Source organism: Leptodactylus fuscus, chromosome 1 (assembly GCF_031893055.1).
Source record: "Leptodactylus fuscus isolate aLepFus1 chromosome 1, aLepFus1.hap2, whole genome shotgun sequence".
Taxonomy (NCBI): Eukaryota; Metazoa; Chordata; class Amphibia; order Anura; family Leptodactylidae; genus Leptodactylus; species Leptodactylus fuscus.
Genome location: NC_134265.1, coordinates 2,089,311 through 2,161,399, shown reverse-complemented (window position 1 = coordinate 2,161,399; position 72,089 = coordinate 2,089,311). Strand labels below are relative to the sequence as shown.

At 47.2% G+C, this 72,089-nt stretch overlaps 1 protein-coding gene across 2 annotated transcripts; it reads right to left on the bottom strand.

Moving 5' to 3' along the window:
- Window positions 1–14,459: 14,459 nt before the first annotated feature.
- LOC142197054 (tyrosinase-like) lies at window positions 14,460–50,374 on the bottom strand. Of its 2 annotated transcripts, XM_075267095.1 has the most exons (6): window positions 50,300–50,366; window positions 40,016–40,165; window positions 37,612–38,456; window positions 25,117–25,327; window positions 20,851–20,992; window positions 14,460–16,153 (listed from the first exon to the last, which is right to left on the bottom strand). In XM_075267095.1, the coding sequence occupies exons 3-6, from the start codon at window positions 38,392–38,394 to the stop codon at window positions 15,958–15,960; spliced, it is 1,332 nt and encodes a 443-aa protein (XP_075123196.1). In that variant the 5' UTR covers window positions 38,395–38,456; window positions 40,016–40,165; window positions 50,300–50,366; the 3' UTR covers window positions 14,460–15,957. The 2 variants fall into 2 exon arrangements, with proteins under 2 accessions (XP_075123196.1, XP_075123187.1); XM_075267086.1 differs by lacking the exon at window positions 40,016–40,165 and having other exon boundaries at window positions 50,300–50,374.
- Between the last annotated feature and the right edge of the window lie 21,715 nt (window positions 50,375–72,089).

Sequence of the window (72,089 nt, the reverse complement as noted above, 5' to 3'; positions counted from 1 at the left end):
AATAAAGGAGATGGAGGATTTAATACAGCCCCTAAGATATACCTTAGTGGTTTCCCACAGAAGGGATGGAGGGGTAGCCGGGGAGTTAAGCTCCAGAAAAACTTGCAATTGGCCAGGTATCCTATCATTAGGTAAAAACAATTGAAGCCAGAAGGGGTGTATGCGACAGCTCTGGTGCGTCCTAACAGTATCACCGTGATTTAACGTAACTAGCAAGGGAGAGTGGTCCGAGACCGCCCTGGGTAAATAGGATGCCGAGTGTAAGATGGAACAGGTTTTCACATTCCCAAAGGCATAGTCTATACGGGACAGGGCATGTCTATGGGCGGAATGACAGGAGAAGACTTGAGAGTCGGGAGACAATATCCTCCACAGATCCTGCCAACCCAATTCCTGGACCAACCTGGCCATGGGAGTGGGACGAGAGGAGGGCGGAGGACCCGGACCAGTATGAAGCCGGTCCAGAGCAGTATTCATCACCTTATTAAAGTCTCCTAGACAAAGCACTACCACACTAGGGAATTTAGATACAAACTGGGCCGCCGTTTGGAGTACAGAAAGGTCAGAGGCCAAATAGACACCCAGGATTACATACAAGGTCCTGTCAATCCATGCCTGAACACACACATACCGTCCCTCAGGATCCCTCTCAACAACACCCAATTCCCACCTAAGACTACGATGAACCAAAACAGACACCCCCCTAGAGAAAGTAGTATGGAGTGAGCGGCCCACTGAACCCAAGATGTCTGTAGCCAATTAACGTTTTCAGACACCAGGTAGGTCTCCTGGAGACACACAATGTGGGGGCTGAGCCGTCTAATCTGGGAAAAAATAGCGGAACGTTTACGTAGACTAACCATACCCCTCACATTCCAGGGGAAGACATTAAGTGACGCCATAACAGTATATAAGCCAATGAGTACAGGTCGGAAACATCAGGGCACAGGGACAAGATAGCGCTCGGCAGAACAAAAAACAAACAAAAACAGAAGCATAACATAACAATACACCCACAAGAGGTGTAAACAATTGTTCAGACAGTCCTGAAATACTGGACATACCAGTATCGCGGCTACAACAATGGGGGAGAAAGCGCAGCCAATACCGATGGAGTCCTGGGCGCTCTCTCAAGGAAATAGCGCAGTAAAGCTAAATGCAGACACGTAGCAGAGCCAAAAATACAGAACCATAACAATTTAAGCACAAAAGGCACCTGGACCAATCAAAACATCAAAATGTCCATCCGGGCAATAAAATCTGAAGGGTACGTAACAGACATGACAAGAAAAGTTTGTTCCAAAATAACTCCAAAACATAAGGCCATGTGTACGGCCCGGCAGGACCTCTCACCACCAGGAATCAGGGTCAACGCCACGGGGATCCAGCCAGAAGGGATAGCCAGTCCTCAGCATCCCTAGGAGAAGTAAAAACATGGCACGGTCACCATGAATGACCCGAAGCCTGGCCTGGTACACCATGGAGTATTGTATAGCCTTTTCACGTAGCCGTCTCTTAACCGCCATGAAGGATGCCCGGGTCTTCTGGAGGGCGGCCGAAAAATAAGGAAAGATCGTCACTGTGGCTCCATTAAACTTAATATCGCCAGCCTGGCGCGCAGCCCGCACAGCAGCATCTCGGTTGGTACTATTGATCAAGCGAGCCAGCAGAGGACGTGGGGGTGCCCTTGGAGGAGGAGGTTTAGCGGGGACTCTGTGGGCCCTCTCAACAGCAAATATTGGTGAAAACTGTGCATCTGGAAGAGAATCTCGTAACCACTTTTCAACAACGGAATGGGGATCAGCGCCCTCCGCCCGCTCTGGGAGACCCAGGATACGGAGGTTGTTACGGCATAGTCTGTTCTCCAAGTCGTCCGCTCTCTGTGTCCAGAGGCTCGCCGCTTGCTCCAATTACGGAATTTTAGCAGGGATGGGCTGAATGGAATCCTCAGCACAGGAGACACAGTCTTCTACCTCGCTGACTCTGCCCCGCAAAGTTTGAAAGTCTTGGCGAAGAAGACCAAGGTCAATTTTAACCTCCTCAATTTTGCCGGTCAGAGAGGAAGTGCCGGCCTGAATTGCTTCCAGTAGTTGAGCAGTCACTTGCGCCAGGGTGGGCTCGGTGTTCGCCATGGAAGGGCCCGGAGGAGAGGCAGCAGGTGAGGCAGGGGCCAGAGGGGTGATGGACCTGGCAAACCCCCATAGGCATTCAGAAGCAGGGGTGGACGGTGGGTGGTTCATCTGGGAGGGCTTGCTGCCGCCCTTCTTACACGTTGTGGAGGTAGGTATGGTGGCCAATATGCAGGACCAATCCACAGGGGCAAGTCACACCAGGCCCAGTAGTATAAACAAACAGCACAGGATGGAGCTTGTAGCAGGTGTATACATATATATATATATATATATATATATATATATATATATAAAGGACAGTCCACAGAAGCGAGCCGCAACAGACCCAGAGTGTATGAAAGAACAAAGCAAAACGGGCCAGGCAGTCAGTATGGAAAGAAACAGAGGCCCACTGTATATTGCCCAATTGCCAGGAGGAACAGCAGGGGTATAGACCAAGTCTTTAGGAGGAGCTCAGGCAGGAACACAGGGAGGCAGCAGGCAGCACACCAGGCACAGATGACAGTTCTCAGCAGGGTGACCGGAGGAGGCAACTGAGAAGCCCCGGGGCAGACAGGTCAAAAATGGCGAGAGGGACTGGGCACACCGCTATGGAGGGACGACAGTTCGTGTGTAGGCGGGAGGAGCGGAGAAGATGACCCCCAGTCAGGGCTACACTCACCAGCCAGCGTCTGCAGGAAAAGAGATGCAGCGGAAGCTTCTGACTGGGTCCCAGGGGAGACAGAAGCTACTGTGCAGAAGGCCGGGAGGTCGGGAGACACGCCATGGCAAGATCCGGGCAGCAACTGAAGGACCGCGCCGCCACAACGGAGGTGGAGAGGATGGCGGCGGCCCTGCAGAGAAGGAGTAGGCCGCAGTCCTGACAAGCGTACCTCACAGGAGAATCACCGTCACAGGGGCCCCGAGGCAGATGGATCGGTGCAGGAGGTGGATAGCACAGGTTAGAGGGTCCAAGGTACCATAGGTGCAGGCTGTAGATAGGATTAATTAGTTAGTCGGAGCTCTAACTACCTGCAGCCGCCCAGCTCCGTGCACAGGCCATGCCCCCGACGCTGCTTCTGTCTCTGGAATGTCCCCAGCCTGATATATTGTGAAGGTTCATCAGCTCCATGTTCTCTGACCCCGGACTCAATAACACTTCCCGAAATTGGACATCAATGGGATGGTTTGTGGAGAGGACAGTTACTGGAAAGCAGGGGAGTGACGTAGATGTTAGGAGGAACACCGAACCACAATGATGCCGGGATAGACTGTGAGTGACACTGATCTCTGGACAAACACCGAGTGACACTGATGCCAGGACAAAAATCTGAGCGGCACTGATGCCAGGACAAACTCTAAGTAACATTTATCTCACAACAAACACCGAGTGGCACTAATCTCAGGACAAAAATCTGAGCGGTACTGATGCCGGGTTAGACTGTGAGTGACACTAATCTCACAACAAACACCGAGCGGCACCCCCCAACTCTGCCCCCAGATTCATGTCCCCACATCTCTACCCCCAGTGTCATGCTGTCCTCTCCTTCATCTGCCCCCAGTTTCACGTTCCACCTTAGTGTACACATTACACTTACCTTCTCCTCGTTCCCCCGCTGCTCTCTGCGTGCCTCTCTCTCTCGCGCTCAGTTGTAGACCCGATGTGACGTCATCACATCGCGTCTACACAGCCAGTAGCCGGCGGCAGCGGCGAAGCGAGGAGCTGCACTGTGACAGCTCCTTGCTGTAGCCGCGTATGTGTTCAACTCAGATCTGCATCCAGAGGAGTCCTGAGTTGAAATCGGGACATACCTCCCTCCAACCGGGACCGCGGGACACGTCACCGAAATTGTGAATGTCCCGCGGAAATCGGGACGGTTGGGAGGTATGATAATACACTCATCCTATATTGGTTTTTCATGTCAGCGCAGCCTAGCAACGCACTTCATCTCCCCTCTCAAGTTCATAGACATTATCCTCTTATTTTCCTACCATCTTCCTTCTTATTGGCGGATATATATACATATATTTCACTTTGAGATCCTCTCATCAACCGAGAAGAACGTGCGACAACCTGATTTCTCCACAAGGTGTTCCCAGAGCCCTTCTATTGTTGTGCGAGTTTCTCTAACATGCTTTGCTGAATACTCCGGTGTCTACAAATACTTCTGACCTCTCTTTCGCAAGTTCACATTTAAGATAGTAAAAATTGGCAAAGACAAACCTTCTGACACAGGCTCTGCCTCCAAACTCCCGATATTACAGGCAGACATGCAAAAAGTTCTCAAGAAAATAACCCGCAATCCCCGCTCCCGGCAGCTAGAGAGGCCATGGATGAATCTGGTTCCGTCACGGATGCCGCTATAGACTCACATGACGACAGTGCTCAACCTGATAAAAACTCTTCCATTATCACTAAAGCATTTTTGTGCAAAACACTACAACAGGCCTTAGCGCTGGTGCACATCGAAATGAGCGAAATCCGCGCTGAGCTTAAGACCATGAACGCACGGGTAGAAACCCTAGAACATACGCAACCAGGGATTGTGAAGACTACAATGGTTTTGGCACGCAAAGTTGATACGCAGACGGAACACCTGAACAAGACCTATCTGATCTAGAAAACAGAAAGAGACGTAGAAACGTCCGTATGCGCGGCCTCTCCGAGAAAAAAACACCGGACACACTGCCGGGAGTGACCACTCATTGCTAGGTGAGGAGTCTGTCACAGAAATGCATATTGAGCAAGTCCACAGAGCCAAACGCCCCAAACCAGACCCAGATGAACCCCTGCGAGATGTTATTTGTGCACTCCTCTCACCGGCCCATGCAACTGCTATACTTAGAGCCGCCAGGGAACAACAAGATCTGATGCATGAGGGGGACCAGGTACAGTTCTTCTCCACTCTTCAGAAACAACGCATTATGAGACCGCTGCTGGACACTTTGAAATCTCATGGCCTCCAATACTCTTGATTGTTCCCGTTTGGTCTCTTTGTGCTCAAGAACAGAAAGAGAACTAATATATACACACCAAGAGACCTGGAAAATACTTGGACTGCATTGGGAATTGATCCAGTAGAAGTTCCATCCTGGCTACCGATGGGAGACGACCCACCATCCACATCTGTAGCACGCAGGCTGGAGATGCCCCGCACCATGGGACGTCTCAAATGGCCCAAAGCGAGAAGAGCAAATCAAAGACCGCCAGACTCCAACGAATGATATTCTTCAGTCTTCTATCAGCCTTCCGGTAACACTTAAAGTGGTCTCAGACAGTGACTCCTTACCTGATAGGCCAGCCGACAGACTTTGTTCCCTCCAACCCCATTACTCCTATTGGTTAGTTCTATATATCGGTGGTTGGAGTAGATAGCGAGTTTACTAGTTTTACCTTGATGTTGACGCTGACAGCATTTATTTTCTATTCCATCACCTCTTTAGCCTCTTGTATCTCTCTTTAGTTGGCCCCTTATGTCGCACAGTCGGCAGTAGGAGTTTGGCTAATTGGACCACTCACCCTCATTTGCATTCTAGCTGTTACCTCTGCAATCATCGTAGTTTCTGTGATATATTTCCAATGTTTCATCTGCCTTTGACCTGTAGTTTGCATGTATTATAGAATGCTACTTGTATTCATATTTGTTCTCACCCAACACTTGTATGTTCTCCCCGTGTTTGCATGGGTTTCCTCCGGGTACTCCGGTTTCCTCCCACACACCAAAGACATCCTGATAGGGAATGTAGATTGTGAGCCCTGTAGATCTATTAGTTCACATTTACACGCTTGTGTTCTGTCCGTGTCCTCCCGGACGTTTCGCCCCTTTCTGTCTTACCCTACCCCCTTTTATCGTGTAGCTGCTAAATTTGTGGCACGCCAAACTCCAACCTAATTATCTTACCTCTATTGTGCATACTCTCCCACCTGACAACACAACCCGAGAGCCATGGCCCCAGATACCCTGCCAACATCCACTTCCTTGGTGTGCACAACTTTCAATGTGAAGGGTCTTAACTCCCCTAACAAGAGACACCACTTCTCTCTCCTTCTGCACAAACTCAAGTCTAATGTGGTATTTCTGCAAGAAACACATTTTAAAGACACCAAAATCCCAAAATTCCCCTCAGTTTCCACAGCACGAACCCACTTGCCTCTTCCAGAGGTGTCTCCATCCTTATTGGATCCAAGCTCCCATTTTTTCTGTCTCAGCAATGGTCCGACTCAGAAGGACGGGAGCTTTTCGTCATAGGCACAATCGCGAATAAGTCCTACACCCTAGCCAATGTCTATGCTCCAAACACACGTCAGATTATTTGGCTGATTGATACGCTTCAGACTTTGAGGACCTCTGATTCTTGGGGGGGACCTCAATGTCTCCATTAAGCATGCCTTAGACTCTTCCTCCACTACCACGCCCTTCTCCTATAGAGCTCTGAGTGCGCTAGCGAAAGCTCTTCAAGGTCTGGACCTGGTAGATGTTTGGAGAACCCAACATCCCTCTGTCAAAGATTTCACTTTCTACTCCTCGACTCCGCTATCCTACCACAGACTTGACTACCTCTTTACATCCAGTGATTTGCTTCCCTCGATTAACTCTTCCACAATTGGCTCCATAACAGTCTGGAGCTCGGTCATGTACCTAGGGGATCGTACTTCTGGAGACTCAATGGATCTATCTTAGGCTCAGATGAAGAGGTCATGACTTTAACTGCTCGATTGAAAGGATTCTTTCAGATTAATGCCACTCCCGACATTACCTCCCCAATCTTGTGGGAAGAACATAAGGCTTATATCAGAGGCATCTTAATATCCACAGCATCTAGGATTAAGAAGGCCAAACAGAAACTGCTTGACGACTTGCTGAGACGAATCGCCTCCTTGGAAAGAATCCACAAAAAGAGCCAGGCAGACTTGGCTTCCTCTGAACTGTCTGCTCTGAGGGAACAACTCTTGGACATACTGAACTCCAGGTCAGCCAAACTCCACCTGAGCTACAGGAAACTTATATACGCACACGGCTACAAGGGTGGCCGCCTGATGTCTACCCTAATTCACAAAGCTAAAGCTAAATCCTATATTGCGGGTATTAAGAAGGAAGATGGCTCGACCCCGAGACGACTAAGGAAATCGCAGATGAGTTTGTGGAATTTTACACCAGCCTATACAACCTTCGCAACGCTGACCCCCCTGGCTTTCACCTCTCTAAACATAATCTGATTGAGGAGTTCCTGGCGCAACTCTCTTTACCCAAGATCTCTGTCGACCAGGCGCAGGAGTTACTGCAACCCTTCACACTGAGAGAACTACTCTCCACCATCAACAGCTTCTCACCTGGGAAAAGTCCAGGCCCAGACAGATATCCCCTATTGTATTATAAAAAGTTCCAGCAAATTTTGACAACCCATCTCTTGGAAGTTTGCAATGACTTACTGCGGGGAGGTAAACTCCCCACACAAACACAGGAAGCGCACATCACCTTAATCCCCAAAGAGGGCAAGGACCCGACCGATAGCCTTGCTCAACCTGGACTTAAAGATTTGGGCGACATTGCTGGCGACTAGAATGAAGAACCTGATTCCTGATCTGGCTTCACTATGGGAAGGGAAGGGAGAAATAATACAGCTCGATTGCTCCCCCTAATACAGCCTGCCCAGTCCTCCCGTACCCCACTCGTGCTCCTTGGAGTTGACGCTGAGAAAGCGTTTGATAGGGTGGACTGGGATTTTATGAGAGCCGCCCTTCTGAAGTTTGGGTTCCCTAACGAGTTTGTTGATGCTATCTTTTCGTTATACGACTCCCCACATGCTGAACTTAAAGTGAATGGCACCTTATCGCAGACCTTCTCTATCACTAATGGAACCAGACAGGGCTGCCCGCTCTCCCCTACCCTCTTTATACTCACATTGGAAATGCTCCTACAGACGGTCCACCAGGATAAGAGGATCCAAGGAATGAAGATCGGTGATGTGACAACTTTTTCCACGGCATTCGCAGACGACGTCCTGTTTGTCCTGACTAATCCGGCAACGAGCCTCCCGGCGATCACAGAAACTCTCCTCCACTCCGGCAAGGTACCCAGATACAAAGCGAATTTGGGGGAATTGGAGGTCCTTAATGTCACCCTTTCAGATGCAGAGGTTGAGTCTCTTAAGATCTCCTCCCCATATCAGTGGGCAAATGCGTCCTTGAAATATCTGGGTGTTCACCTGACTCGTCGCGTGGATGATCTGTACGTAAGGAACTTTCTTCCTCTGCTGGGGCAATTGAAGAAGGACCTAGACTCGTTTAAGAACTTGCCACTTTCTTGGTTCGGGAGGAAGAATCTTCTGCAGACATACTTGCTCCCCAAGGTTATCTATATGATGACGATGTTGCCGATATACCTGCCTCAGTCCTTCTTCACCTCGATACGGTCCGTATTCTCCCGATTCATCTGGAAGCAGAAGCCCCCTAAGACTCCCTGGGCTTTATTAACTCGTCGCAGGAATCAGGGAGGAATCGGCCTCTCGGACGTGAAAGCATACTATAAAACGATACAGCTCCACTGGTGGGCTCATTTAACCTTTCCATTGAAGGGGTCCACCTTCAGACCCTCCTCTACCGAACTCCAACTTTTGTGGTTCCCACCCAGAATCCTCAGATCTGCCATCACACGTAACCCGATTTTAAAGGCGCATTAGAGATCTGGAGAGAACAGAAGCAGAACTTAGCACCGCGCCGCTCTCCATTAATGCCTGCTGGCCTAATCCCCGCTTCTTTACCTTCAGAGTCGGCACCTTATGAGGATCTATGGTCGAAACTAAATGCCACACCTATCAGAGACATCTCGGTGGGCTCGTCCTTCCTACCCATTAAGGATATTGTTCCTTCGCTCTCGACTCCAGGAATATCCTTCCTACATGAGCACCATCTCTGCCATTTTTTCTATAAATTTACGGACTCTAACGCCCTGAGAACGGACCTATCGCCGTTTGGGAAAACACTTTTGTCTAAAACGAAGCTGCTACATAAAACTTTGATTTTGCTATGGAAGTTCATAGCACTGTGGACGATCTATAAACCAGGTTATCTGCACAGTTGGGAGAAAGAACTAAACCTCACGCTCTCGGAGGAGGAGGCTTCCACGATTTTAAAATCGTCCCAAGGATTCTCAAGATGCGTAAGAATGAGAGAGTGCCATTATAAGCTCCTGTCCAGATGGTGCAGGACCCCAGACTGGCTTCACCATAGAGGTCTCTCAGACAATGACACCTGCTGGAGATTTTGTTTTGGAAGTGAATTTTGGAAGGTCTCCCCACATCACACACATCCACAATAACAGGTCAGGGGGGACTGAAGGATTTCCCATTGTCTATTCCATCTGTGGTTGTCATGCGCAACGTGATATAAAGGGGGGCTTGTTACTGTTTGTTGAGCTTAAATTGGGGTTTGTGTAAAATTTAACTTTTAATACTTCATATAAAATTCACAACCAGATAGAACAGTGAGAAAGGCAGAAATTACAAAACAGTGTAGATAAAAAACCGCTGTTGTTACATATTCAGCTATTTGTCTGACGCGTTTCGGGATTGCGGTATCCCTTAATCATAGCCCTAGAAGTGCTCAATCCAAATGAGACAAAAAAACGCTTTTATATTCCATGTCTGAGCTGTTATCACATATGTCCCGACCTTCTATCTATTGCCGAAGGTGCATAAGAACTCCCAGACTCCACCTGGTCGCCCTATAGTGTCAGGTGTTAATGGACCCTTTGAGAAGATCTGTCAGTACATTGACTACTACCTTAAACCATTGGTAAGTGATTTACCTTCATATATCAGGGATACAGGAGATCTATTACAGAAAATAGATGGTATACCCTTGGACCATGATACGCTGCTCGTCACATGCGACGTTGAGTCGTTGTACACGAGTATTCTGCACGATGATGGCCTTAGGGCCACAAAGTTTTTTCTAGATGCCAGCGATCTGGCCCCAGATTTATGTGAGTTTTTGCTGATTCTTCTTGAATTTGTGCTTAAACCTAATTTTTTTACGTTTAAAGGGTCCCTCTTCCTACAGCTCCAGAGAACAGCTATGGGGGCGGCTTGTGCCCCCTCATACACTAACCTGTTCCTGGGGCTGTGGGAGAGGGACCTCCTCCCGGACGATCGGGACTCGTCGATGTGTCGTGTCCTATCTTGGATGCGGTACATCGACGATATCCTGATCGTCTGGGGGGGGGGGGGGGTCACTGAACAACAGTTGGATGCCTTTATAGGGAATCTTAACAATAATAGTTTGAATATACATCTTACTTATCGATGTCACAGATCCAGGATAGATTTTCTTGACGTGAGCCTCTTTAGGGATTCACGAGACAATTTACAATCTGAAATATACAGGAAGGAGACATCGGTGAACTCCCTGTTGATGGCATCCTCCTCACATCCATATCACATAATTAGGGCAATACCCACTGGACAGTTCTTACGAATGCGTCGCAATTGCTCAACAGAAGAGGGCTTCGAAAAATTCTCTCAGGACTTGACGGAACGTTTCTTGGCTAGGGGGTATAGCCGTAGGATGGTTAAGAAGGCTTATAATAGGGCTAAGCATACTCCAAGAGTAGATCTTCTCACTAACCCCCCTCCTCCTCCCAAGGATCACAATAGACCAAGAGAAACTCACTTCATCACTCAATACCATTCCAGATGGGGTGAAATGCGTGGAATATTGAGCAAATTTTGGACGATCCTCACTGGTGATCCGGTTTTGGCTAAATATGTCAAACCCTACCCAAGTGTAGTCTCAAGAAGGGCCAAAAACTTAAGAGACATTTTGGTGCACAATCATGGTAAAACTGGTATTTTTGGCTCCGGACAACCATCTCCGGGCTGTGTGCCATGTGGTAGATGCATAGCTTGTCCAAATATCATTAAGGCTAAAAATTTCTCAAATTCTAGAATTTTTCAGATTAAGAAACGGATCACTTGTCAAACAAAGGGCATAATATACTACGCTACATGCCCATGCAATAAGATCTACGTAGGTTTGACTACGAGAGAATTGAAAACAAGAGTGAGGGAGCACGTGCGAGATATTATGTCCAACAGTGAAGGAAGTATGGACCGCTTAAAACCTATAGCAAGGCATTTTGCGGCTTGCCATAACAGTGACCCTTCTTTATTACAGGTTCGGGGAATTGATTGCATTATACCTACCATTAGAGGAGGGAACACTAAAAAACGATTGGCACAAATGGAGTCATGGTGGATATGAACCTTGGGGACTAGGACCCCACATGGGTTAAATGAAACAATGAATTTCGGTGATTTCCTTTAGTCCTGTTTTTCCTGGGTGTCTCCCATCCTCCACAAAGAGCTCGGTATATATTTTAATTATTGAGTTATTTTGTTTATGTATGTATGTCATCTGAGTATATTGTATGTGGCGTCTGTGTTTTATGTTTTATGTTGTGTCTAACAAGTTTTTATTCTTTAGTCATTTTCTTTTATCTTTGATAGTGTTGTAATTTTGAATGGATATTTTGGAGCCGTCTGAGGGATTTCTTCCCCTTCTTCTTTTTTTCCTCGGGGTCAAGGGGGCGACTCTCCGTATTAAGACTGCGACATAAGAAAATCTCTTAATCTGGGCCGCCTTTAATTCTGGATATGCTTTTTCATGGACCAATGACTACTGGTGTGGTTTTTGATGTATGACGTATAACAATGTGTACTTGATGTTATTTATGTACTTATGTATTTTAAGATTCAAGTAGTTTCATATTCATGAACGGAATATTTTATTGGATATTTTGGGTTTTATGGGGTTAATATGCGATTCTTTATATTGTATTCACTGATACACACAATGCTTATTTATATGATGCTAGGGGTATATTTGGATATTTATGGTATACTGTTCACTTAGTTACTTACTGAGGGTTATATTTGTGATCTATGATAATATATAATTATCATCTATAATCCTCTTATACCCTGATATAGTATGTAATAAGATGTTTTTTCTTCTCATAATAAATCCTTTATTATAATAAATGCACTGTCACTTTATGTATTAGGTATATACCCCTTTTTCTTTAGTTTTTTCTTTTATGTGTTATATTTTTTTGTTCACATTTCACTTCTTCTTTAGCACCTCTTTTCTCCTTTTATATTAGATTTGTGTCTCACAGATCAAACAGCATTTTGCTGTTATTGGGTCACAGATAGCTCTATTCAGCCCGGTACGCATGCCCCTGTGAGGTGCGGAATCGAGGCTTGGCTCTCCAGCCACACCTCGGTTTCGGCCAGCCGATCACATGATCGGATCAAGCCATGTTTACACAGTGGGCATGCGTCATGGTGGGCGGTGCTGCTCCTTCCCCGGATACACTCCTGCACTTAGATGAGGGAATGGGTAAATCAGATGAATGGCTCCTGGTCCCATTATGGGAGGTATTTATATTGCCACATGTGTATACCCGACTCCACCCCCGGAAGAAGGTCAGTCACATGGCCGAAACACGCGTGGGGTTGGGACTCTCCACGGCTACGGGCTCCTGCAGATCACTTCAGTAATGGGTAAGGGACACATTCCTCCCTTTTAGGCATTCTTGTTTAGACCTATGGTTAACTGATGTTTGGTATTCATCTCACATGAGGAACATGACTTCCGGGACTTAGGCTTACCTAGATAGGCTGTTTCAGTCCATGGTTTACATACATTTTGGTATTTATCCTACATGACCAATATGGTCTCCCTTGCTCTTTGATATTTTCTGACACACATAGGGTAGATATCAGACTGTCTCTGTATTGTGATGTCTCCCTTCCTGTCTATCATTCTGCTTATACACCTCAGTCTGGGAGAGGATATATGACTGGATATGTATATATGTGATGTCTCACCTCCTGTTTATGGCTTTGTATATACAACTTAGGCTGGGAGAGGATATGTGATTGGATACGCACATATGTCCATACACTTGGGTGGATAATTAGTAATATCTGAGTGCTATGACTTATATTGATTTTCTGTAATCTTACAGTATTGTGCCCGTCTCTGTGGTTTGTCCATTTTTTTGAATTATTGGTGTCTTGCGTGTTGTCTTCATATGTTGTAAAACTTTGTAATAATGGGAATTTTTCCATGAATAAAAAATGTCGTTTTATAATATTTTTTGCGTATGTTGAATACTTCAACCTCTTTGGGATTTCATATCCCTATTTTTCTTGTTTGTATATATATTTTTTGGTTGAGGTATGCTTTCCATGATTGGGCTGATTAGTGGGAGTTAGTTATATATGCGTGACTCTTTTTGAACTCTCTTGTGCTATGCTTGTTTTGCATGTATCAAGTAAGTTGAGAGATTGCAGAGAAGAATGAACCTTCCGCAGTGCCGCTTGGGACAGTGTCTACCCAAAGAGGAGTCCTGAAGAGGATCCAGAGTCATGTTGAAGTCACCACCAACTATAATATCACCTTCTGCAAATAAAGATAGTTGTTGGAGAGCATTTGTTAACCAAGAGACCTGATTTGTGTTCGGAGCGTATAGAGATACTAACGTGAGTGGTCTACAGGAGAGTGAACCTTTCATAAATAGGAACCTGCCTTCAGAATCCTTAACCTGACAATGAATGGGAAGGAAGGTTTGAGCGCCATCGCAACTCCTTTTGATGAGGAAGATGGGTGAGAAGAATAAAACCATTTATCAAAGGGGGATTATTTTTTGGGGGGGGTTCGGTAAATCATCTTATATGATCTTCCTTGTAATGTGTTTCTTGCAGGAAAAGTATATCTACGTTCAATTTCTTGGTTAAGTGTAAAATCCCATGTCTCTTATTGGGGGAGTTTAGGCCGTTCATATTGAACGATGGGACGCTGATTTTGGAGGCTGACTTGGAATCTGTCTGAGGGGAGACACCTTGAGGCATGACTTATAGGTGACCAATAGGTGATCTCTCCTTAAGGAGTGACGTTATCCACATAATCTGCTCTCTTAGCCTCTCACTTCTACCAAGTCAGTTCTCTCTGCGCTGTGCTGACGGGGTCCAAACAGACCGAAACCGCCATCCGTAGCTGAGAAATTGACTTGGTAAAAATCCCACATTATGGAGTAAAGGCTTCTGGGAAAGTCGTGCATGATGTTCAGGGTGCTTCCTATAGAGGGCAGCATAACAGAGGCACTGTCTCCCTGTTTACATCTTGGGAGACTGATTTGCATATTCCTTCCAAACCAAAGTTAGAAACGGCAGACTGTACTGTAAGGGGGAGGGGGGCAAGGGAGGGGCAAGGGAGGGGGAAGGAAAGAGCTGTAGAGCTAAAAAGGCAACGTTAAGGAAGTATCGGCAGATAAAACAGACTAATGCGTGAAAATTTATTATCCCGGTAAGATATTATTATAGACTGGTGTACAAACGTCTAATCAATGTATTTCAAGTGAAGCAATCGAAAAATAAATTGTTGAAATACGAGGGTACTGCGAGAGACGCCAGAGCCAAATCATAATACAACCTGTTCCCATGAACGGACCAGTACAAAGTCACTGCTGGGAAAGCGCCTGTCTCATCCTTCAGGCGGACCTCTTCGCCTTTGGGTATTGGAACCTTCTAGAGACCGACCCGGCTGTCAGCGCAGGAAGCTCTGGAAGGGTTGGGGACATCTGCGATGGCAGCCAAGAAGGGATGTCAATCAGATCCATGGCCAGGAGTGACCATATTAGGTGGAGATCCTTAGGTGAGTGCACTGCCACTCGTTTGGGTTACAGCAATGACGAACGGGTAGAGCCACATGTATGGTATATCGCGTGTGCGGAGTTCCTCCAGCAATGGCTTAAGTAGACGGCGTTTCGCCAGGATAGATGGTGCAAGGTCTTGATATAGAGCAATCTCCACATCGTCAAATAAAATTTGGCAGCAGTGTCCACATAAGAGAGTAAACTGCACACCACATCACGCGGTGACTCCCCTTGCTTCGGTTTGGGCCTGAGAGCACGGAGGATTCTTTATACAGTAAAGGAGGACGATCTATCAGCGCCCAGGAGATCTATAAACAACTTCTCCGCCATTTTAGAGAGGTCTTCCGGTAGACATGTTTCAGGGAGACCTTGTGGATATTTTTCTGCCTACTCCTATTTTCTTGGTCCTCTATAAGGGCCATGGACCTATCGAGCAGTTCCCCATGATGATGGAGATGTTCAGTCACCGTCTCCGAGTGGTCTCTAACACTTGTATACGTATCCTCAAGCACTTGCACTCTGGAGCTCAAAGATAAAAGGTCCCACCTTATAGCGCCTAACTCGCCCATTACGGGGCTCAAAGAAGACCTTCTGTAGGAAAGAACGGGAAATCCCCATATTACCAGCATCAGCTTGTTCTTCCTCCGCTCCTGAGTCTGCCGCCGCCGTCTCCCTTTCATGCATCTCTGCCGGCGCCATCTTGGGACCGCTGTGAGGTGAGTGACCCATCTTCTTTCTTACAAATCTCTGCAGGTCGCTCTGGGTTTTTGTGGGTTTGGGGGTACTAGGAGGTTCCCCCTGCTTGTTCCCTCCAATCTTGACCATTTCTGCCGGTCCGGGAGGCTCAGAATGGTGTCCCTGCGGCCTGGTTAGCAGGAGCTCTATCGAGATGCTGCCATCCACACGTGCGATGACTCTGCCCCCCTAATTACTGAGCCTTATTACTACTGATTGGTGAATCTCGTGAGATACACGCTGTGAATAATTGGACAAATATGATTTTTGAATAATTAGTAATTAACTGATTTGCTCATCTCCAGTCAGTATCTGTCTAAAGTGATTCGTTAGTCTGGAGTCCGTCACATATCACATCAGTATAACACATGTACAGATTAACATGAGGCCTAGGATTGTCCTATATCAGTGAGATCCATGTGCGTGTACTCGTATCCAAAGACTGTAGACGGCTGCAGCAAATGATTATTGGTCATACAAGGGAAGAAGGGCATGGCGCACTCTAGTGGTTGGTGTCCCAGATGATTATTTTCTGGATACATTTCTGGTGTGGCGTTGTATTTCCTTATCCACACTTCAAACAGCCTAGAAGAGAAAAGAGAATGAGTGATTCATTATGGACACGTGTCCTGTCATATATGATGTTGTAGTCACAAGGAGATGTCCTCTACACCTAGACCAGTGACAGTGACAAGGGAACGTCCTCTACACCTAGACCAGTGACAGTGACAAGGGAACATCCTCTACACCTAGACCGGTGACAGTGACAAGGGGACGTCCTCTACACATAGACCAGTGACAGTGACAAGGGGACGTCCTCTACACCTAGACCGGTGACAGCGACAAGGGGACGTCCTCTACGCCTAGACCGGTGACAGCGACGAGGGGACGTCCTCTACGCCTAGACCGGTGACAGCGACGAGGGGACGTCCTCTACGCCTAGACCGGTGACAGCGACGAGGGGACGTCCTCTACGCCTAGACCGGTGACAGCGACGAGGGGACGTCCTCTACGCCTAGACCGGTGACAGCGACGAGGGGACGTCCTCTACGCCTAGACCGGTGACACCGACGAGGGGACGTCCTCTACACCTAGGCCGGTGACAGCGACGAGGGGACGTCCTCTACACCTAGACCGGTGACAGCGACGAGGGGACGTCCTCTACACCTAGACCGGTGACAGCGACGAGGGGACGTCCTCTACACCTAGACCGGTGACAGCGACGAGGGGACGTCCTCTACACCTAGGCCGGTGACAGCGACGAGGGGACGTCCTCTACACCTAGGCCGGTGACAGCGACGAGGGGACGTCCTCTACACCTAGGCCGGTGACAGCGACGAGGGGACGTCCTCTACACCTAGACCGGTGACAGCGACGAGGGGACGTCCTCTACACCTAGACCGGTGACAGTGACGAGGGGACGTCCTCTACACCTAGACTAGTGACAAGGGGACGCCCTCTACATCTAGACCAGTGACAGTGACAAGGGGACGCCCTCTACACCTAGACCAGTGACAGTGACAAGGAGACGTCCTCTACACCTAGGCCAGTGACAAGGAGACGTCCTCTACACCTAGGCCAGTGACAAGGAGACGTCCTCTACACCTAGACCAGTGACAGTGACAAGAGGACGTCCTCTACACCTAGACCAGTGACAGTGACAAGGGGACGTCCTCTACACCTAGACCCAGGGCCGCCATCAGGAATTTTGGGGCCCCATACAGCCTAAGTGTCTGGGCCCCCCCCCCAACCCCCCCAACCCCGCCATTTTAAAACTCCCGTATTTTGCGTCACACCAATTCTGTATTACATTTCCCTTTATTTAGCAGCATTACGAGGCTTAATCAGATTCTATTTGCAGGTACAATCTGCTCCGTGTGACCGCGCCTATAGAGAGCCAACACCATCTATAAGAGCCTCCTAATAAATCCTCAGGGCTTATTCACATTGCGTTTTTGGCCTCCCTTGCCGGGATACGTTGGTAACCAGTCAGAATCAGCTGTCAACTTATCCCTGCATGAAGAACTGGCCATTAAAAAAAAGGGGGGCCTGCAGTTCTCCGTGCAGGGATAAGTGGGGAGCTGATTGTGACTGGTTACCAACGTATCCCGGCAAGGGAGGCCAAAAACACAATGTGAACACTCCTTTAATGTGAAAGTCCCACCCCCAAACAGGCTGCTATGCTAGTAACATAGCGGCCTACATCATTATTATTCTCCAGCTAAAAACTTATATATTATATATTATTGCCCCAGTTCCCTCTCCGCAGTGCCGCACACCCGATGTCCCAACAATCCCCCCCGTCCACCTTCTAACATTTTTCCATTGCCCCCTGTACCCATACCTCTCAACTTTTGAAGAACCAAAAGAGGGACAAAATGTGCGGCGCGGGAAATTTAGCCCCACCCACTGTTATGTTGACTCCGCCCTCTCAATAATTTTCCATTTGCCCGCACACTGTATAATCCTCCTAGTCACCCGTAAATTACATGTCCCCCCTCCGTCTCTCCCCCAGCTTCATATACACCCTTCATCTGCCCCCAGATTCATGTCCCCCCTCCATCTCTGCCCCCAGATTCATGTCCCCTCCATCTCTGCCCCCAGATTCATGTCCCTCCATCTCTGCCCCCAGATTCATGTCCCCCCATCTCTGCCCCCAGATTAATGGCCCCTCCATCTCTGCCCCCAGATTCATGTCCCCCCATCTCTTCCTCCAGATTCATGTCCTCTCCATCTCTGCCCCCAGATTCATGCCCCCTCCATCTCTGCTCCCAGATTCATGCCCCCTCCATCTCTGCCCCCAGATTCATGTCCCCTCCATCTTTGCCCCCAGATTCATGTCCCTCCATCTCTGCCCCCAGATCCATGTCCCCTCCATTTCTGCCCCCAGATTCATGTCCTCACATCTCTGCCCCCAGATTCATGTCCCTCCATTTCTGCCCCCAGATTCATGTCCCCCCATCTCTGCCCACAGATTAATGTCCCCTCTATCTCTGCCCCCAGATTCATGTCCCCCCATCTCTGCCCCCAGATTCATGTCCCCTCCATCTCTGCCCCCAGATTCATGTCCTCTCCATCTCTGCCCCCAGATTCATGTCCCTCCATCTCTGCCCCCAGATCCATGTCCCCTCCATTTCTGCCCACAGATTCATGTCCTCACATCTCTGCCCCCAGATTCATGTCCCTCCATTTCTGCCCACAGATTCATGTCCCTACATCTCTGCCCCCAGATTCATGTCCCTCCATCTCTGCCCCCAGATTAATGTCCCCTCCATCTCTTCCCCCAGATTCATGTCCCCCATCTCTGCCCCCAGATTCATGTCCCCCATCTCTGCCCCCAGATTCATGTCCCCTCCATCAATGCCCCCAGATCCATGTCCCCTTCATTTCTGCCCCCAGATTCATGTCCTCACATCTCTGCCCCCAGATTCATGTCCTCACATCTCTGCCCCAGATTCATGTCCTCACATCTCTGCCCCCAGATTCATGTCCCCTCCATATCTGCCCCCAGATTCATGTCCCCTCCATCTCTGCCCCCAGATTCATGTCCCCCCTCCATCTCTGCCCCCAGATTAATGTCCTCACATCTCTGACCCCAGTTTCATGTCCCCTCCATCTCTGCCCCCAGATTCATGTCCCTCCATCTCTGCCCCCAGATCCATGTCCCCTCCATTTCTGCCCACAGATTCATGTCCTCACATCTCTGCCCCCAGATTCATGTCCCTCCATTTCTGCCCACAGATTCATGTCCCCACATCTCTGCCCCCAGATTCATGTCCCTCCATCTCTGCCCCCAGATTCATGTCCCCCATCTCTGCCCCCAGATTCATGTCCCCCCATCTCTGCCCCCAGATTCATGTCCCCCATCTCTGCCCCCAGATTCATGTCCCCTCCATCAATGCCCCCAGATCCATGTCCCCTTCATTTCTGCCCCCAGATTCATGTCCTCACATCTCTGCCCCCAGATTCATGTCCTCACATCTCTGCCCCCAGATTCATGTCCCTCCATCTCTGCCCCCAGATTCATGTCCCTCCATATCTGCCCCCAGATTCATGTCCCCTCCATCTCTGCCCCCAGATTCATGTCCTCACATCTCTGACCCCAGTTTCATGTCCCTCCATCTCCGCCCCCAGATTCATGTTCCTCCATCTCTGACCCCAGTGTCATGCCGTCCTCTCCTTCATCTGCCCCCAGTTTCACGTTCCACATTACACTTACCTTCTCCTTCGTTCCCCCGCTGCTCTCTGCGTGCCTCTCTCTCTTACTGGCGCACAGTTGTAGACGCGATGTGACGTTATCACATCGCGTCTACACTGCCGGGTAGCCGGCTGCAGCGGCGAAGTTAGGAGCTGACACAGGTCAGCTCCTCGCTTCAGCGGCTGAAGCGAGCTGACCTGTGTCAGCTCCTCGCCTCCCCGCTGCTGCCTCTATCGCTGACACATATGCGGCTGAGCCGGAACCCAGCTCAGCCGCATATGTGTCACCGAGAGAGGCGGCAGCGGCGAAGCGAGGAGCTGACACAGCTGACACAGCTCCTCGCTTCAGCCGCATATGTGTTCAACTCAGATCTGCGTCCTCTGGACGCAGATCTGAGTTGAAACAGGACATACAATGACTGCTGCCAGCGCCAGGGGGCCGGCACACGGTGGCGGGCCAAAACCGTGCCCCGCCCCCATTTTTAAATTTGACCGGGTCCCTGACGCCAGTAGTACTGGCCTATCAGCGGCCCTGCCTAGACCAGTGATAGTTACAAGGGGACGTCCTCTACACCTAGACCAGTGACAAGAGGACATCCACTATTTCTGGAGAAGATAATATTTCACCAGCACTGTCGGAATGGAAAAATACTACAGGTTTTTACTTTTAGCGAAGACAAGGTGATAGTTGATAGCTTTATACTGATTGCCGGATTTGGAGGTGAAATGGAAATATTCTCCTTGACATGGGAAATTGTTATCAGTTGCAGGATTTTTTTTAAACCTTTCTATGGGTCAAAACTGTTGGTTATAGGTTGAACGTTATGGACCTCTGACTTTTATTCAACGTATTACCAGGAACCTATTGTAGGAATCTCTACATTCCAAGTGCATATTGGCTAACACTGAAATCAGGAGATGTACTTGATGGGTTGGAGATGGAAGACTGTGAAGAGTAAGAAAGGAGGGAATATGCTAAAGAGTGAATTATTATCTGAGGAGAAGATATGTAACATTGTAAGACAATCCGTTACCTATTATATACATTGTAGCAAACAATTATCAGACAATAGTCAATGACTTACTTATCTATGTAGGCATGGTGTATTATAAAGATGGGGTCATTGCCAGATATTGGGATTTGAGCCATCGTCCCTCCAATATAATCATGGAACATATTGTGCATGTTTTCATCCTCACTCTTCCCATCCATAGGGTTCAAGAATCCTGAAAGAGCAGAAGAGGAAAATGTATCATCAGTGTAAGAGCGAGAGATGAGAGATCTGGTTGGGAATAAACAGAATTCCGCAAAAAATTTCCTAAACGTTTTTTGCTTTTAACTGAATCTTTTAGGGATTGAAACCCACAAATCAGTATTATATTCAGGGGTCTTCTGAGACACTATAGGGAAGTAAGAAGAGGTCCAGGAGATGAGAAGAAACACAACAAACACTGACACATTTCTGCACATTTCGACTTCTGTCATCTTGTGTCCTCTTGGGTCTTCCACACTCCTGGTCACTATCACAGGCCCAGGGTGAGAACTAAGACATAAGATTGGACCTCAGGAGTCACCAAGGGAGGACTGCTAGTACTATATATATCTATAATACATAGTGTATGACACTGTCAGGGCTCCTAGGACTATATATATCTATAATACATAGTGTATGACACTGTCAGGGCTCCTAGGACTATATATATATCTATAATACATAGTGTATGACACTGTCAGGGCTCCTAGGACTATATATATATATATCTATAATACATAGTGTATGACACTGTCAGGGCTCCTAGGACTATATATATCTATAATACATAGTGTATGACACTGTCAGGGCTCCTAGGACTATATATATCTATAATACATAGTGTATGACACTGTCAGGGCTCCTAGGACTATATATATATCTATAATACATAGTGTATGACACTGTCAGGGCTCCTAGGACTATATATATCTATAATACATAGTGTATGACACTGTCAGGGCTCCTAGGACTATATATATCTATAATACATAGTGTATGACACTGTCAGGACTCCTAGGACTATATATATATCTATAATACATAGTGTATGACACTGTCAGGGCTCCTAGGACTATATATATCTATAATACATAGTGTATGACACTGTCAGGACTCCTAGGACTATATATATCTATAATACATAGTGTATGACACTGTCAGGGCTCCTAGGACTATATATATATATATATATATATATATATATATATATATATAGTCCTATGAAAAAGTTTGGGCACCCCTATTAATCTTAATCATTTTTAGTTCTAAATATTTTGGTATTTGCAACAGCCATTTCAGTTTGATATATTTAATAACTGATGGACATAGTAATATTTCAGGATTGAAATGAGGTTTATTGTACTAACAGAAAATGTGCAATATGCATTAAAGCAAAATTTGACCGGTGCAAAAGTATGGGCACCTCAACAGAAAAGTGACATTAATATTTAGTAGATCCTCCTTTTGCAAAGATAACAACCTCTAGTCGCTTCCTGTAGCTTTTAATCAGTTCCTGGATCCTGGATAAAGGTATTTTGGACAAAAAATTCAAGTTCAGTTAAGTTAGATGGTCGCCGAGCATGGACAGCCCGCTTCCAATCATCCCACAGATGTTCAATGATATTCAGGTCTGGGGACTGGGATGGCCATTCCAGAACATTGTAATTGTTCCTCTGCATGAATGCCTGAGGATTTGGAGCTTTGGTGTTTTGGATCATTGTCTTGCTGAAATATCCATCCCCGGCGTAACTTCAACTTCGTCACTGATTCTTGAACATTATTCTCAAGAATCTGCTGATACTGAGTGGAATCCATGCGACCCTCAACTTTAACAAGATTCCCGATGCCGGCATTGGCCACACACGTACGCCACAAAGCATGATGGAACCTCCACCAAATTTTACAGTGGGTAGCAAGTGTTTTTCTTGGAATGCAGCTTTTTTTGGACGCCATGCATAACGCCTTTTTGTATGACCAAACAACTCAATCTTTGTTTCCTCAGTCCACAGGACCTTCATCCAAAATGAAGCTGGCTTGTCCAAATGTGCTTTTGCATACGTCAGGCGACTCTGTTTGTGGCGTACGTGCAGAAACGGCTTCTTTCTCATCACTCTCCCATACAGCTTCTATTTGTGCAAAGTGCGCTGTATAGTTGACTGATGCACAGTGACACCATCTGCAGCAAGATGATGCTGCAGCTCTTTGGAGGTGGTCTGTGGATTGTCCTTGACTCTTCTCACCATTCTTCTTCTCTGCCTTTCTGATATTTTTCTTGGCCTGCCACTTCTGGGCTTAACAAGAACTGTCCCTGTGGTCTTCCATTTCCTTACTATGTTCCTCACAGTGGAAACTGACAGGTTAAATCTCTGAGACAACGTTTTGTATCCTTCCCCTAAACAACTATGTTGAACAATCTTTGTTTTCAGATCATTTGAGAGCGGGCTGTCCATGCTCGGCCGCCATCAAACGTAACTGAACTTGTATTGTTTTGTAGAAAGAAATGGTCCAAAATCCCTTCATCCAGGATCCAGGAACTGATTAAAAGCTACAGGAAGCGACTAGAGGCTGTTATCTTTGCAAAAGGAGGATCTACTAAATATTAATGTCACTTTTCTGTTGAGGTGCCCATACTTTTGCACCGGTCAAATTTTGGTTTAATGCATATTACGCATTTTCTGTTAGTACAATAAACCTCATTTCAATCCTGAAATATTACTGTGTCCATCAGTTATTAGATATATCAAACTGAAATGGCTGCTGCAAACACCAAAATATTTAGAACTAAAAATGATTAAGATTAATAGGGGTGCCCAAACTTTTTCATAGGACTGTATATATATATATATATATATATATATATATATATATATATATTACATAGTGTATGACACTGTCAGGGCTCCATTGACTATATATATCTATAATACATAGCGTATGACACTGTCAGGGCTCCTAGTACTATATATATCTATAATACATAGTGTATGACACTGTCAGGGCTCCATTGACTATATATATCTATAATACATAGCGTATGACACTGTCAGGGCTCCTAGTACTATATATATCTATAATACATAGTGTATGACACTGTCAGGGCTCCTAGGACTATATATATCTATATTACATAGTGTATGACACTGTCAGGGCTCCATTGACTATATATATCTATAATACATAGTGTATGACACTGTCAGGACTCCTAGGACTATATATATCTATAATACATAGTGTATGACACTGTCAGGATTCCTAGGACTATATATATATCTATAATACATAGTGTATGACACTGTCAGGACTCCTAGGACTATATATATATCTATAATACATAGTGTATGACACTGTCAGGACTCCTAGGACTATATATATCTATAATACATAGTGTATGACACTGTCAGGGCTCCTAGGACTATATATATCTATAATACATAGTGTATGACACTGTCAGGGCTCCTAGGACTATATATCTATAATACATAGTGTATGACACTGTCAGGGCTCCTAGGACTATATATATCTATAATACATAGTGTATGACACTGTCAGGGCTCCTAGGACTATATATATCTATAATACATAGTGTATGACACTGTCAGGGCTCCTAGGACTATATATCTATAATACATAGTGTATGACACTGTCAGGGCTCCTAGGACTATATATATCTATAATACATAGTGTATGACACTGTCAGGGCTCCTAGGACTATATATATCTATAATACATAGTGTATGACACTGTCAGGGCTCCTAGGACTATACATATCTGTAATACATAGTGTATGACACTGTCAGGACTACTAGGACTCTATATATATCTATAATACATAGTGTATGACACTGTCAGGGATCCTAGGACTCTATATATATCTATAATACATAGTGTATGACACTGTCAGGGATCCTAGGACTCTATATATATCTATAATACATAGTGTATGACACTGTCAGGGCTCCTAGGACTATATATATCTATGTCTAAGACAAATCTCCATTTATTCAGTTTTGTTAATATCTAGCAGATTGAAATATTCAGGTTGAACCCGGCTGGGAACGGATCGGTTCTCCCATCTCTACCATAGAGTGTTATGATATCATTTCCATTCCAGAATGACATAAGACAGATGGATAAACCTCACAGGTATTTGCGAAACAAATCTCACAAGGTTCTCCTATCTCTACGATAGATAACAAGGTGCACACCATAGGCTGCTCGGAATCAGCTTGTGCCTCGCTATTATAACAAATCACCTGCAGCCATGTGCCATGACCTACAGAACAGAGGATGATCACTTGATTCATTTTTGACTTTTACCTTCCAGACAATTCCGGAAACTGTATTTTGATGTGCTGTCGAATGGTTCAGTGTCAAACGTCTTCCATTTCAGTGTGTGCTGGACATCTAGATATGTGGGGATACGTGTGACTGGGTCCCTTCCTGGTTTTCTGAGCAGATTTTCTACAGGGAATCTCTTCTCTGCACTCCGACAGTAGGCATCAGCGTAACTGTAGCCACTACAGATGGCCTGCAAGATTACAGAAGAGATGACATAGGCAGCTGCTGATAAGATACAGTAATGGAACCAGAGAGTCTCCAGCATGAGGAACAAGAACCATCATATAGTCGCAGAATCAGGGTTCAAATCCAAGCTGTGTGCTCATCAAAGGCTGCAACTTCTATTGTAACCACTAAGCTGTGTGCCCATCAGAGACTGTAACCACTAAGCTGTGTGCCCATCAGAGACTGTAACCACTAAGCTGTGTTCCCATCAGAGACTGTAACCACTAAGCTGTGTGCCCATCAGAGACTGTAACCACTAAGCTGTGTGTGCCTCAGAGACTGTAACCACTAAGCTGTATGCCCATCAGAGACTGTAACCACTAAGCTGTGTGCCCACCAGAGACTGTAACCACTAAGCTGTGTGCCCCTCAGAGACTGTAACCACTAAGCTGTGTGTGCCTCAGAGACTGTAACCACTAAGCTGTATGCCCATCAGAGACTGTAACCACTAAGCTGTGTGCCCACCAGAGACTGTAACCACTAAGCTGTATACCCATCAGAGACTGTAACCACTAAGCTGTGTGCTCATCAGAGACTGTAACCACTAAGCTGTGTGCCCATCAGAGACTGTAACCACTAAGCTGTGTGCCCATCAGAGACTGTAACCACTAAGCTGTATACCCATCAGAGACTGTAACCACTAAGCTGTGTGCCCATCAGAGACTGTAACCACTAAGCTGTGTGCCCATCAGAGACTGTAACCACTAAGCTGTGTGCCTACCAAAGACTGTAACCACTAAGCTGTGTGCCCATCAGAGACTGTAACTACTAAGCTGTGTGCCCATCAGAGACTTTAACCACTAAGCTGTGTGCTTATCAGAGACTGTAACCACTAAGCTGTGTGCCCACCAAAGACTGTAACCACTAAGCTGTGTGTGCCTCAAAGACTGTAACCACTAAGTTGTATAACCCTCAGAGACTGTAACCAATAAGCTGTGTGCCCCTCAGAGACTGTAACTACTAAGCTGTGTGCCCCTCAGATACTGTAACTACTAAGCTGTGTGCCCATCAGAGACTGTAACCACTAAGCTGTATACCCATCAGAGACTGTAACCACTAAGCTGTGTGCCCACCAGAGACTGTAACCACTAAGCTGTGTGCCCCTCAGACTGTAAACACTAAGTTGTGTGCCTATCAGAGACTGTAACCACTAAGCTGTGTGCCCATCAGAGACTGTAACCACTAAGCTGTATGCCCATCAGAGACTGTAACCACTAAGCTGTGTGCCCACCAGAGACTGTAACCACTAAGCTGTGTGCCCATCAGAGACTGTAACCACTAAGCTGTGTGCCCACCAGAGACTGTAACCACTAAGCTGTGTGCCCACCAGAGACTGTAATCACTAAGCTGTGTGCCCCTCAGAGACTGTAACTGCTAAGCTGTGGGCCCATCAGAGACTGTAACTACTAAGCAGTGTGCTCATCAGAGACTGTAACCACTAAGCTGTATGACCACCAGAGACTATAACTACTAAGCTGTGTGTGCCTCAAAGACTGTAACCACTAAGCTGTATACCCATCAGAGACTGTAACCACTAAGCTGTGTGTCCCTCAGAGACTGTAACCACTAAGCTGTGTGCCCCTCAGACTATAAACACTAAGTTGTATAACCTTCAGAGACTGTAACCAATAAGCTGTGTTCCCATCAGAGACTGTAACCACTAAGCTGTGTGCCCATCAGAGACTGTAACCACTAAGTTGTGTGCCCCTCAGAGACTATAACTACTAAACAGTGGGCCCATCAGAGACTGTAACTACTAAGCAGTGTGCTCATCAGAGACTGTAACCACTAAGCTGTGTGCCCACCAGAGACTGTAACCACTAAGCTGTGTGCCCATCAGAGACTGTAACCACTAAGCTGTGTGCCCATCAGAGACTGTAACTACTAAGCTGTGTGCCCATCAGAGACTGTAACCACTAAGCTGTGTGCTTATCAGAGACTGTAACCACTAAGCTGTGTGCCCATCAGAGATTGTAACCACTAAGCTGTGTGCCCACCAGAGACTGTAACCACTAAGCTGTGTGCCCATCAGAGACTATAACTACTAAGCTGTGTACTCATCAGAGACTGTAACTACTAAGCTCTGTGCCCATTAGAGACTGTAACCACTAAGCTGTGTGCCCATCAGAAACTGTAACCACTAAGCTGTGTGCCCCTCAGAGACTGTAACCACTAAGCTGTATGCCCATCAGAGACTATAACTACTAAGCTGTGGGCCCATCAGAGACTGTAACTACTAAGCAGTGTGCTCATCAGAGACTGTAACCACTAAGCTGTGTGCCCACCAGAGACTGTAACCACTAAGCTGTGTGCCCCTCAGAGACTGTAACCACTAAGCTGTATGCCCATCAGAGACTATAACTACTAAGCTGTGGGCCCATCAGAGACTGTAACTACTAAGCAGTGTGCTCATCAGAGACTGTAACCACTAAGCTGTGTGCCCACCAGAGACTGTAACCACTAAGCTGTGTGCCCATCAGAGACTGTAACCACTAAGCTGTGTGCCCCTCAGAGACTGTAACCACTAAGCTGTGTGCCCACCAGAGACTGTAACCACTAAGCTGTGTGCCCATCAGAGACTGTAACTACTAAGCTGTGTACCCATCAGAGACTGTAACCACTAAGCTGTGTGCTTATCAGAGACTGTAACCACTAAGCTGTGTGCCCATCAGAGATTGTAACCACTAAGCTGTGTGCCCACCAGAGACTGTAACCACTAAGCTGTGTACTCATCAGAGACTGTAACTACTAAGCTCTGTGCCCATTAGAGACTGTAACCACTAAGCTGTGTGCCCATCAGAAACTGTAACCACTAAGCTGTGTGCCCCTCAGAGACTGTAACCACTAAGCTGTGTCCTCCTCAAAGACTGTAACCACTAAGCTGTGTGCCCATCAGAGACTGTAACCACTAAGCTTTGTGCTCCTCAGAGACTGTAACCACTAAGCTGTGTGCCCCTCAGAGACTGTAACCACTAAGCTGTGTGCCCACCAGAGACTGTAACTACTAAGCTTTGTGCTCCTCAGAGACTGTAACCACTAAGCTGTGTGTCCATCAGAGACTGTAACCACTAAGTTGTGTGCCCATAAGAGACTGTAACCACTAAGCTGTGTGCCCCTTAGAGACTGTAACCACTAAGCTGTGTGCCCATCAGAGACTGTAATCACTAAGCTGTGTGCCCCTTAGAGACTGTAACCAATAAGCTGTGTGCCTCTCAGAGACTGTAAGTACTAAACTGTGTGCCCCTCAGAGACTGTAACCACTAAGCTGTGTGCCCATCAGAGACTGTAACCACTAAGCTGTGTGCTTATCAGAGACTGTAACCACTAAGCTGTGTGCCCATCAGAGATTGTAACCACTAAGCTGTGTGCCCACCAGAGACTGTAACCACTAAGCTGTGTGCCCATCAGAGACTGTAACCACTAAGCTGTGTGCCCACCAGAGACTGTAACCACTAAGCTGTGTGCCCACCAGAGACTGTAACCACTAAGCTGTGTGCCCACCAGAGACTGTAACCACTAAGCTGTGTACTCATCAGAGACTGTAAGTACTAAACTGTGTGCCCCTCAGAGACTGTAACCACTAAGCTGTGTGCCCATCAGAGACTGTAACCACTAAGCTGTGTGCTTATCAGAGACTGTAACCACTAAGCTGTGTGCCCACCAGAGACTGTAACCACTAAGCTGTGTGCTCCTCAAAGACTGTAACTACTAAGCTGTGTGCCCACCAGAGACTGTAACCACTAAGCTGTGTGCCCACCAGAGACTGTAACCACTAAGCTGTGTACTCATCAGAGACTGTAACCACTAAGCTGTGTGCCCATTAGAGACTGTAACCACTAAGCTGTGTGCCCATCAGAAACTGTAACCACTAAGCTGTGTGCCTACCAAAGACTGTAACCACTAAGCTGTGTGCCCCTCAGAGACTGTAACCACTAAGCTGTGTCCTCCTCAGAGACTGTAACCACTAAGCTGTGTGCCCATCAGAGACTGTAACCACTAAGCTGTGTGTCCCTCAGAGACTGTAACCACTAAGTTGTGTGCCCATCAGAGACTGTAACCACTAATCTGTGTGCCCATCAGAGACTGTAACCACTTAGCTGTGTGCCCACAAAGACTGTAACCACTAAGCTGTGTGTCCACAAAGACTGTAACCACTAAGCTGTGGGCCCCTCAGAGACTGTAATCACTAAGCTTTGTGCTCCTGAGAGATTGTAACCACTAAGCTGTGTGCCCACCAGAGACTGTAATCACTAAGCTGTGTGCCCATCAGAGACTGTAACCACTAAGCTGTGTGCTCCTCAGAGACTGTAACCACTAAGCTGTGTGCCCCTCAGAGACTGTAACCACTAAACTGTGTGCCCCTCAGAGACTGTAACCACTAAGCTGTGTGCCCACCAGAGACTGTAACCACTAAGCTGTGTGCCCATCAGAGACTGTAACCACTAAGCTGTGTGCCCATCAGAGACTGTAACCACTAAGCTGTGTGCCCATCAGAGATTGTAACCACTAAGCTGTGTGCCCACCAGAGACTGTAACCACTAAGCTGTGTGCCCATCAGAGACTGTAACCACTAAGCTGTGTGCCCATCAGAGACTGTAACCACTAAGCTGTGTGCCCACCAGAGACTGTAACCACTAAGCTGTGTGCCCACCAGAGACTGTAACCACTAAGCTGTGTACTCATCAGAGACTGTAAGTACTAAACTGTGTGCCCCTCAGAGACTGTAACCACTAAGCTGTGTGCCCATCAGAGACTGTAACCACTAAGCTGTGTGCTTATCAGAGACTGTAACCACTAAGCTGTGTGCCCACCAGAGACTGTAACCACTAAGCTGTGTGCTCCTCAAAGACTGTAACTACTAAGCTGTGTGCCCACCAGAGACTGTAACCACTAAGCTGTGTGCCCACCAGAGACTGTAACCACTAAGCTGTGTGCCCATCAGAGACTGTAACCACTAAGCTGTGTGCCCATCAGAGACTGTAACTACTAAGCTGTGTGCCCATCAGAGACTGTAACCACTAAGCTGTGTGCTTATCAGAGACTGTAACCACTAAGCTGTGTGCCCATCAGAGATTGTAACCACTAAGCTGTGTGCCCACCAGAGACTGTAACCACTAAGCTGTGTGCCCATCAGAGACTATAACTACTAAGCTGTGTACTCATCAGAGACTGTAACTACTAAGCTCTGTGCCCATTAGAGACTGTAACCACTAAGCTGTGTGCCCATCAGAAACTGTAACCACTAAGCTGTGTGCCCCTCAGAGACTGTAACCACTAAGCTGTATGCCCATCAGAGACTATAACTACTAAGCTGTGGGCCCATCAGAGACTGTAACTACTAAGCAGTGTGCTCATCAGAGACTGTAACCACTAAGCTGTGTGCCCACCAGAGACTGTAACCACTAAGCTGTGTGCCCATCAGAGACTGTAACCACTAAGCTGTGTGCCCCTCAGAGACTGTAACCACTAAGCTGTGTGCCCACCAGAGACTGTAACCACTAAGCTGTGTGCCCATCAGAGACTGTAACTACTAAGCTGTGTACCCATCAGAGACTGTAACCACTAAGCTGTGTGCTTATCAGAGACTGTAACCACTAAGCTGTGTGCCCATCAGAGATTGTAACCACTAAGCTGTGTGCCCACCAGAGACTGTAACCACTAAGCTGTGTACTCATCAGAGACTGTAACTACTAAGCTCTGTGCCCATTAGAGACTGTAACCACTAAGCTGTGTGCCCATCAGAAACTGTAACCACTAAGCTGTGTGCCCCTCAGAGACTGTAACCACTAAGCTGTGTCCTCCTCAAAGACTGTAACCACTAAGCTGTGTGCCCATCAGAGACTGTAACCACTAAGCTTTGTGCTCCTCAGAGACTGTAACCACTAAGCTGTGTGCCCCTCAGAGACTGTAACCACTAAGCTGTGTGCCCACCAGAGACTGTAACTACTAAGCTTTGTGCTCCTCAGAGACTGTAACCACTAAGCTGTGTGTCCATCAGAGACTGTAACCACTAAGTTGTGTGCCCATAAGAGACTGTAACCACTAAGCTGTGTGCCCCTTAGAGACTGTAACCACTAAGCTGTGTGCCCATCAGAGACTGTAATCACTAAGCTGTGTGCCCCTTAGAGACTGTAACCAATAAGCTGTGTGCCTCTCAGAGACTGTAAGTACTAAACTGTGTGCCCCTCAGAGACTGTAACCACTAAGCTGTGTGCCCATCAGAGACTGTAACCACTAAGCTGTGTGCTTATCAGAGACTGTAACCACTAAGCTGTGTGCCCATCAGAGATTGTAACCACTAAGCTGTGTGCCCACCAGAGACTGTAACCACTAAGCTGTGTGCCCATCAGAGACTGTAACCACTAAGCTGTGTGCCCACCAGAGACTGTAACCACTAAGCTGTGTGCCCACCAGAGACTGTAACCACTAAGCTGTGTGCCCACCAGAGACTGTAACCACTAAGCTGTGTACTCATCAGAGACTGTAAGTACTAAACTGTGTGCCCCTCAGAGACTGTAACCACTAAGCTGTGTGCCCATCAGAGACTGTAACCACTAAGCTGTGTGCTTATCAGAGACTGTAACCACTAAGCTGTGTGCCCACCAGAGACTGTAACCACTAAGCTGTGTGCTCCTCAAAGACTGTAACTACTAAGCTGTGTGCCCACCAGAGACTGTAACCACTAAGCTGTGTGCCCACCAGAGACTGTAACCACTAAGCTGTGTACTCATCAGAGACTGTAACCACTAAGCTGTGTGCCCATTAGAGACTGTAACCACTAAGCTGTGTGCCCATCAGAAACTGTAACCACTAAGCTGTGTGCCTACCAAAGACTGTAACCACTAAGCTGTGTGCCCCTCAGAGACTGTAACCACTAAGCTGTGTCCTCCTCAGAGACTGTAACCACTAAGCTGTGTGCCCATCAGAGACTGTAACCACTAAGCTGTGTGTCCCTCAGAGACTGTAACCACTAAGTTGTGTGCCCATCAGAGACTGTAACCACTAATCTGTGTGCCCATCAGAGACTGTAACCACTTAGCTGTGTGCCCACAAAGACTGTAACCACTAAGCTGTGTGTCCACAAAGACTGTAACCACTAAGCTGTGGGCCCCTCAGAGACTGTAATCACTAAGCTTTGTGCTCCTGAGAGATTGTAACCACTAAGCTGTGTGCCCACCAGAGACTGTAATCACTAAGCTGTGTGCCCATCAGAGACTGTAACCACTAAGCTGTGTGCTCCTCAGAGACTGTAACCACTAAGCTGTGTGCCCCTCAGAGACTGTAACCACTAAACTGTGTGCCCCTCAGAGACTGTAACCACTAAGCTGTGTGCCCACCAGAGACTGTAACCACTAAGCTGTGTGCCCATCAGAGACTGTAACCACTAAGCTGTGTGCCCATCAGAGACTGTAACCACTAAGCTGTGTGCCCATCAGAGATTGTAACCACTAAGCTGTGTGCCCACCAGAGACTGTAACCACTAAGCTGTGTGCCCATCAGAGACTGTAACCACTAAGCTGTGTGCCCATCAGAGACTGTAACCACTAAGCTGTGTGCCCACCAGAGACTGTAACCACTAAGCTGTGTGCCCACCAGAGACTGTAACCACTAAGCTGTGTACTCATCAGAGACTGTAAGTACTAAACTGTGTGCCCCTCAGAGACTGTAACCACTAAGCTGTGTGCCCATCAGAGACTGTAACCACTAAGCTGTGTGCTTATCAGAGACTGTAACCACTAAGCTGTGTGCCCACCAGAGACTGTAACCACTAAGCTGTGTGCTCCTCAAAGACTGTAACTACTAAGCTGTGTGCCCACCAGAGACTGTAACCACTAAGCTGTGTGCCCACCAGAGACTGTAACCACTAAGCTGTGTACTCATCAGAGACTGTAACCACTAAGCTGTGTGCCCATTAGAGACTGTAACCACTAAGCTGTGTGCCCATCAGAAACTGTAACCACTAAGCTGTGTGCCTACCAAAGACTGTAACCACTAAGCTGTGTGCCCCTCAGAGACTGTAACCACTAAGCTGTGTCCTCCTCAGAGACTGTAACCACTAAGCTGTGTGCCCATCAGAGACTGTAACCACTAAGCTGTGTGTCCCTCAGAGACTGTAACCACGAAGCTGTGTGCCCATCAGAGACTGTAACCACTAAGCTGTGTGCTTATCAGAGACTGTAACCACTAAGCTGTGTGCCCATCAGAGATTGTAACCACTAAGCTGTGTGCCCACCAGAGACTGTAACCACTAAGCTGTGTGCCCATCAGAGACTGTAACCACTAAGCTGTGTGCCCACCAGAGACTGTAACCACTAAGCTGTGTGCCCACCAGAGACTGTAACCACTAAGCTGTGTGCCCACCAGAGACTGTAACCACTAAGCTGTGTACTCATCAGAGACTGTAAGTACTAAACTGTGTGCCCCTCAGAGACTGTAACCACTAAGCTGTGTGCCCATCAGAGACTGTAACCACTAAGCTGTGTGCTTATCAGAGACTGTAACCACTAAGCTGTGTGCCCACCAGAGACTGTAACCACTAAGCTGTGTGCTCCTCAAAGACTGTAACTACTAAGCTGTGTGCCCACCAGAGACTGTAACCACTAAGCTGTGTGCCCACCAGAGACTGTAACCACTAAGCTGTGTACTCATCAGAGACTGTAACCACTAAGCTGTGTGCCCATTAGAGACTGTAACCACTAAGCTGTGTGCCCATCAGAAACTGTAACCACTAAGCTGTGTGCCTACCAAAGACTGTAACCACTAAGCTGTGTGCCCCTCAGAGACTGTAACCACTAAGCTGTGTCCTCCTCAGAGACTGTAACCACTAAGCTGTGTGCCCATCAGAGACTGTAACCACTAAGCTGTGTGTCCCTCAGAGACTGTAACCACTAAGTTGTGTGCCCATCAGAGACTGTAACCACTAAGCTGTGTGTCCCTCAGAGACTGTAACCACTAAGCTGTGTGCCCATCAGAGACTGTAACCACTAAGCTGTGTGTCCACAAAGACTGTAACCACTAAGCTGTGGGCCCCTCAGAGACTGTAATCACTAAGCTTTGTGCTCCTGAGAGATTGTAACCACTAAGCTGTGTGCCCATCAGAGACTGTAACCACTAAGCTGTGTACTCATCAGAGACTGTAACTACTAAGCTCTGTGCCCATTAGAGACTGTAACCACTAAGCTGTGTGCTCCTCAGAGACTGTAACCACTAAGCTGTGTGCCCCTCAGAGACTGTAACCACTAAACTGTGTGCCCCTCAGAGACTGTAACCACTAAGCTGTGTGCCCACCAGAGACTGTAACCACTAAGCTGTGTGCCCATCAGAGACTGTAACCACTAAGCTGTGTGCCCATCAGAGACTGTAACCACTAAGCTGTGTGCCCATCAGAGACTGTAACCACTAAGCTGTGTGCCCACCAGAGACTGTAACCACTAAGCTGTGTGCCCACCAGAGACTGTAACCACTAAGCTGTGTACTCATCAGAGACTGTAAGTACTAAACTGTGTGCCCCTCAGAGACTGTAACCACTAAGCTGTGTGCCCATCAGAGACTGTAACCACTAAGCTGTGTGCTTATCAGAGACTGTAACCACTAAGCTGTGTGCCCACCAGAGACTGTAACCACTAAGCTGTGTGCTCCTCAAAGACTGTAACTACTAAGCTGTGTGCCCACCAGAGACTGTAACCACTAAGCTGTGTGCCCACCAGAGACTGTAACCACTAAGCTGTGTACTCATCAGAGACTGTAACCACTAAGCTGTGTGCCCATTAGAGACTGTAACCACTAAGCTGTGTGCCCATCAGAAACTGTAACCACTAAGCTGTGTGCCTACCAAAGACTGTAACCACTAAGCTGTGTGCCCCTCAGAGACTGTAACCACTAAGCTGTGTCCTCCTCAGAGACTGTAACCACTAAGCTGTGTGCCCATCAGAGACTGTAACCACTAAGCTGTGTGTCCCTCAGAGACTGTAACCACTAAGCTGTGTGCCCATCAGAGACTGTAACCACTAAGCTGTGTGCTTATCAGAGACTGTAACCACTAAGCTGTGTGCCCATCAGAGATTGTAACCACTAAGCTGTGTGCCCACCAGAGACTGTAACCACTAAGCTGTGTGCCCATCAGAGACTGTAACCACTAAGCTGTGTGCCCACCAGAGACTGTAACCACTAAGCTGTGTGCCCACCAGAGACTGTAACCACTAAGCTGTGTGCCCACCAGAGACTGTAACCACTAAGCTGTGTACTCATCAGAGACTGTAAGTACTAAACTGTGTGCCCCTCAGAGACTGTAACCACTAAGCTGTGTGCCCATCAGAGACTGTAACCACTAAGCTGTGTGCTTATCAGAGACTGTAACCACTAAGCTGTGTGCCCACCAGAGACTGTAACCACTAAGCTGTGTGCTCCTCAAAGACTGTAACTACTAAGCTGTGTGCCCACCAGAGACTGTAACCACTAAGCTGTGTGCCCACCAGAGACTGTAACCACTAAGCTGTGTACTCATCAGAGACTGTAACCACTAAGCTGTGTGCCCATTAGAGACTGTAACCACTAAGCTGTGTGCCCATCAGAAACTGTAACCACTAAGCTGTGTGCCTACCAAAGACTGTAACCACTAAGCTGTGTGCCCCTCAGAGACTGTAACCACTAAGCTGTGTCCTCCTCAGAGACTGTAACCACTAAGCTGTGTGCCCATCAGAGACTGTAACCACTAAGCTGTGTGTCCCTCAGAGACTGTAACCACTAAGTTGTGTGCCCATCAGAGACTGTAACCACTAATCTGTGTGCCCATCAGAGACTGTAACCACTTAGCTGTGTGCCCACAAAGACTGTAACCACTAAGCTGTGTGTCCACAAAGACTGTAACCACTAAGCTGTGGGCCCCTCAGAGACTGTAATCACTAAGCTTTGTGCTCCTGAGAGATTGTAACCACTAAGCTGTGTGCCCACCAGAGACTGTAATCACTAAGCTGTGTGCCCATCAGAGACTGTAACCACTAAGCTGTGTGCTCCTCAGAGACTGTAACCACTAAGCTGTGTGCCCCTCAGAGACTGTAACCACTAAACTGTGTGCCCATCAGAGACTGTAACCACTAAGCTGTGTGCCCCTCAGAGACTGTAACCACTAAGCTGTGTGCCCACCAGAGACTGTAACCACTAAGCTGTGTGCCCATCAGAGACTGTAACCACTAAGCTGTGTGCCCCTCAGAGACTGTAACCACTAAGCTGTGTGCCCCTCAGAGACTGTAACCACTAAACTGTGTGCCCCTCAGAGACTGTAACCACTAAGCTGTGTGCCCACCAGAGACTGTAACCACTAAGCTGTGTGCCCACAAAGACTGTAACCACTAAGCTGTGTGCCCCTCAGAGACTGTAACCACTAAGCTGTGTGCCCCTCAGAGACTGTAACCACTAAGCTGTGTGCCCATCAGAGACTGTAACCACTAAGCTGTGTGCCTATCAGAGACTGTAACCACTAAGCTGTGTGCCCATCAGAGACTGTAACCACTAAGCTGTGTGCCCCTCAGAGACTGTAACCACTAAGCTGTGTGCCCCTCAGATACTGTAACCACTAAGCTGTGTGCCCATCAGAGACTGTAACCACTAAGCTGTGTGCCCACCAGAGACTGTAACCACTAAGCTGTGTGCCCATCAGAGACTGTAACCACTAAGCTGTGTGCCCCTCAGAGACTGTAACCACTAAGCTGTGTGCCCCTCAGAGACTGTAACTACCAATCTGTGTATCCAATAGAGATTATAAGTGCTTACCTGTGTACCCATCACAGACTGTACTTACCATGGTATGTGCTCATTTAAGTTTCATTGATTTTTATTAATCCATTTTGTGCCTCAGCTTGGAGTAATCTCTGAGTTCTTTGAGCTGTACGTGAGTGACTATATGGCAGTATAGCATTAGGCAGCAGTGTGTACCGCCTTACATTATAGATACTGTGTTGGTGTCACTAGTTCTAATGGGCTGTGGGTCCTGGTTATTATAGGGCGTTTTTAGAGGCCAGTGTTCGGTTATAGGTTACTCTAGCCCTAGTTACCTTTGTACGTGACCCATATAGTCTGACACTCTTGTGTGTTGTGGTTTATCCCCTGCTAGACAACTCTGCAGCCAGATGGTAACCAACCATTATAATCCAATGTGGCCAAAGCCATTGAGGCCATTCCCCTTCCCCCATTATTGTTCTGTCTAGGACTAACAAACAAAACTTACAGGAAGTAGTACAATGTGTCACTCACCCCCCAGGAAGCAAAGTATGATGACGAGATGATATTGCCTTGTAGGTCAGTACTGCCCAGGAAGTCTTCAGTGCAGACGGAGCAGTTTTTCTCATGACTCCAGTCAAAATATGGAAGTGTAAAGTCCTCGTCTCCCATCAGCTCCTGGATCTCGCTCTCCAGGAAGAGGAGCAGCCTACGATGCCACCCTGGGAAGGCTGGACCCGCGTGGGCATAGTTGGTTTTTGAGGTGAAGGTGCTGTTCACCAGTATTGGCTTCATGGCGTAATAATGTATCCAAGCAAAAATATCATAAATGGTGGCATTGATAAATTTATACGTGCTGCGGTGGTGTCTGTCACCAGTGACCAGTATGACATAGTTCTTACTGATGGTGTATTTGGCCAGGTTGAGGTAACTGAAGAACCTCCTTCTTTCTAACACGGACAACTCCCGGATCTCTTTCCTCACCACAGTTTTTCTTATACCACATTTGTCACCAGAATATCCAGGCTTGCACTTCCCGCAGTTAAACCCACCATAGTTACCAAAACACTCACAGGTGAAGGCAAAGTGGCCTTGTGGCCAGTTCAGACGGTCATCATAGTATTGGGTGTCCTTAGAACCTCTTCTTGCCATCCAATCAACGCAAACTCCACGTTTTGCATTTCTGCCACAGGGACTTCCATTCCATAAAGGACAACATGTTTTATTAAGTTGAGCGTCCTCTGTCAGACAGACACGGGGAAACTGACCATGTGAACTTCCGATGGCCAGGGTCAGTGATAGAAGTAGGAGAAGCATGTCTGCTGTGGATTTGTCTCCTGTAGATGTGTTCCCTGTGGATGTATCTGACGTGGATTAGTCTACAAGAGAAGAAGTAGAACAATTTAACAATTCATGTTCGGTCTCCACCGCTAATAAGCTAATACACATTCTGCTCATAATGTGGAGGTTGGAGTTTGGAAGTGGCAGCAGCCTTAGGAGGCCATAGTGTTTCCAATGACAGAGTATGGTGGTGGCAACAGTGTGAGGAGGCCACAGGGTTGCAAGGTGACATAATGTGGAGGTAGAAGCAGCCTCTGGAGTCCATACAGTGACTGCTAACAGAGTATGAAGATGACAGCAGCCTTAGGAGGCCAAAGAGTGCCCAATGAAAGATTATAGAGGTTGGCAACGGTATAAGCAAGCCATAGAGATCAAGAGGACATAATGTGGAGGTTGTCAACAGCAAGAAGAGGCCACAAAGTGGCACACTGACATAAATGTGGAGGTATCAGCAGCCTTAGGATACTATACAGTGCCCTTTGACAGAGTGTGGAGGTAGCAACAGCGAGAAGAGGTCACAAAGTAGTAAGTTGACATACTGTGGAGGTGGCAGCAGGCTTAGGAGGTCATAGAATGCCTGGTGGCAGAGTGTGGAGGTGGCAGCAGTGTGAGGAGGCCATATAGTGTCTGGTGACAGAGTGTGGAGGTGGCAGCAATGTGAGGAGGCCACACAGTGGCAATGTGACGTAATGTGGCGGTAGCAGTAGCGTTAGGAGGCCATACAGTGACCCGGTGACAGAGTGAGATGGTGGCAGCAGCCTTAAGAGGTCACAGAGTGCCTGATGACAAAGTGTGGAGGTGGCTACAGTGTGAGGAGGTTACAGAGTGGCAAGGTGACATAATGTGGAGTTAGTAGCAGCTTTAGGAGGCCATACAGTGACCTGTGGAGGTGGCAGCATACTTAAGAGGCCATAGAGTGCCCAGTGAAAGAGTGTGGAGGTAGCAGAATCCTTTGGGTGGTGGACCCCCTCAGAGTGATGGCCTATTCCTAAGAAAGGATATTGTTCATGATGACAAAATTGCGATATTTGTTGAATATTTGCAAGTGTCACTCACATGTTTTGGTTCAAATGTCTTCAGTGCATAAAAAACACACCCTGATACTCCCCTTTCCAGTGCTCTGATGGGGCATCCAGTCATCTCTCACAATGTCTTCCAGCCTATGCCCACCTCCTGGGTGAAGTCCCTGCTCCTTGGTGACAGCTGTCACTTGGAGTGAACCAATGTCATGAGACTTTTACACAGGAGATCTTAGGAAGGGTTGAACAGGGCAGATTACAGGACATCTTCCCTATGGCAACAGCCTCCTAGACATATCTTTCTTGATAGATGCTGATTGTGATCTGTGCCAGGTAATCACGTACTGCACCTCTAATAACCCCCACAACCCCCACTTGGTTCCAAAAATGCTTAGAATTCAGAAACTTAGAGGAGTCTTCAATGTCCAGCATTGCAGCCACCTCCGTCCAGAGTCTCTGGGCCTGAAATGGCAGAATGAGAACCTTTCCCAGCCTTGACCAGTACTGGAGGGGACAGAGTGGCCATGTTTTATGCTCACTGTAACTTTGTTTGAGGAAAAAATAAACCAAAAACTTACAAATAATTAGAAAGTTTGTTGTTTGGCGATTGTGGTGAAGAATTTATCGGGACAATATCGGGTTTTGCTCCTCCAGATCTTCATGTGTCCAACGAACTTCAGGACCTCATGGCAGATCACCAAGCAATGAATGAAAGTCTAATGGAGAACCTGCAGAGTAAGGAGAAGGTCCTGAGCACCCTGCGGAGAGACCTACAAGAGACTCAGCGGAGAGTGGAGAAGATGACAGAGGACACAGAGCGGCTCGCCTCCTCACTACGACAAACCAAAGACCAGCTCCAGGAACAAACCAACATCTCAAGCAATGTCCAGAAGGAGCTGGAAAGTGCTGAGAAGATGCTGAGAGAAGCTAAGTCAGTGGGAAGGTAAGTGGTGGGGTGGGTGGGAGAGACAGGACCGATTACTAAGGCATTATATACATGAGTCTGACAACTTCGAGAGTTCTGGGATTATCACGCACAATGCTTTATTACTGGCTTCTCCAACCTAAAGTTTCTCTAAGTTGTTATATAAGTCCTATCATCCCCTGAGCATTTCTACATGAAGAAATGAGCCCTATGTGCAGCGGCATAAATACCGGTTTAGTAGCCGAAGCGGCTACCACAGGGCTCGGGACCTTAGGGGGCTCAGCAGGCGTCTGATGCTTATTAATAGGCCATAAACCTCCTAGAGTAACCCCAGCAGGTAACAGGCCTACTTACTTACCGATCCCTGCTTCTGCTCACAGCCGTTTCTGCTTACCCTTCTGTGTCCCATATCAACTCACTAGGGCCCCCTGGAGGGCAGAAGGAGAAGCAGAGGCAGCTGTGAGCCGGAACAGGGATCAGTAAGTGAGGCTGCGGGCCCAAAACCTCAACAACTACTGCTATTATTATACTAGGGAGTCTCTTCAGACCCCAGAGAGATCGGAGGCCCAGGGGAGGTGAGAAACATAAAAGAACAATGTTACTCACCTCTCCTGCACTCTCCAGTGACTCCCTAGAGTCTTTGGGCCCCGTCGGTAATTTCTCAGACGTCACGTGGGCCAGTCTGCTGTCATTATGCGTCACAGCACTGGTCTGGCCCACATGATGTCTATACCGACATTAAAGTATAAATATGTGACACCCATATACCCCAGTATATAGATAGAGGTCTATTAGTCCACAAGAGATTATACAAAAGCCCAAAGAAGAAAAAGAACAATCTTAATTTCTTGCAGATCCTGAAATCATTACATGTGTATAAGCAAAAGATCCTCAAATACAAAATAAAGAAAACATCTAATGGTCATCTCAAATTTGTATGGGAAAAATATGCAAATCTGACTTCCATGATGCAATTAGGAAGTCAGTGCCTCAAGAATGCACACCAATAGAGGGCGCTGACTGAGAATATGCAAGTCTGTCTTCCATGATGTTATTAGGAACACAGTGTCTCAGTCAAGCAAACCAATAGAGGGCGCTCCCTTTAACATCATGCCGACCTTCTCAGAGGCCTTTGTTTGCAATGATGTTGGGATTTTACCAGATACAGTCTTTCAGCCAAGGACAGCTGTTTCAATGTATTTGCATCTCATCAGCTTGGCGCAGAGAGGACTGACCTGGCAGAGGTGAGAGGCTTAGACAGGGTTCCTAATTACATCATAGAAGACAGACTTGCACATTCTCAGTCAGCGCCCTCTATTGGTGTGCATTCTTGAGGCAATGGCTTCCTAATTACATCATGGAACTCAGATTTGCATATTCTTCCCATGTTCCTTTGCACAGTGGAGCGATCATGGCTTAATAAGACTCCACACACCTACATGGTGGTTCTCTCCCTATAGAATGACAATATCCCCTCAATCTAAAATTTAGTCAGTTTTTGTTTCAGATGACAGGTAACCACCACACACCTTAGGGACACAACTTATCCAGAAGCAGAGGGAGCAGAATTGGGTACAGGAGAAGAAGAAGGTCGGAGGGAATCCAGCATTCAACAATCCGGAGTACTTACGCTGGGTTCACAGCAGCATTCGGATCTCCGTTCTAGGTTTCCGTCTTCTGCCAGCAGAAGACGGAAAACTGTCAGACTGGGTCCGGCCGTGAGCACCGGGGAGTGTTTTATGCTCTCCGCGGTGAAACCAGTTTTATTTTTAACCGGACACAGAGTCGGACATGCAGGACTTTGTGTACAGTTAAAAAAAAAACACAGTTTTGCCGCGGAGATGGAGGGACATGAATCTGGGGGCAGAGATGGAGGGACATGAATCTGGGGGCAGAGATAGAGAGGACATGAATCTGGGGGCAGAGATGGAGGGACATGAATCTGGGGGCAGAGATGGAGGGACATGAATCTGGGGGCAGAGATGGAGAGGACATGAATCTGGGGGCAGAGATGGAAGAGGGACATGAATCTGGGGGCAGAGATGGAGGGGACATGAATCTGGGGGCAGAGATGGAGGGGACATGAATCTGGGGGCAGAGATGGAGGGACATGAATCTGGGGGCAGAGATGGAGAGGACATGAATCTGGGGGCAGAGATGGAGGGGACATGAATCTGGGGGCAGAGATGGAGGGACATGAATCTGGGGGCAGAGATGGAGATTACATGAATCTGGGGGCAGAGATGGAGGGACATGAATCTGGGGGCAGAGATGGAGGGGACATGAATCTGGGGACAGAGATGGAGGGACATGAATCTGGGGGCAGAGATGGAGAGGACATGAATCTGGGGGCAGAGATGGAGAGGACATGAATCTGGGGACAGAGATGGGGGACATGAATTTGGGGGCAGAGATGGAGGGACATGAATCTGGGAGCAGAAATGGAGGGGACATGAAACTGGGGGCAGAGATGGAGGGGGGACATGAAACTGGGGCAAGCAGTGATCTTGGGTCTGTTTGTTTTGCTGCGCGGTGTCTGCACGAGTCATGCGGAGAGTGAAGTAGCTCATGAAGCACTTTACCATGCAGACACCATGCAGAAAAAACACAGACCCCATTATATTCTATAGGGTCATACGCTCACCGCTTGTCAGTGCGTTCAGTATTCCGTAGAGATGGAGGGGGGACATGAATCTGGGGGCAGAGATGGGGGGACATGAATCTGGGGGCAGAGATGGAGGGGACATGAATCTGGGGTCAGAGATGGAGGGACATGAATCTGTGGGCAGAGATGGGGGGACATGAATTCTGGGGGCAGAGATGGAGGGGACATGAATATGGGGGCAGAGATGGAGGGGCATGAATCTGGGGGAGATATGGAGGGGGGACATGAATATGGGGGCAGAGATAGAGGGACATGAATCTGGGGGCAGAGATAGAGGGAAATGAATCTGGGGGCAGAGATGGCGAGGACATGAATCTGGGGGCAGAGATGGCGGGGACATGAATCTGGGGGCAGAGATGGCAGGGACATGAATCTGGGGGCAGAGGTGGAGGGAAATGAATCTGGGGCAGAGATGGAGGGGACATGAATCTGGGGGCAGAGATGGGGGGACATGAATCTGGGGCAGAGATGGAGAGGACATGAATCTGGGGGCAGAGATGTAGGGACATGAATCTGGGGGCAGAGATAGAGAGGACATGAATCTGGGGACAGAGATGGAGGGACATGAATCTGGGGACAGAGATGGGGGACATGAAACTGGGGCAGAGATGGGGGACATGAATCTGGGAGCAGAAATGGAGGGGACATGAAACTGGGGGCAGAGATGGAGAGGACATGAAACTGGGGGCAGAGATGGAGGGGGGACATGAAACTGGGGCAAGCAGTGATCTTGGGTCTGTGTGTTTTGCCGCGCGGTGTCCGCACGAGTCATGCGGAGAGTGAAGTAGCTCATGAAGCACTTTACCATGCAGACACCATGCAGAAAAAACACAGACCCCATTATATTCTATAGGGTCATACGCTCACCGCTTGTCAGTGCGTTCAGTATTCCGTAGAGATGGAGGGGGGACATGAATCTGGGGGCAGAGATGGGGGGACATGAATCTGGGGGCAGAGATGGAGGGGACATGAATCTGGGGGCAGAGATGGAGGGACATGAATCTGGGGGCAGAGATGGCGGGGACATGAATCTGGGGGCAGAGATAGAGGGACATGAATCTGGGGGCAGAGATTGAGGGAAATGAATCTGGGGGCAGAGATGGGGGGACATGAATCTGGGGGCAGAGATGGCGGGGACATGAATCTGGGGGCAGAGATAGAGGGACATGAATCTGGGGGCAGAGATTGAGGGAAATGAATCTGGGGGCAGAGATGGGGGGACATGAATCTGGGGGCAGAGATGGCGGGGACATGAATCTGGGGGCAGAGATGGCAGGGACATGAATCTGGGGGCAGAGATGGAGGGAAATGAATCTGGAGCAGAGATGGAGGGACATGAATCTGGGGGCAGAGATGGAGGGGACATGAATCTGGGGGCAGAGATGGGGGGACATGAATCTGGGGGCAGAGATGGGGAACATGAATCTGGGGGCAGAGATGGAGGGACATGAATCTGGGGGCAGAGATGGAGAGGACATGAATCTGGGGGCAGAGATGGAGAGGACATGAATCTGGGGTCAGAGATGGGGGACATGAATCTGGGGACAGAGATGGAGGGGACATGAATCTGGGGGAAGTGATGGAGGGGGACATGAATATGGGGGCAGAAATGGAGGGGACATGAATCTGGGGGCAGAGATGGAGGGACATGAATCTGGGGGCAGAGATGAAGGGACATGAATCTGGGGCAGAGATGGAGGGGACATGAATCTGGGGGCAGAGATGGAGGGACATGAATCTGGGGGCAGAGATGGAGAGGACATGAATCTGGGGGCAGAGATGGAGAGGACATGAAACTGGGGGCAGAGATGGAGGGGACATGAATCTGGGGGCAGAGATGGAGGGACATGAATCTGGGGGCAGAGATGGAGATGACATGAATCTGGGGGCAGAGATGGAGGGGACATGAAACTGGGGGCAGAGATGGGGGACATGAATCTGGGAGCAGAAATGGAGGGGACATGAAACTGGGGGCAGAGATGGAGGGGGGACATGAAACTGGGGCAAGCAGTGATCTTGGGTCTGTGTGTTTTGCCGCGCGGTGTCCGCACGAGTCATGCGGAGAGTGAAGTAGCTCATGAAGCACTTTACCATGCAGACACCATGCAGAAAAAACACAGACCCCATTATATTCTATAGGGTCATACGCTCACCGCTTGTCAGTGCGTTCAGTATTCCGTAGAGATGGAGGGGGGACATGAATCTGGGGGCAGAGATGGGGGGACATGAATCTGGGGGCAGAGATGGAGGGGACATGAATCTGGGGGCAGAGATGGAGGGACATGAATCTGGGGGCAGAGATGGCGGGGACATGAATCTGGGGGCAGAGATAGAGGGACATGAATCTGGGGGCAGAGATTGAGGGAAATGAATCTGGGGGCAGAGATGGGGGGACATGAATCTGGGGGCAGAGATGGCGGGGACATGAATCTGGGGGCAGAGATAGAGGGACATGAATCTGGGGGCAGAGATTGAGGGAAATGAATCTGGGGGCAGAGATGGGGGGACATGAATCTGGGGGCAGAGATGGCGGGGACATGAATCTGGGGGCAGAGATGGCAGGGACATGAATCTGGGGGCAGAGATGGAGGGAAATGAATCTGGAGCAGAGATGGAGGGACATGAATCTGGGGGCAGAGATGGAGGGGACATGAATCTGGGGGCAGAGATGGGGGGACATGAATCTGGGGGCAGAGATGGGGAACATGAATCTGGGGGCAGAGATGGAGGGACATGAATCTGGGGGCAGAGATGGAGAGGACATGAATCTGGGGGCAGAGATGGAGAGGACATGAATCTGGGGTCAGAGATGGGGGACATGAATCTGGGGACAGAGATGGAGGGGACATGAATCTGGGGGAAGTGATGGAGGGGGACATGAATATGGGGGCAGAAATGGAGGGGACATGAATCTGGGGGCAGAGATGGAGGGACATGAATCTGGGGGCAGAGATGAAGGGACATGAATCTGGGGCAGAGATGGAGGGGACATGAATCTGGGGGCAGAGATGGAGGGACATGAATCTGGGGGCAGAGATGGAGAGGACATGAATCTGGGGGCAGAGATGGAGAGGACATGAAACTGGGGGCAGAGATGGAGGGGACATGAATCTGGGGGCAGAGATGGAGGGACATGAATCTGGGGGCAGAGATGGAGATGACATGAATCTGGGGGCAGAGATGGAGGGGACATGAAACTGGGGGCAGAGATGGGGGACATGAATCTGGGAGCAGAAATGGAGGGGACATGAAACTGGGGGCAGAGATGGAGGGGGGACATGAAACTGGGGCAAGCAGTGATCTTGGGTCTGTTTGTTTTGCTGCGCGGTGTCTGCACGAGTCATGCGGAGAGTGAAGTAGCTCATGAAGCACTTTACCATGCAGACACCATGCAGAAAAAACACAGACCCCATTATATTCTATAGGGTCATACGATCACCGCTTGTCAGTGCGTTCAGTATTCCGTAGAGATGGAGGGGGGACATGAATCTGGGGGCAGAGATGGGGGGACATGAATCTGGGGGCAGAGATGGAGGGGACATGAATCAGGGGGCAGAGATGGGGGGACATGAATTCTGGGGGCACAGATGGAGGGGACATGAATATGGGGGCAGAGATGGAGGGGCATGAATCTGGGAGAGATATGGAGGGGGGACATGAATATGGGGGAAGAGATGGAGGGACATGAATCTGGGGGCAAAGATAGAGGGAAATGAATCTGGGGCAGAGATGGCGGGGACATGAATCTGGGGGCAGAGATGGTGGGGACATGAATCTGGGGGCAGAGATGAAGGGACATGAATCTGGGAGCAGAGATGGAGGGACATGAATCTGGGGGCAGAGATGAAGGGACATGAATCTGGGGGCAGAGATGAAGGGACATGAATCTGGGGCAGAGATGGAGGGGACATGAATCTGGGGGCAGAGATGGAGGGGACATGAATCTGGGGGCAGAAATGGAGGGGACATGAAACTGGGGGAAGAGATGGAGGGACATGAATCTGGGGGCAGAGATGGAGGGACATGAATCTGGGGGCAGAGATGGGGGGACATGAATCTGGGGCAGAAATGGAGGGAAATGAATCTGGGGGCAGAGATGGGGAACATGAATCTGGGGCAGAGATGGGGGACATGAATCTGGGGACAGAGATGGAGAGGACATGAATCTGGGGGCAGAGATGTGGGGACATGAATCTGGGGGCAGAGATGTGGGGACATGAATCTGGGGGCAGAGATGGAGGGACATGAATCTGGGGCAGAGATGGAGGGCACATGAATCTGGGGGCAGAGATGAAGGGACATGAATCTGGGGCAGAGATGGAGGGGACATGAATCTGGGGGCAGAGATGGAGGGGACATGAATCTGGGGGCAGAAATGGAGGGGACATGAAACTGGGGGCAGAGATGGAGGGACATGAATCTGGGGTAGAGATGGAGGGGACATGAATCTGGGGGCAGAGATGGAGGGGACATGAATCTGGGGGCAGAAATGGAGGGGACATGAAACTGGGGGCAGAGATGGAGGGACATGAATCTGGGGCAGAGATGGAGGGAAATGAATCTGGGGGCAGAGATGGGGAACATGAATCTGGGGGCAGAGATGGGGGACATGAATCTGGGGGCAGAGATGTGGGGACATGAATCTGGGGGCAGAGATGGAGGGACATGAATCTGGGAGCAGAGATGGCAGGGACATGAATACATGAATCTGGGGGCAGAGATGGCAGGGACATGAATCTGGGGGCAGAAATGGAGGGGACATGAAACTGGGGGCACAAATGGAGGGGACATGAAACTGGGGGCAGAGATGTAGGGACATGAATCTGGGGGCAGAGATGGGGAACATGAATCTGGGGGCAGAGATGGAGGGAAATGAATCTGGGGGCAGAGATGTGGGGACATGAATCTGGGGGCAGAGATGTGGGGACATGAATCTGGGGGCAGAGATGGAGGGACATGAATCTGGGGACAGATAGGGACATGAATCTGGGGACAGAGATGGGGGGACATGAATCTGGGGGCAGAGATGGAGGGGGGACATGAATCTGGGGGCAGAGATGTAGGGGACATGAATCTGGGGGCAGAGATGGAGCGACATGAATCTGGGGGCAGAGATGAAGGGACATGAATCTGGGGCAGAGATGGAGGGAAATGAATCTGGGGGCAGAGATGGGGAACATGAATCTGGGGGCAGAGATGGGGGACATGAATCTGGGGACAGAGATGGAGAGGACATGAATCTGGGGGCAGAGATGTGGGGACATGAATCTGGGGGCAGAGATGTGGGGACATGAATCTGGGTGCAGAGATGAAGGGACATGAATCTGGGTGCAGAGATGAAGGGACATGAATCTGGGGCAGAGATGGAGGGGACATGAATCTGGGGGCAGAGATGAAGGGACATGAATCTGGGGCAGAGATGAAGGGACATGAATCTGGGGCAGAGATGAAGGGGACATGAATCTGGGGGCAGAGATGGAGGGGACATGAATCTGGGGGCAGAAATGGAGGGGACATGAAACTGGGGGCAGAGATGGAGGGACATGAATCTGGGGCAGAGATGGAGGGAAATGAATCTGGGGGCAGAGATGGGGAACATGAATCTGGAGCAGAGATGGGGGACATGAATCTGGGGACAGAGATGGAGAGGACATGAATCTGGGGGCAGAGATGTGGGGACATGAATCTGGGGGCAGAGATGGAGGGACATGAATCTGGGGACAGAGATGGGGGGACATGAAACTGGAGCAGAGATGGGGGACATGAATCTGGGGACAGAGATGGAGAGGACATGAATCTGGGGGCAGAGATGTGGGGACATGAATCTGGGGGCAGAGATGTGGGGACATGAATCTGGGGGCAGAGATGGAGGGACATGAATCTGGGGGCAGAGATGTGGGGACATGAATCTGGGGGCAGAGATGTGGGGACATGAATCTGGGGGCAGAGATGGAGGGACATGAATCTGGGGGCAGAGATGGGGACATGAATCTGGGGACAGAGATGGGGGGACATGAATCTGGGGGCAGAGATGAAGGGGGGACATGAATCTGGGGGCAGAGATGTAGGGGACATGAATCTGGGGGCAGAGATGGAGGGACATGAATCTGGGGCAGAGATGAAGGGACATGAATCTGGGGCAGAGATGGAGGGAAATGAATCTGGGGGCAGAGATGGGGAACATGAATCTGGGGGCAGAGATGGAGGGACATGAATCTGGGGACAGAGATGGAGAGGACATGAATCTGGGGGCAGAGATGTGGGGACATGAATCTGGGGGCAGAGATGTGGGGACATGAATCTGGGTGCAGAGATGGAGGGACATGAATCTGGGGGCAGAGATGGGGGACATGAATCTGGGGACAGAGATGGGGGACATGAATCTGGGGGCAGAGATGGAGGGGACATGAATCTGGGGACAGATATGGAGGGACATGTATCTGGGGGCAGAGATGGAGGGGACATGAATCTGGGGGCAGAGATGGAGGGACATGAATCTGGGGGCAGAGATGGAGGGGACATGAATATGGGGGCAGAGATGGCGGGGACATGAATCTGGGGGCAGAGATGGAGGGACATGAATCTGGGGGCAGAGATGGAGGGGACATGAAACTGGGGGCAGAGATGGAGGGACATGAAACTGGGGGCAGAGATGGAGGGGACATGAATCTGGGGACAGATATGGAGGGACATGAATCTGGGGGCAGAAATGGGGGGACATGAATCTGGGGGCAGAGATGGGGGACATGAATCTGGAGACAGATATGGAGGGGACATGAATCTGGGGGCAGAGATGGAGGGGACATGAATTTGGGGGCAGAGATGTAGGGGACATGAATCTGGGGGCAGAGATGGAGAGGACATGAATCTGGGGGCAGAAATGGAGGGGACATGAATCTGGGGGCAGAGATGGAGGGGGGACATGAAACTGGGGGCAGAGATGGAGGGGACATGAATCTGGGGGCAGAGATGGGGGGGACATGAAACTGGGGGCAAGCAGTGATCTTAGGTCTGTGTGTTTTCCGCGCGGTGTCCGCACGAGTCATGTGGAGAGTGAAGTTGCTCATGAAACGCTTTACCATGCGGAAAAAACACAGACCCATTATAGTCTATAGGGTCCTACGCTCAGCGCTTGTCAATGCCTTCAGTATTCCGTTCGGGGGTTTCCAAGTGGACTCGCCAAACCGATTACCGAAGAACATAGATGTGAAGCAGGAATAAGCGTCCGTAATGGCAAGACCAGAATAAGTCAAAACCAAATGTGAAACTTACAGTTAGAAGATGGATCCAATCATCCAGACGTGGCAGAGCTTCAGCACCAAGTGCAAGGCAGTGGTGAGACTTACTGGAAACAGGGGCGCATGCATGCCGCTACTTATAGAGGATAACCCCGCCCCCTTCCAGAATCCCCAAAATCAAAGTGCAGATGGGAGCGCCATACTGGGCAACAAAAAAGAAGCAAAAGACATCAATAATAGCAATCAAGCCTACGATCAATAAAAGAGACTCCACATCCTGCCAAGACTGATAGAGCCAAGAGTCCAAAGCCTGGCTAGTAAACCAACAACTGCAATCTATTACTTAAAGGGATATTCTCCCATGTACATAAAAATCTGTAGATAATTAAACGTTAAACGGGGATACGACCACAAATGAAGGAACTTTCTAAGGTCAGAAAATCAGCCCTGATGTCCTTCTAGTGGCCGGGATATCTTCTGATACATGGAGTGTCCCTGTCTGCTAACCCGGCTACAATAAGAAGATCATAGCTGGTCCCTGACAAGTCCCAGACCATAGGAAGTGTCTGCATTAGTGGTCATAACCATTGGCAACCGATCAAGATAAAAGACTGTCACCACTAAGAGACTCTGCAGAATGTTTAATCTCCCTATATTATAAAAATGAATTCTTGTCCGTCTGTCTGTCTGTCTGTTCTCTAATGCAAACCAAACGACTGGACCGATCTTCACCAAATTTGGTACAGAGATACTTCAGATATCCGGGAAGGTTTAAGACGAGACTCCAACTCGCTCGGACGTACCGTTGCTGAGATACAGCATTCCAAACACAGTGCCCCCCCCCCTTAGCCAATACAAACCTGCAAGACTTTCACTCATATTCCAACTGCAATACACACGGTCACTGCACATGTACAATACAACACTGATATCCAAACTGAGATACACGCATTAGAGGATTAGATACACAGATCAGCACACAGTATCACATGCCACAGGATTAGATACACGGGTCTGCACACAGTCCCACACACCAGAGGATTAGATACACAGATCAGCACACAGTCCCACAAACCAGAGGATTAAATACGCATTTCTGCACACAGTTCCACATACCGAAGGATTAGATACACGCGTATGCACAAAGTACCACACCCCGGGGGATTGGATACACGCATCTGCACACAGTTCCACACACCAGAGCATAAGATATGCACATCTGCACACAGTACCACATGCCGCAGGATTAGATACGCGCGTCTACACACAGTTCCCCACACCGTAGGATTAGATACGCGCCTCTTCACACAATACCACACAGGGGAGGATTAGATACGTGTGTCTGCACACAGTACCACACTTTGGAGGATTAGATACATGCCTCTGCACACAGTACCACAAGTCAGAGAATTAGATACGCGTCTCAGCACACAGTACCACACAGGGAGGATTAGATAAGCTCATCTGCACATAGTACCACATGCCAGAGGATTAGATACGCGCATCTGCACACAGTACCACACAGGAGAGGATTAGATACGCACATCTGCACACAGTACCACATGCCGCAGGATTAGATATGTGTGTCTACACACAGTTCCACACGCTGTAGGATTAGATACGCGCCTCTTCACACAATACCACACAGGGGAGGATTAGATACACATGTCTTCACACAGTTGTACACGCCATAGGATTAGATACACGCGTCTGCACACAGTACCACACGCCAGAGTATTAGATAAGCGCGTCTGCACGGAGTACCAAATTCCATAGGATTAGATACGCGTGTCTACACACAGTACCGCATGCCGTAGGATTAGATACACGTTTCTGCACACAGTACCACATGCCATAGGATTAGATACCCACGTCTACACACAGTTCCACATGCCGTAGGATTAGATACGCGCCTCTTCACACAATACCACACAGGGGAGGATTAGATTCGTCCATCTGCACACAGTACCACAAGCCAGAGAATTAGATACGCGTCTCAGCACACAGTATCACACGGGGAGGATTAGATATGCGCATCTACACACAGTACCACATGCCATAGGATTAGATACACGTGTCTGCACACAGTACCACATGCCGGGGGATTGGATACGCGCGTCTACACACAGTTCCACACGCCGTAGGATTAGATATGCGCCTCTTCACACAATACCACACAGGGGAGGATTAGATACACGTGTCTTCACACAGTTGTACACACCATAGGATTAGATACACACATCTGTACACAGTACCACATGCCGTAGGAATAGATACGCGTGTCTACACACAGTACCGCATGCCGTAGGATTAGATACGCGTGTCTTCACACAGTACCACATGCCGTAGGATTAGATACGTGCGTCTACACACAGTTCCACACGCTGTAGGATTAGATACGCGCCTCTTCACACAATACCACACAGGGGAGGATTAGATACACATATCTTCACACAGTTGTACACCCCATAGGATTAGATACACGCGTCTGTACACAGTACCACATGCCACAGGATTAGATACGCGCGTCTACACACAGTACCGCATGATGTAGGATTAGATACACGTGTCTGCACACAGTACCACATGCCGTAGGATTAGATACGTGCGTCTACACACAGTTCCACACACTGTAGGATTAGATATGCGCTTCTTCACACAATACCACACAGGGGAGAATTAAATACGCGTGTCTGCACACAGTACCACACGCCAGAGTATTAGATAAGCGCGTCTGCACAGAGTACCAAATTCCATAGGATTAGATACGCGTGTCTGCACACAGTACCACATGCCGTAGGATTAGATACCCACGTCTACACACAGTTCCACATGCCGTAGGATTAGATACGCGCCTCTTCACACAATACCACACAGGGGAGGATTAGATACGTGCATCTGCACACAGTACCACACGACCGAGGGTTATATGTGCGTGTCTGCACACAGTTGCACACGATGAAGGATTAGATACGTGTGTCTGCTCTAAGTACTACATGGGGGAGGATTAGATACGCACATCTGCACACAGTTCAACATGCTGGAGGATTAGATACGCATGTCTTCACATAGTACCACCGCCAGAGGATTAGATACACGTTTCTACACACAGTATCACACGGGGAAGGATTAGATATGCGCATCTGCACACGGTACCACACGCCAGAGGATTGGATATGCACATCTGCACACAGTTCCATACGCTGGAGGATTAGAAACGCACGTCTGCACACTGTACCACATGCCGTAGTATTAGATACGTGCGTCTGCACACAATTTCACACGCCGGAGGATTAGATACGTGCGTCTGCACACAGTACCATACGCCGGCGGATTGGATAAGCAGGTCTGCACACAGTACCACATGCCGTAGGATTAGATACGTGCATCTGCTTACAGATCCACATGCCAGAGGAATAAATACACGCATCTTCACACAGTTGTACATGCCATAGGATTATATACACACGTCTGCATACAGTACCACATGCTGTAGGATTAGATACACGTGTCTACACACAGTTCCACACGCCATAGGATTAGATACGTGCCTCTTCACACAATACCACACAGGGGAGGATTAGATACGTGCATCTGAACACAGTACCACACTTTGAAGGATTAGATACAGGCCTCTGCACACAGTGCGACATGCCAGAGAATTAGATACGCGTCTCAGCACACACTTCCACATGGGGGAGGATTAGATACGCGCATCTGCACACAGTACCACACCAACAAGGATTGGATACTTGCATCTAAACACAGTACTACACGGGGAAGGATTAGATACAGCTTTACTCCATGTCTCCATAACAACTGATCACAGGTTTTTCACTGACATTCAAAATGAGATACACATAATCACATGACGCTTATGGACATACACACAAACCACATACAAAATACACCAGTGCAAAACTGGGCAATTCTTATGGGGCCACTACACAAACATAACATGTAATATACCCGTGCGAAGCCGCGTCCTCCCTCTAGTTACTTATATTTGCAAAAATGTTTAAGTTTTAATTATCTACAAATATAGATGTGATTATGTAGATGGGAGACGCCTTTAAAGATAAACCTAGAACATATACTGAATGACCGGGAGGTGAAGTTCCTGCTATACGCCGACGACCTCCTACTCCTGGCCCCCACTGAGAAAGACCTCCAAGAAAGCCTGTCAGTGCTGGAAAAATTCAGCACCACATGGGCCCTACCCATCAACCAGAAGAAGACCAAAGTCATGGTATTTCAGAAGAAGGGCCACAATAAAGCCTCCACCACCCCACAATTCACACTGAACGGCTCCACACTGGAGAAAACCAACAGCTACACCTACCTGGGGCTGGAGCTCAGCCAATCAGGAAGCTTCAAAGCAGCAATAGAAACCCTGAAAGCAAAAGCCTGCAGAACCTTCTACGCCATCAGAAGACAACTGTACCACCTCAAACCACCGGTGAGGGTCTGGCTGAAGATATTTGACGCAGTCATCTCCCCGATCCTTCTCTATGGCAGCGAGGTTTGGGGCCCAGCCACCTACCCAGACTAGTCAAGGTGGGATTCCAGCCCAACAGAGAACTTCCACCTGGAGTTCTGCAAATACCTGCTCCATGTCCATCGCAACACATCCAACATGGCCCATCCTTTCCACTGGACACTTTACAAATTCACTAGAACCTGAAAGTGGATAAATAATTGGAAACCTTCTATGCTCTACATTAATATGGACAGAAACATAAATTTAAACCGAAAGAAACATTAGCATGCGCTCATCACAATTCCTGATATGACAGCTGCGTTAAGCAGGGTGCAGGGTACAACACAGACCAGGCCCAAGCACCAGGAAGAGGTGTTATAATGGCTAGCGGATAATGCTTCCAGCTGCTTTTCCAGCAGCCGGTCAGTCTCTACCTGCAGTCGTGTTCATACCCAAGAGTCTGCCTCTCCTTCCTCCCAACATGCCCAATCTTCCCAACAGACTCATCCCACCCTTGTCCCCTCCCAGGATCTCTTTTTGGGTCCTTTTACTGTCTCTCCCTCTGTTGAACCACTTCTCAAATCCCAGGAGCTACCAGATGACTTTGTGTGTCCTGATGCCCAAACACTGGAGCATCCGCCATCACCTGGCAATTTTGTGGTTGTGGACCCGCAACCGGCGTTTCCCTGCATCAGTGATGATGACGAGACACAGTTGCCGTCAGGGCAAGCTGTGGTTATGTGTGGTTTGCAGTAAGGGGAGAGTGAGCAATTGGAAGAGGAGTTGGTGGACAACGAGGCCACCGACCCAACATGGACAGGGGTGATGTCTAGTGGGGAAAGCAGTGTAGATATGGAGGCAAGCGCAGCAGCAAAAAAGGTGTCTAGAGGCAGAGGCATGTCCAGAGGCAGAGGACAGCTGCTTCACAGAAGCCAGGCCAGAGGCAGCAAGGTCAAAGATTTTCCGTGTACTAGCCACTCGCCCAAAACTCGTCCATGTTGGCAACCTCCCTCGATAGTGTGGAGATTTTTCAATGTATTACGTAAACACTCGCTGGTGGCAGAGAGGAGATTTCCTCCATGAGGCTAACAACTGTCATCCGGTCCACACCCAGCAGGGGCACACTCTCCAAGGCCTGGGACACATTAATGGCACCCACTCGCCAAAGTACTGCCACTGAGGGGCCTAGTGTCACCAGGAGGGATAAGTATAGGCGCATGTTGCGGGAGTACCTGGCCGACATCAGCCCTGTCCTCTCCGATCCCTCTGCGCCCTACACTTAGTGGTTCTACAAGTTGGATTTGTGGCTGGAACTTGCGCTGTACGCATTGGAGATCCTTTCCTGCCCTGCTGCCAGCATGCTTTCCGAAAAGGTCTTCAGCGCTGCCGGTGGCATAATTACGGATAAGCGCAGCCAGCTGTCAGCTGACAGTGCTGACCGGCTGACTTTCATGAAAATGAACAGCCACTGGATAGACCCATCATTTTCATGTCCACCGGTGTCAGCACCCTGACATGAAGTTGCATGTGTGTGCTCACCCTCTACAATTCCTCCTCCTCATACTCCTCCACCATCAGCATTGCACAATTCAACTCCTACTAGGATCAATCAACCCTGATTCCCCCAACTCTGCTGGTTAGAGTCTCAATCCACCCTGATTCCCCCCAACTCTGCTGGTTAGAGTCTCAATCCACCCTGATACCCCCAACTCTGCTGGTTAGAGTCTCAATCCACCCTGATACCCCCAACTCTGCTGGTTAGAGTCTCAATCCACCCTGATACCCCCAACTCTGCTGGTTAGAGTCTCAATCCACCATGATTCCCCCAAACTCTGCTGGTTAGAGTGTCAATCCACCCTGATTCCCCCAAACTCTGCTGGTTAGAGTCTCAATCCACCCTGATTCCCCCAAACTCTGCTGGTTAGAGTGTCAATCCACCCTGATACCCCCAACTCTGCTGGTTAGAGTCTCAATCCACCCTGATACCCCCAACTCTGCTGGTTAGAGTGTCAATCCACCCTGATACCCCCAACTCTGCTGGTTAGAGTGTCAATCCACCCTGATTCCCCCAAACTCTGCTGGTTAGAGTCTCAATCCACCCTGATTCCCCCAAACTCTGCTGGTTAGAGTGTCAATCCACCCTGATACCCCCAACTCTGCTGGTTAGAGTGTCAATCCACCCTGATTCCGCCAAACTCTGCTGGTTAGAGTGTCAATCCACCCTGATACCCCCAACTCTGCTGGTTAGAGTGTCAATCCACCCTGATACCCCCAACTCTGCTGGTTAGAGTCTCAATCCACCATGATTCCCCCAAACTCTGCTGGTTAGAGTGTCAATCCACCCTGATTCCCCCAAACTCTGCTGGTTAGAGTGTCAATCCACCCTGATACCCCCAACTCTGCTGGTTAGAGTGTCAATCCACCCTGATACCCCCAACTCTGCTGGTTAGAGTCTCAATCCACCCTGATTCCCCCAAACTCTGCTGGTTAGAGTGTCAATCCACCCTGATTCCCCCAAACTCTGCTGGTTAGAGTCTCAATCCACCCTGATACCCCCAAACTCTGCTGGTTAGAAGCTCATTAGAAGTCATGCCAAGTAACACATTGGCACACATGGCTGACTTCATGTTGGGTTGCTTTTCAAGAGAAAAAGGCATAGTTCACATCATGGAGAGCAAACAATGCTGGATTTTTGCAATCCTCGACTTCCGGTATAGGTAAATAATCTCGTCCTTTGTTCTGGTACAGGAGAGGAAAAAAATCACAAAAATGATTGCCACAAGCAACTGGTGCAGAATATGATGGAAATGTTTCCATAAACCCTCACAGGCAGCAGAGAGGAGATTTCCTCCATGATGCTAACAACTGCCATACGGTCCACACCCACCAGGGGAACACTCGCCAAGGTTTGATACACGTTAATGCCCCCCCGGCCAAACTACCGCCACTGAGAGGCCTAGTGTACAAGTATAGGCACATGTTGCGTGAGTACCTAGCCAACCACAGCCCTGTCCTCTCCGATCCCTCTGCGCCTTACACGTATTGGGTGTAGAAGTTGGATCTGTGGCCCTTACGGTGTTTGGAGGCTTCCCCCAGCTGAGGTTTGGGTGATTTTGGTGAGGGGGTGCAAGTACGCCGTGCAGTTAGCCTTGAGAGCTGTCAAATGTGCAAATCTCCAAGCTGAGAGTAACCTTTACCTTCCTTTTCACTCTTTTTCACTGTACCTTCAAGAATCCGGTAACCAAGCAAACTAGCACTATGGATTAACAACTATAAATCGGATGGAAGATCCTGTGGAGTACTTTGTTCCTTTTATTTCTATTGTTAAAGCGTGGACAAGACTCAAGACCTGGAATTTCCTGTGTGCACATGTGCCTGTTACCATCCCCCCAGGAGCTAAGGGCAACATGGACACCATGTGGCATGGAGGAGAAACCTGCATGGAAGTGTGGACTTCTTCTTTCAAGGAGATGATTTTTGGTGTCTATTGCTGATGTGTGAAGATGCTACAGCTGACTGGGATTTCTCTCTATTACTGTGGACACGTGGGACTCTGTTACAGCCTGGGAACCATCGCCCACCTACCCCATGAGTATATGGAAGCTTGGCAAGAGAGCAGCACCCTGTCTACCTGGATGGCTTCAGACTTCTCTGGGCAGTAGAACACAGTGGTAAGAAGAAAGGAGGAGGAGGAGGAGGAGGTGGAGGAGGAGGAGGAAAAAGAGGAGGAGGAGGAGGAGGAGGAAGAGGAGGAGGAGGAGGAGGGCTTGTGATGAGGGATATTTGAGGCATTTTTTGTAGTTAATGGACAATAGCGCTGATGCAAGATACCGAACTATCAGCTGTGAGCAGGAAACCTCACCACCTACCAAAGGAACTACCACATGTTATCATGATAGCTGCCTATGTCCCCCACCTCTGCCTGTTATATCTACATGCTGTGACCCCTCCTCGTGTCCTCCAACCACAGTCGGCTGTATTATTAACATCACTCCGCACAGAGAACTAAATGATCCTGCAGTGTGTCTGTGTTTCTTTCTTTTTTAGTTGCTCTGATTCCTAGGATTTCTCTATCTGCCATGAGCTTGCATGTGCTTCTCTCTTGTTATATACTACTGTACCTTCTATGAAACTGTATCACTGAATATACCCAATGTGGGACTATTAAAGGATTATCTTATCTTATCGGGATATCATTTAGTTTATTGTAGGACGTGCTCAGCGCCTGGTGTTATTATGTAAGGTTGTTTTACCTAGAATGACTTGTAGGATCAGATAATTTTGTAATCCGGTTTAGAGCAGTGCACCTGTATAATTTTGACACGTCTGGCCAGGGTCCGATAGCAATATAAGCCAGCCATAAAGTGCTTGAGTTTATACCTTATGTTAAGCAATGGACAAAAAATTGCAGAGATAAGGGATAAGCAGTTGTGACCCTTTGCACTGTACACTATATAGAGAACATGGAGAGTGGTGTAATTGTACTTGGACTGATTGTCACGTAGGGAGCATGACCAAGATAGCCATGTGTTTTACACAACCAGGAAAGCTGGATTCAGCATATATATATACTATACACAGAGTTTCTGTATACCACTTAGGTGTTTGGGGGTACACACCGTGTAAAGCTGGGTTGAGCGTATATAGCCTGACAAGTGCTGTGTATCCCATTAGATATGCAAGTCTGCCCAAAGTTCCACACACCGCAGGACACGCACCATTGCACAAAATACCACACGCCAGAGGATTGGATACACGCCAATGCACACAGTAACACACGCCACAGGATTAGATACGCACATATACACACAATTTCACATGCCAGAGGATTAGATATGCGAGTCTTCACACAGTGCCACACACCAGAGGATTAGATACGCACATATGCACAAAGTACCACACGCCAGAGGATTAGATACATGCGCCTTCATACACTGTGTATTATAGATATATATAGTCCTAGGAGTCCTGACAGTGTCATACACTATGTATTATAGATATATATAGTCCTAGGAGTCCTGACAGTGTCATACACTATGTATTATAGATATATATAGTCCTAGAGTCCTGACAGTGTCATACACTATGTATTATAGATATATATATATATAGTCCTAGGAGCCCTGACAGTGTCATACACTATGTATTATAGATATATATAGTCCTAGAGTCCTGACAGTGTCATACACTATGTATTATAGATATATATATAGTCCTAGGAGCCCTGACAGTGTCATACACTATGTATTATAGATATATATAGTCCTAGGAGTCCTGACAGTGTCATATACTATGTATTATAGATATATATAGTCCTAGGAGCCCTGACAGTGTCATACACTATGTATTATAGATATATATATATATATATATATATATAGTCCTAGGAGCCCTGACAGTGTCATACACTATGTATTATAGATATATATAGTCCTAGGAGTCCTGACAGTGTCATACACTATGTATTATAGATATATATATAGTCCTAGGAGCCCTGACAGTGTCATACACTATGTATTATAGATATATATAGTCCTAGGAGCCCTGACAGTGTCATACACTATGTATATTTTATATATATATATATATATATATATATATATATATGCTGCTGTCCAAATGTGCATTTTCATACCTCAGGCAACTCTATTTGTGGCGTACGTGTGTGGCCAATGCCGGCATCGGGAATCTTGTTAAAGTTGAGAGTCGCATGGATTCCACTCAGTATCAGCAGATTCTTGAGAATAATGTTCAAGAATCAGTGACGAAGTTGAAGTTACGCCGGGGATGGATATTTCAGCAAGACAATGATCCAAAACACCGCTCCAAATCCTCAGGCATTCATGCAGAGGAACAATGACAATGTTCTGGAATGGCCATCCCAGTCCCCAGACCTGAATATCATTGAACATCTGTGGGATGATTTGAAGCGGGCTGTCCATGCTCGGCGACCATCTAACTTAACTGAACTTGAATTGTTTGTCCAAAATACCTTCATCCAGGAACTGATTAAAAGTTACAGGAAGCGACTAGAGGCTGTTATCTTTGCAAAAGGAGGATCTACTAAATATTAATGTCACTTTTCTGTTGAGGTGCCCATACTTTTGCACCGGTCAAATTTTGGTTTAATGCATATTGCACATTTTCTGTTAGTACAATCTAGTCGCTTCCTGTAGCTTTTAATCAGTTCCTGGATCCTGGATAAAGGTATTTTGGACAAACAATTCAAGTTCAGTTAAGTTAGATGGTCGCCGAGCATGGACAGCCCGCTTCAAATCATCCCACAGATGTTCAATGATATTCAGGTCTGGGGACTGGGATGGCCATTCCAGAACATTGTAATTGTTCCTCTGCATGAATGCCTGAGGATTTGGAGCTTTGGTGTTTTGGATCATTGTCTTGCTGAAATATCCATCCCCGGCGTAACTTCAACTTCGTCACTGATTCTTGAACATTATTCTCAAGAATCTGCTGATACTGAGTGGAATCCATGCGACCCTCAACTCTAACAAGATTCCCGATGCCGGCATTGGCCACACAGCCCCAAAGCATGATGGAACCTCCACCAAATTTTACAGTGGGTAGCATGTGTTTTTCTTGGAATGCTGTTTCTTTTTGGACGCCATGCATAACGCCTTTTTTTATAACCAAACAACTCAATTTTTGTTTCCAAAATGAAGCTGCCTTGTCCAAATGTGCTTTTTCATACCTCAGGCAACTCTATTTGTGGCGTACGTGCAGAAACGGCTTCTTTCTCATCACTCTCCCATACAGCTTCTCCTTGTGCAAAGTTCGCTGTATAGTTGACCGATGCACAGTGACACCATCTGCAGCAAGATGATGCTGCAGCTCTTTGGAGGTGTCTGTGGATTGTCCTTGACTCTTCTCACCATTCTTCTTCTCTGCCTTTCTGATATTTTTCTTGGCCTGCCACTTCTGGGCTTAACAAGAACTGTCCCTGTGGTCTTCCATTTTCTTACTATGTTCCTCACAGTGGAAACTGACAGGTTAAATCTCTGAGACAACGTTTTGTATCCTTCCCCTGAACAACTATGTTGAACAATCTTTGTTTTCAGATCATTTGAGAGCGGGCTGTCCATGCTCGGCCGCCATCAAACTTAACTGAACTTGAATTGTTTTGTAGAAAGAAATGGTCCAAAATCCCTTCATCCAGGATCCAGGAACTGATTAAAAGCTACAGGAAGCGACTAGAGGCTGTTATCTTTGCAAAAGGAGGATGTACTAAATATTAATGTCACTTTTCTGTTGAGGTGCCCATACTTTTGCACCTGTCAAATTTTGGTTTAATGCATATTGCACATTTTCTGTTAGTACAATAAACCTCATTTCAATCCTGAAATATTACTGTGTCCATCAGTTATTAGATATATCAAACTGACATGGCTGCTGCAAACACCAAAATATTTAGAACTAAAAATGATTAAGATTAATAGGGGTGCCCAAACTTTTTCATAGGACTGTATATAGTCCTGGGAGCCCTGACAGTGTCATACACTATGTATTATAGATATATATAGTCCTAGGAGCCCTGACAGTGTCATACACTATGTATTATAGATATATATATAGTCCTAGGAGCCCTGACAGTGTCATACACTATGAATTATAGATATATATAGTCCTAGGAGCCCTGACAGTGTCATACACTATGTATTATAGATATATATATAGTCCTAGGAGCCCTGACAGTGTCATACACTATGTAGTATAGATATATATATAGTCCTAGGAGCCCTGACAGTGTCATACACTATGTATTATAGATATAGATATAGTCCTAGGAGCCCTGACAGTGTCATACACTATGTATTATAGATATATATAGTTCTAGGAGTCCTGACAGTGTCATACACTATGTATTATAGATATATATAGTCCTAGGAGCCCTGACAGTGTCATACACTATGTAATATATATATATATATATATATATATATATATATATATATATATATATATATATATATAGTCCTAGGAGCCCTGACAGTGTCATACACTATGTATTATAGATATATATAGTCCTAGGAGTCCTGACAGTGTCATACACTATGTATTATAGATATATATATATAGTCCTAGGAGCCCTGACAGTGTCATACACTATGTATTATAGATATATATAGTCCTAGGAGCCCTGACAGTGTCATACACTATGTATTATAGATATATATAGTCCTAGGAGCCCTGACAGTGTCATACACTATGTATTATAGATATATATATATAGTCCTAGGAGTCCTGACAGTGTCATACACTATGTATTATAGATATATATATATAGTCCTAGGAGTCCTGACAGTGTCATACACTATGTATTATTTATATATATATATATATATATATATATATATATATATATATATATATATATATATATATATAGTCCTAGGAGTCCTGACAGTGTCATACACTATGTATTATAGATATATATAGTCCTAGAAGTCCTGACAGTGTCATACACTATGTATCATAGATATATATATATATAGTCCTAGGAGTCCTGACAGTGCCATACACTATGTATTATAGATATATATAGTCCTAGAAGTCCTGACAGTGTCATACACTATGTATCATACATATATATATATATAGTCCTAGGAGCCCTGACAGTGTCATACACTATGTATTATAGATATATATATATATAGTCCTAGGAGTCCTGACAGTGTCATACACTATGTATTATAGGTATATATAGTCCTAGGAGCCCTGACAGTGTCATACACTATGTATTATAGATATATATAGTCCTAGGAGCCCTGACAGTGTCATACACTATGTATTATAGATATATATAGTCCTAGGAGTCCTGACAGTGTCATACACTATGTATTATAGATATATATAGTCCTAGGAGCCCTGACAGTGTCATACACTATGTATTATAGATATATATAGTTCTAGGAGCCCTGACAGTGTCATACACTATGTAATATAGATATATATATATATAGTCCTAGGAGTCCTGACAGTGTCATACACTATGTATTATAGATATATGTATATAGTCCTAGGAGCACTGTCAGTGTCATACACTATGTATTATAGATATATATAGTCCTAGAAGTCCTGGCAGTGTCATACACTATGTATTATAGATATATATATAGTCCTAGGAGCCCTGACAGTGTCATACACTATGTATTATAGATATATATAGTCCTAGGAGCCCTGACAGTGTCATACACTATGTATTATAGATATATATAGTCCTAGGAGCCCTGACAGTGTCATACACTATGTATTATAGATATATACAGTCCTAGGAGCCCTGACAGTGTCATACACTATGTATTATATATATATATTGTCCTAGGAGCCCTGACAGTGTCATACACTATGTATTATAGATATATATAGTCCTAGGAGTCCTGACAGTGTCATACACTATGTATTATAGATATATGTATATAGTCCTAGGAGTCCTGGCAGTGTCATACACTATGTATTATATATATATGTATATGGTCCTAGAAGTCCTGGCAGTGTCATACACTATGTATTATAGATATATATAGTCCTAGGAGTCCTGACAGTGTCATACACTATGTATTATAGATATATATATATAGTCCTAGGAGCCCTGACAGTGTCATACACTATGTATTATAGATATATATAGTCCTAGGAGCCCTGACAGTGTCATACACTATGTATTATAGATATATATATAGTCCTAGGAGCCCTGACAGTGTCATACACTATGTATTATATATATATATATATATATATATATATATATATATATATATATATATATATATATATATATATAGTCCTAGGAGTCCTGACAGTGTCATACACTATGTATTATAGATATATATATTCCTAGGAGCCCTGACAGTGTCATACACTATGTATTATAGATATATATAGTCCTAGGAGCCCTGACAGTGTCATACACTATGTATTATAGATATATGTATATAGTCCTAGGAGTCCTGACAGTGTCATACACTATGTATTATATATATATGTATATGGTCCTAGAAGTCCTGGCAGTGTCATACACTATGTATTATAGATATATATATAGTCCTAGGAGCCCTGACAGTGTCATACACTATGTATTATAGATATATATAGTCCTAGGAGTCCTGACAGTGTCATACACTATGTATTATAGATATATATAGTCCTAGGAGCCCTGACAGTGTCATACACTATGTATTATAGATATATATAGTTCTAGGAGCCCTGACAGTGTCATACACTATGTAATATAGATATATATATATATATAGTCCTAGGAGTCCTGACAGTGTCATACACTATGTATTATAGATATATGTATATAGTCCTAGGAGCACTGTCAGTGTCATACACTATGTATTATAGATATATATAGTCCTAGAAGTCCTGGCAGTGTCATACACTATGTATTATAGATATATATATAGTCCTAGGAGCCCTGACAGTGTCATACACTATGTATTATAGATATATATAGTCCTAGGAGCCCTGACAGTGTCATACACTATGTATTATAGATATATATAGTCCTAGGAGCCCTGACAGTGTCATACACTATGTATTATAGATATATACATTCCTAGGAGCCCTGACAGTGTCATACACTATGTATTATATATATATATTGTCCTAGGAGCCCTGACAGTGTCATACACTATGTATTATAGATATATATAGTCCTAGGAGTCCTGACAGTGTCATACACTATGTATTATAGATATATGTATATAGTCCTAGGAGTCCTGGCAGTGTCATACACTATGTATTATATATATATGTATATGGTCCTAGAAGTCCTGGCAGTGTCATACACTATGTATTATAGATATATATATATATAGTCCTAGGAGCCCTGACAGTGTCATACACTATGTATTATAGATATATATAGTCCTAGGAGCCCTGACAGTGTCATACACTATGTATTATAGATATATATATAGTCCTAGGAGCCCTGACAGTGTCATACACTATGTATTATATATATATGTATATGGTCCTAGAAGTCCTGGCAGTGTCATACACTATGTATTATAGATATATATATATAGTCCTAGGAGCCCTGACAGTGTCATACACTATGTATTATAGATATATATAGTCCTAGGAGTCCTGACAGTGTCATACACTATGTATTATAGATATATAGTCCTAGGAGCCCTGACAGTGTCATACACTATGTATTATAGATATATATAGTCCTAGGAGCCCTGACAGTGTCATACACTATGTATTATATATATATATATATATATATATATATATATATATATAGTCCTAGGAGTCCTGACAGTGTCATACACTATGTATTATAGATATATAGTCCTAGGAGCCCTGACAGTGTCATACACTATGTATTATAGATATATATATTCCTAGGAGCCCTGACAGTGTCATACACTATGTATTATAGATATATATAGTCCTAGGAGCCCTGACAGTGTCATACACTATGTATTATAGATATATATAGTCCTAGGAGCCCTGATAGTGTCATACACTATGTATTATAGATATATATATAGTCCTAGGAGCCCTGATAGTGTCATACACTATGTATTATAGATATTTATTGTCCTAGGAGTCCTGACAGTGTAATTTTCTGTACATATCCTGGATAACAGGTATTAGTGGAATATACTGCAAGTTTACATGAACCGCAAATGTGAACAGTAGCTTAAGGCTGGAAAGTGCTTATTTTGTTACATTTATATTCTTTAGTGTGTGGGGGAGGGGGGTTGTTATATTATTTGTGTTGAATCATTTACTTTATATTATGCTATTACAGCTTTCACTGCATAATAAATATTACATGTTAGTGAGAGGAGCGGGGGAGGGGGTGAACTCTAAGAAGGTTATGTAACCAGACATAAAGTGACTGTACTGATAAGAGAGTGTCCTTTCCAGAGAACTAAGTCTATCGGGGTGGGTTAGGGGTCATGTAGTCTACGCATAATAATAGAGAGATTTTATCTATTATATGTTTTTATTACTTTTCCATAGAGATATTTTCTCATCAGGAGGAAACTTATGAGTAGTGGTCTGCAGCTGAGAGGGGACCGGAGACTGAAGAATACCCCCAGTCCTTGGCATCCAGCTCAGCGCCCTCCTCCTTATACAACAGCTATATATGTAGCCGGAGTCCTGGGGCCGGGCACAGCACTGTACTATCCTGACTGTGGGTAGAGAGGTATCCTTCCTCAAAGCTAAGGTCGCTGACCTAGAAGACAGATCACATAGAAACAACAGGAAATTTAGAGGAATTCCAGAGACTGTGCCTTCCAAGGAGGTGACTGCAACATCTAGTGAGGGCCTTGCTGCCTGCTCAGGAGTCCTTGGATGTTACTATTGATCAAGCTCAGAGTTCTCAGACCATCACATTTGGCAGACTCAGTCCCCAGGGATGTGTTAGCTACGATTCATGTTTCCCTTTTGGCCCACAGCAGCCTAATATGGGGTATGTCTGCTCCTGTGTGCTGGTAGGACAGGTGGAAATAATCAGCATCTAATGAATCTACATGACTCGGCCCTATAAGAGGGCACAGAGACCTTCCCTCCGCGTGTTTTTTCTGTCCTGTGTGATTGGACAGGTGCAGGAGACATCTGTGGCCCCTTCTATGGTTTGGGAGGAGGTGTCTGTCATTCTTCTTCTTCTCTTCCTTTTCTTTCTTTCTGAGAGACAGATCTCGGTTTATGTTGAAGTCTATTGTCTTACTTGCTTTGCAGGTTGTTGCTGACATGTCTCCAGCTGCGGCTCGGTCACTGCCCTGCAGTAAGGTGCCGGGTCCTCTTTCAGCTGCGGCTCGGTCACTGCCCTGCAGTAAGGTGCCGGGTCCTCTTTCAGCTGCGGCTCGGTCACTGCCCTGCAGTAAGGTGCCGGGTCCTCTTTCAGCTGCGGCTCGGTCACTGCCCTGCAGTAAGGTGCCGGGTCCTCTTTCAGCTGCGGCTCGGTCACTGCCCTGCAGTAAGGTGCCGGGTCCTCTTTCAGCTGCGGCTCGGTCACTGCCCTGCAGTAAGGTGCCGGGTCCTCTTTCAGCTGCGGCTCGGTCACTGCCCTGCAGTAAGGTGCCGGGTCCTCTTTCAGCTGCGGCTCGGTCACTGCCCTGCAGTAAGGTGCCGGGTCCTCTTTCAGCTGCGGCTCGGTCACTGCCCTGCAGTAAGGTGCCGGGTCCTCTTTCAGCTGCGGCTCGGTCACTGCCCTGCAGTAAGGTGCCGGGTCCTCTTTCAGCTGCGGCTCGGTCACTGCCCTGCAGTAAGGTGCCGGGTCCTCTTTCAGCTGCGGCTCGGTCACTGCCCTGCAGTAAGGTGCCGGGTCCTCTTTCAGCTGCGGCTCGGTCACTGCCCTGCAGTAAGGTGCCGGGTCCTCTCCAGCTTTCCCTCTGTGATCAGTGCAGAAACTAAAGCACTCATGTCTATTGCTATGGGCGCTCTGTCCACTCCCTTCTTGCTGTTTGCACTCACTTGTGCTGCAGTTACAGCTTTGACAGTTGTGGGGGAGTTTTCTCTCCCCTATCAGGCCCCGTGGTCTCACTCGGTGGACTGGCTGGGATTCTCCCACTGCCTTAAATCAAAGCTAATGTGAACAGCAGCCTGTCATATGTCAGTGAGTTTGAGGATGGCTGGAGCCCCAGCAACTCGCACATCTCCAGGTGAGGTTCGCTGAGGGTGCAACAAGTCTACTCTTGATAGTGAGCAAATTTCCTTTAAAAAGGGAGTTTTTTTGTGGCTCAGACTGTAGGGAAACAGACTTTTATGTTTGAATGCACCGGGTTTAGAGTTCAAGTCTGTTTGTACTCTACCAGAGGTGGCTACTGGCCTTTATGACCACCTGGGATACCTCCCTGCTACCTGCCACTTACCTTATTGTCGGCTACTGCTTGCTGCCACCTAGGATGTCTGCCTGAGTGTTGTCTACTTGCCACTTGGGGTGGCTACCTGCCTCTTACCTGATGGCTATGAATGGGCTCAGTGCCGCTCCTGCCGTGGGCTTCCTGATGAGGAGCCTTCTACACTTGATGTTGTAGTCTGGGTTAAGGAGTTTATGGAGAGTTCTTTCAAGGACATCTGAGACGCCATATCACAGCTCTCCAAAAAACAGCAGCTGGATAGGCGTTCCCTATCTTTGCCCTCTATTGACAAATTGCAGGTTGCAGAAGAGAGCCACTCGTCTGAGGAGGAAGACATTTCCAGCAGACCTATCTTTCCGGTTGATAACATCATTAGGCTGCTGAATGAATTAACCCCAAAAAGGTTCATCCGGTGGCCCGGTATTTTAGAGCTATGTATCCGATTTCATCATCACAGCTGAATTGTTGGAGCTCAGTACTGAAGGTGGACTTGGCGGTCACTAAACTATCCCATCGGATGGTGGTTCTGGTTGAAGACGGTTCAAACCTACAAGACCCCCTGGACCGTCGGGCAGATGGAACTCTGCGGAAGTATTACTCCATTGCTCAGACTTCAGTCGCCATAGCTTTCACTGTTGTCTCTGACAGCTTACGAGATCGTTTAGCTCAGTTGGAGCATGATATCGACTCCGGAGTTCCAAGGGTTGACATCCTCTCTTCTCTGTCTCGTTGTTTTTGTCAACCGACTATTTGGGGCAGGCTTCCTGTCAGTAAGTAAGGCTCGCTTCTAAGTCTGTGGCTCTCTCTACAGCGGCCAGGAGGCCCGTATGGCTTTAGCCCTGGAGGGCAGACTTACCATCTAATTCCTCTCTATGTTCTTTGCCTTTTGACCCTAGGACGGTCTTTGGTAAGAGCTTGGCAAGCTAATGAGGGTCTGGCGGTTACTATGGGGAAGTCGTTGCCCCAGGTGGTTAGAGGCAGACACAGGGCCTCTGCCAGAGGGCGTGGTTCCTCTTCCCAGGCCAGACCTCAGGCGTAATTGCGCCTCATTTTTTGGCGGCATGACGGGATTTCATTCAAGACTCAAGACCCCTCTGTGTTACAGGTCATAGAGCGGGGTTACGCAATAGAGTTTCTTTGACCTCCACGCGATCGGTTCATGTGGACTTACTCCCTTCCTCCTCTTTGGCAATCCATCTAAGAATCCATCCAAGAGTATATCAGGAAGGGGGCTCTGGAAAGGGTTCCTCCTTCAGAGTACTGTTAAGTATCTACTCCCCAGGCTTTCTGCTTCCAAAATCTTCAGGAAATGGGAGGATGATAATAGATTTAAGATATCTAAACTTGTTTATAAGAAGAAGACATTTCAGGATGGAATCTGTGACTTCCAAGACTTCCTTTCTACAGCACAGTGAGGTCATGGTCACGCTGGATTTACCCTGCATATACCCATCTTCCCGCCACACAGAAGGTACCTAAGAAATGCCATTCAAATTTCCAGTCACAGGGAGCATTACCAGTTTGCCAATCTGATAGATTTGACTCCTATCCAACTCTCCCTTCATCAGCATGTCATTCAACCCCCCTCCCCTCACACACCAAGGCCCAACTCCCACCAACTTGCAGTCAATTGCCATCTGGCTATCTGATCCTCAATGAGTCCTCAAGTGTGTAGGGAAATAAATAGGATTAAAGCAGACAAAGCAAGAGAACCTGATGGGATAAGCACAAGAGTTCTTACAATGTGCAGTGACCAGCTGTGTGGTATTATTACGCACATGTATAATATGAGTCTAAAGCTCGGAGTGGTACCTCGACTGTGGAAAACATCTTGCGTGGTACCAGTCCCAAAGAAACCCAACCCGATGGGCTACAATGACTACCGACCAGTAGCACTGACATCGCACCTGATGAAGGTCCTAGAGAGACTGGTCCTGACACACCTACGCCCCCTAGTGAGCTCCGCTCTGGACCCCCTCCAGTTTGCCTATCGTCCGGGCATTGGGCCGGGCATCATCCACCTTCTTCACAGAGCTCTCTCTCACCTGGAGAAACCCGGGAACACTGTGAGAATAATGTCCTGTGATTTCTCCGGAGTTTTTACCACCATCAGCCAGGACTACTGAGGGAGAAGCTGAACCTTGGTGGAGTGGACCATCACCTGTCCTACTGGATCCTAGACTACCTGACAACCCGCCCTCAGTATGTGAGAGTCCAGGACTGTGTGTTTGACACTGTGATCGGTAGTACGGGGGCACCACAAGGTATAGCTCTCGCCCCATTTCTCTTCACACTGTACACTGCTGACTTTATGCACAACTCCTCCAGCTGTTACTTACAGAAGTCCTCTGATGACTCTGCTATAGTAGGCCTTATCACTGATGGCGACGATAGGGAATACAGAGACTTAAACCGGGACTGTGTGGACTGGGGTCAGCAGAACCACCTCAGGATTAATGCTGGGAAGACCATGGAGATGGTGGAGGACTTTAGTATGTGGAGGAGTGCCCCAAATCTGGTGGAGATCCAGGGGATGGGCAGTGAGATAGTGAGGACCTATAAGTATCTGGGCGTGATCCTCAATAATAAACTTGTGAAAGATCTTGCCTCGCCAAAGCCACCTTCTTACCTCTCACCCACAACCTGTGAGTGTACTTGGGCTCATATAGGATAATACAAAACAAGCTTTTTAAAGATTTTATATTTATTAACCTAAGAGGGTCAATACTAGACACCAACATACATAGAGACATATATTAGCGGGTTACAAGCTTATACAGTTACAGAAAGCAGGGTACAGTGCAATACAAGAAAAAGGATAAAAGATTAGAAAAAAATATATATACCCGGTTGGGTCGCTGGAGTTTCCTCATATGAAATCCAGGGCACATTGCTTAGAGTCCTTAAGTAATCCACAGATTGTAGGGGGTTGATTTCCCCATTAGCCAAACAGTCCGGTGCGGTGCGGTGCTGCTGCAAAAAAGGCTAATAAAATTCTGGGATGTATTAAGACAAGCATTGAATCTAGATGAAGAGAGGTCATTATTCCGCTGTCCTCTTCCCTGGTCAGACCACACCTGGAATACTGTGTACAGTTCTGGGCGCCTCAATTCAAGAAAGACATCGATATATTGGAGCAAGTCCAGAGAAGAGCAACCAAAATGGTGGAAGGTCTGCAAACCATGTCCTATGAGGAGCGGCTAAAAGAACTGGGATTGTTTAGTTTGCAGAAGAGAAGGCTGAGGGGAGATTTAATAGCAGTCTACAAATATCTGAAAGGTAGTCACAGTACAGAGGGATCTCCCCTATTCTCATTAGCACAAGGAAGTACAAGAAGCAATGGGATGAAACGAAAGGGAAAGAGATACAGATTAGACATTAGGAAAAACTTTCTGACAGTGAGGGGAGTGAGAGAGTGGAATAGGCTGCCACGGGACGTGGTGGGCGCTCCATCAATGGAAATCTTCAAGCGGAATCTGGAGAAACATATAGCTGGGATG

What these genes read in the sequence shown, in the direction of transcription:
- LOC142197054 (XM_075267086.1), bottom strand. Translation starts at nt 38,394, where the DNA reads ATGCTTCTCCTACTTCTATCACTGACCCTGGCCATCGGAAGTTCACAT. An exon ending in CATACTTTGCTTCCTGGGGG is followed by an intron (nt 25,328 to 37,611) that starts GTGAGTGACACA and finishes GTAATCTTGCAG; the next exon opens with GCCATCTGTAGTGGCTACAG. An exon ending in TTTCCGGAATTGTCTGGAAG is followed by an intron (nt 20,993 to 25,116) that starts GTAAAAGTCAAA and finishes CTGCTCTTTCAG; the next exon opens with GATTCTTGAACCCTATGGAT.